This window comes from Gadus chalcogrammus, chromosome 4 (assembly GCF_026213295.1).
Source record: "Gadus chalcogrammus isolate NIFS_2021 chromosome 4, NIFS_Gcha_1.0, whole genome shotgun sequence".
Classification (NCBI taxonomy): domain Eukaryota; kingdom Metazoa; phylum Chordata; class Actinopteri; order Gadiformes; family Gadidae; genus Gadus; species Gadus chalcogrammus.
Genome location: NC_079415.1, coordinates 24,701,197 through 24,760,456, shown reverse-complemented (window position 1 = coordinate 24,760,456; position 59,260 = coordinate 24,701,197). Strand labels below are relative to the sequence as shown.

Sequence of the window (59,260 nt, the reverse complement as noted above, 5' to 3'; positions counted from 1 at the left end):
TAGAAGTAGGTAGGGCTGTGTTCTACAGTTAGATGCGGGGCTGCTCCGGTCTGGTGGGAAATTTGCTACACCTGTGTTCAATTGGTTGGCTGTTCGGTGCGCTGTAGCTTTGTTCTTTCATCCGGTTTAGAGCAACATAAGCATTTGTTTGGTAAGCATTTGACAAGCATTGCTTAAAAGGGACATGGAAGCTTTTGTTGAGGCCCCATCGGAGGCTAAAGTTTATAAGTGTACCAAGCGACAATTGTGGGAGGTGGCTGAGCATTATGGATTGGAGGGTCTGCGGAAAGATTTAGGAAAAGAGGAACTACAGGAATTGATAAGATCGGGTTTGGTAGAGAAGTCTATTATAAGAACTCAGACTGAGCCATCTACACCAAACGACTCCGATGAAGATTCGCGTTCTGGGGACAAGGATTTGAGTTTCGAACAAAAAATGGCGCTCAGGCGTTTCGAGGCGGAGCAGAGGCATCTAGACCGTGACCGTGAAGCGGATTTAGAGCGAAGGGCGTCTTGACCGTGAGGTTGCTTTGGAAATCGAGAAGCTGAAACGAGACACGGACATCGAGAGACTGAGAACCGAGTCTGAACTTCAGAGAGAGAAGTTTAGATTAATTGCAGAGGGGAAAATGCGGGGTACTGAAGCTGGGGAGTCAAGATCGGGCGCAGAGGGAAACCTCTCTAATATGATTAGGTTTTTACCAAGATTTAACGACCGAGACCAAGACATTTTCTTCTCCCTCTTTGAGGGGATTGCCGATCAGCGGGAGTGGGATGATGCGGAGCGCACTTTGCTTCTACAAGCAGTTCTCGAGGGGCGCGCCCAAGACGCATATGTGGCGTTGTCGGTGGTTGAGCGTAGGTGTTACAAGTCGGTGAAGGCAGCAGTATTGCGGGCTTACGAACAAGTGCCAGAGTTTTAGAGACAGCATTTTAGAAATTGGAGAAAAGGTGACCGGCAAACATACTCTGAGGTGGCCAGAGACCTTGTTGGTTATTTTAACCGATGGTGTTCCGCAGTCAATGTAGTAACCTTGGAACAACTGAGTGATTTGGTGGTATTGGAGCAGTTTAAAAACATTGTACCAGAGCATCTGGCTGCCTTTATAAATGAGCACAAGGTTAAGACGGCCGCGGAGGCTGCCGTACTCTCGGACGAGTATGCTTTAACTCATAGACCTGTCATTCACGATCGGGATGAGCGTCGGACCACTCGGTACCATGGGAAAGATAGTGGTCAGGTTGTGTTTAGACAGGATTCCTCATATAGGAATAAGGCTGACAATGAAAGGTGCCATTATTGTGGTGAAAGTGGTCATTGGAAGAGGTACTGTCCGTCACTACGGAATAGACTTCCAACCAAGTCAAATTTCAGCGGGCCATCCTCCGCTGATGGGGTTGGATGCGTGGCGAATGTTCGGCAGTCAAACCCCACACCCAACGTTGAGCAGGTGAACAAAGACCCTACGGAGGGTACTGCCTCGAAAAGGGGTTCAGGCTGTGGGGTGTCAGATCTTCCTGGGGAAGGTCAGTGTTTTTCTGAATCCGCCATCGGGCACGTAGGTGAAGGCTACGGACCGTTTATTACGGACGGATTTGTTTCACTTGTAGGTAGTTCAGAGAAGAGGCCGGTAAAGATTTTGCGGGATACTGGTGCTACTGAAACTTTTGTTGTTGAGTCCGTTTTGCCATTCTCAGGGCAGTCGAGCACGGGCAATGTTGTGCTAATTCGAGGCATGGGAATGCAGACTATGTCTGTTCCCCTCCACCATATCGAACTAAGTTCTGATCTGGTGAAGGGGAATGTTGTTGTCGGCGTGTGCCCTGCGTTGCATGTACTGGGAGTGCATATCATTTTGGGCAACAAATTGGTAGGAGATCTGGCCAAGTGTCTGGCCAAGTGGGCCAGCACTACCAATAGTGACCATCGAGCCGTCTCAAAGTTCACAAGGCCGCGGTATATCGTGCAGTTCAAAGCGAGAAACGACGCCACCAAAGTCGGATCAGAGCGAAGGAGAAGATGCTCTTGACAGCAGACATTCTACTGAGCAGAAACAGAAAGCAAGCGCTGTGCTTAGTTTTTCCGAGGACAAAGACGCTGAAGGAGCGGAGTTTAAGCTAAGGAAGTCATCCGACAAAGCAATCGTTTTTCAAGCCAAAAGAAAAGAAGGATCATCAGCGAAGAATACCCACAGAAGCCGTCCAGTGCAACAGGCTCCCCTGCCGTCTGGTTCACCCAGGCAGGATTCTTCGAGTCCAGCCTCCCTTCCCACACCTGATGAAGAAGATAATAGTGATGGTTCTACATCATCGCTCTCAAGTTTGTCCTCCTCGCCAGCCTCTAATACTCTGCTTACAAACCAGTTATAATCCCCAGTGCGAAAACTATCAAAGCGGCCAGGAGGCAACGTCAAGAAGCAAGATCCCAGAAAGACTTAATTTCCCTGGGTAGGGATGGCCGGAGCTCTGCTGGCAGCACCCCTGACCACCGCAGCAGGGACAGCGACCGCGACGACGACGAACCGGATGATTGCGAGCGAAGGATTGAGTTTGCTCCGCGTGCGAAGAGCATTCGAGAGAGGATTGCGGAGAAACTAGGAAGCAGCAATGAAAGTAAATCTGAGGAAGAGGAAGAGGAGCAGAAACTTTGGGAGGAGACTCAGATTTTCAAGGGACTCAAAAGACGTCCAGGTGAACAGAGTCCTTCAGGCAGTGAAGCCAGCAACTACAGCAGCAGCAGAAGCCGGAGGAGAAACCAACACAGGCAGAAGAAGGCCGGCTTCAACTACCCAGAGAGCCTGTTGCCTGTCGGAGGCCTGAAACGGAGGCTTGAGGGAAAGTTGTAGTCGCTGAAGGAGGTGCACCGAGCGCGGCAGGCGAAGCTGAGGAGGATGGAGGGGGACGTGGAGAACGCCAGGAGCTCCATGGAGAACCTGGAGGGCAGCGCCTCGGACAAGCAGCTCCGCTTCTACAGGGCCATGACCCAGTACGCCAACAACCTGGTGGAGTGTCTCCAGGAGAAGGTGGTGGAGATCAACTTGTTGGAGCTGGAGCTGCACACTCTCCTGGCAGACCAGATGGAGTCACTGTTGGCAGACCGGAGGAAGAGTGTCAGGAGAGCGGGCCGCTCACCTGCAGCAGCCCTGCAATATTCAGATTCGCCACATACGGGGCGTGGACAACGTTATGGCAGATGCTTTGTCCCGCGCTCCGGAGTTGATGGAGTAGGTGGTTGGTTATTTCTCTCCTCCCCTGTCCCTCTTAAAGTGCTTTTCCGGGCCCGGTTTTGCTGTGGGACAGGAGTCTTGGGGGGAGATAACTGGTGGTAGTTGGGTTTTGATGTTTTGGATTGATTGGTTATTGTTTTTATTTTGATCGATTATTTTATGTGGTTGTTTCTTTGGAACAGAAACCCATTTAGGTGGGCTTCTGTTTTAAGGGGGGGGATGTGACGACCCAGTTGGGTCTTTGACCCCGCCCCTGCTGTGTATGCCTGTGTTTCTCTCCCTCCTGATTAGGAGATTGTCGGCAGGTGTGGGATGGACCGGTGGCAGTATAAAGAGCCTGCCCAGACAGCAGACGTGGCTTCTCCCTCCTCCCAGCATTGGCTTTCCTTTGTCTTCCTTTGTCTTCACATGGACTGATATTTACATTACCTTTTTGGTTACTTACATTTATACTGACTTGCACCACACTTCTTATTGTTATGTTTATTATATAATAAATTACTTATTATTGTGAAAATAGCGTGGTCTCCCCGGTTCATGTTGCATGCATGGAGCCAGCATGTCAGAGGGGATTGTCGGGAAAGAGATGGCTTTCTCGCTCTCGTAATGTCTGTCTTGCTCTCAAATCAATCAAGCAAATCAATAGCTGCTCATTATTGATTAAGGCCTCCAATTTCGACAGCTAATTACTACCATTAAACATGAATGACTACCATTAAACATGAATGAACATCGAATATGCTCATGTGTGGCACCGTTGCAATCGCCTGGAAGCGTAGATGTTGAAGGACACCTTGCTTTCCCTCTTACGCCACCGGGAAGATATTTACATACTTCTGATTGACTAATGAATTGACTCAGCTATTCCCCCAGAAGTCTGGGGACAAAAGGTCAAAAGGAGCCGGCACCACTCCGCTTATGAGATAACAAAAAGTTAATGTGTGTTTCTCTCATAACTTTTTGTCATTATTAAAGAGAGGCCTGATTCTCAGATATGCATGTTGGATGGCTATGGTGTAGGTCTGGGAAGAACTTCAGGCCAAAATCTTGCAAGCGAGCCGCTGGGTGAGGTGCAACGAGATGGAGCACTTGCTGAGTCATTTCCTGTAGGGCTGGAGCCACAGGTTGAAGCGTATGCGTCCTTTGAGACCCCCTTTGATATATAAGAGACCCCAAGGTACAGCTTACTTAAAGGTTCTCGACTCAGTCACCTATTGCATCACTTCCTTTAGGGCTTCGGCCTCCTAATTAATCATTGTAGTATAATTGAATGCCCTCTTTCATATATATGATACCTCCACCACTGGGAAGTGGCAACAATTCTCCAAATCCATATGGGGAGGGGGGGGGGGGGTGATGCTTGTGGACAGTAGGGATGTACACTAGACATAAATAGGAATCAAACTCAGGAGAAGGAATGACCTCTCACAAATATTTATTGAATAAATTGTTTCAAATAACCCTGCCTCGTTAAATCAATGATCTTGATGTTTTGCTTTCAAAAATAGGTTATAGAAGAAGTCTAAACTGCAGAAAATAAAAACATCCAAGCTGCCATTTAAGGATACCTTGGAATATCTGTCTATTTTTTAACCATCGGACCCTAGTTTACGACAAAAACAACACAATTGACGGCAGCTCCTTTGCCGCGTGGTTTTTAGAGCCATGTAAGGATTAAAGGGGGCGGTCGATAGCAACCACCATAGCAACCATGACGGTCAAGTGACTGGATGCAGCCCCGTTGAAAAAAATAGAATACCACTGTAGCAGGTTCACAGAGCGCTTGGACACCAGGGGCCGTATTCACAAAGCATTTTATCTTACCGCTAGGAGTGCTCCTAACTCGCGCTAAAACATTTTACGTAGGAGTTTTTTTCTTAAAAGTTATTGACAAAGCCGCTGAGACCTACATTTACTAAGGATAAATCACATAGAGTGAACTAAGAGTGACGCGCCGTTGCTATGGATTACGTCAATTCTCGTGCACGAGTTTAGAAGCAGTCAGTTCGGTGATTGGTTGTTCAGACGAGCCCACTGAATCACCGAAAAACAAGGAAATAGCCTAGGCTAGAAATGAATTCCTATTAAGTAGTTCAAGTTCAAGTGTACTTTATTGTCAAAAATCTATGTAACAGGGTTAGCACAGAAGTTTGAAATTGCGTTTGGCCAGACTCCAATGTGTAGTTAAAAAACATTTAACAAAAAAACATATAACATTTAAATAAGACATTGACAATAATCTCTCTCACACACACACACACACACACACACACACACACACACACACACACACACACACACACACACACACACACACACACACACACACACACACATAGCAGCAGAAGTAAAATCAGTGGTCACAAGGTGCAACAGTAAAGTAAAGTGCAACAGTAAAGTGCCAGTGACATGGTGAAGTTCATGTGGTTTTCTTCAGTGTGTTGATGAGTCTGATGGCTTGTGGAAAGAAGCTGTTACTCAGTCTGCTTGTGCGGGACCGCAGGCTGCGGTACCGCTTCCCTGATGGTAGAAGGGAGAACAGACTGTGTGCTGGATGAGTTGTGTCTTTGATGATGTTCATTGCCCGCTTGGAACAGTGTGAAGTGTACAGTTTCTGAATGGCTGGTAGGGGTGACCTGATGATCTTTTCTGCTGTCCTCACCACCCTCTGCAGTGCCTTCTTGTCTGCAGCTAGACAGCTGCCATGCCAGACAGAGACGTTGCTGGTCAGGATGCTCTCAATAGCACCTCTGAAGAAGGTGGTGAGGGCAGAAGTGGGGAGGTCAGCTCTTCTCATCCTTCTCAGGAAGTAGAGTCGTGTCTGCGCCTTCTTGACCAGCGCGGTGGTGTTGGTAGTCCATGAGAGGTCATTCGTGATGTGCACTCCCAGGAACTTTGTGCTTTTCACAGACTCTACTGCACTGCCGTTGATGATGAGTGGGATGTGTGTTGGTTGTTCCTTCCTGAAGTCTACAGTAATTTCTTTTGTTTTGTTGACGTTGAGAAGCAGATTGTTCCTCTCACACCAGTTGATGAGTAGCTGTACATCCTCTCTGTATGCTGAGTCATCATTGTCTTTGATGAGGCCCACCACTGTTGTGTCATCTGCAAATTTGATGATGTGATTCGTTTCAAATTTGGCACAGCAGTCGTGGGTCATCAGCGTGAACAGCAGGGGGGATAGCACGCATCCTTGCGGCACCCCCGTGTTTATGATGGTGGTCGCTGAGGAGTTGTTTCCGACTCTGACTGTCTGCGGTCTGTTAGTAAGAAAGTCCAGCAGCCAGTTGCACAGTGAAGTGCTGATGCCTATTTTACTCAGCTTGTCCACAAGATGTTGGGGGATGACGGTGTTGAACGCAGAGCTGAAGTCTATGAACAACATCCGTGCGTGACTGTTTTTATTCTCCAGATGAGCCAGGCAGAGGTGGAGTGCTGTTGCTATGGTGTCATCAGTGGAGCGCTTGGGGCGGTAGGCAAATTGGTATGGATCCAGAGTAGTGGGGAGGGTGGATGTTAGATGGGCCTTTACCAGTCTCTCAAAGCACTTCATCATGATGGTTGTGAGTGCTATGGGTCTGTAGTCGTTCAGTGATGATACCGGTGACTTCTTGGGTAGTGGTACGATGGTGGTAGCTTTGAAACTTGCTGGTATGATGGCTTGGTTCAGAGAGGTGTTGTAGATGTCTGTGAGGACGTCGGTGAGTGAGTCTGCACAGTCTCTGAGCACACGCCCGGGTATGTTGTCAGGACCTGCAGCTTTCCTGGGGTTCACCTTGAGTAGGGTCGTCCTCACGTCCGCTGGGTCCAGTTGAAGTGTTGTGCTGTCAGGGTTTACGTTTTTTTTTTTGGGTGTTGTGGTGTTATTTTCTTCAAACCGGCTGAAGAAGGTGTTGAGTGAGTTGAGGAAGTCTGTGTTGTCCTCACACGGTGGGGGGGATGGTTTGTAGTCTATGACTGACTGGATGCCTTGCCACAGGCGTCTTGGGTCCTTTGTGTCAGTGAAGTATGAGTTTATTTTTTGTCCATATGCACGCTTGGCTGCTCTCACGCCCCGGTGCAAGTTGGCCCTGGCAGACTTGAGGGCCTCCTTGTCCCCAGACTTGAAAGCAATGTTGCGTGCCCTCAGGAGCTCACGTACCTCCCTGGTGAACCAGGGTTTTTCGTTTGCTCTCACTGTAATGTCCTTGGTGACGGTTACATCTTCCATGCATTTTGTTATGTATCCAGTTACAGAGTCTGTGTATTCGGTGAGGTTGACGTCGTGGTTGGTGGTGGCCGCCTCCCTGAAAACCGACCAGTCTGTGCATTCAAAACAGTCCTGTAGAGCTGCTGTGGAGCCCTCTGGCCAGGCCCTGATCTGTTTCACAGTTGGCTTGCTTCTCGTCAACAGAGGTCTGTAGGCTGGGATTAGCATAACAGAGAGATGGTCTGATGAACCCAGGTGGGGGTGGGGAACAGCTCTGAAGGCCTGTCAGATGTGATGTTGATGTAGACCTGGTCAAGTGTGTTCTCTCCCCTTGTTGCAAAGTTCACACACTTGTGATAGTGTGGCATTACTGTTTTCAATTTGGCCTGATTAAAATCGCCAGCGATTACGCAGACCGAGTCCGGGTGTGTGTTTTGTAGTGTACTCACAGACTTGTACAGAATGGAGAGTGCCTCCTTTGTGTTGGCGCTGGGGGGAAGGTAAACAGCTGTGATGTTGACGGTATTGAATTCACGCGGCAGGTAGAATGGACGGCAGTTGAGGGTTAAAAACTCAATGTTCTCTGAGCAGTGACTTGTAATGACTGCTGCGTTTGTACACCAGTTGTTATTGATATAAATGCACACACCACCTCCTCGAGATTTACCCGTGCTGGCGTGGTTTCTGTCAGCGCGGACTGTTGTAAACCCATCCAGTTTAATTACGCTGTCCGGAACGTTGTTGTGAAGCCACGTCTCGGTTAGGATGATCGCGTTGCATTCTCTTACGTTTCTATGTGTGGTTAAATCCAGCTTGAGATAATCCATTTTGTTTTCTAACGAGCGGACGTTCGATAGGAGAATAGATGGTAGTGCTGTTTTGTGAGGGTTTCTTTTCAAGCGGTGTGTGATGCCGGCTCGGCAACCTCGCCTTATCCTCCGTCCTGTGCTCGGCCTCCACTGCCGCATCAGCTGCTTCCAGTTTCGGCTGGTGGGGGCGGGGGAGCCCGCTGTCACGGAGGGTCCGTTGTCACGGGACATTATTCCTAGACCGAGAAGAGTTTCGCGATCCGAGGCGAAGTTAACTCCGGACATATCCTTTGTGCTGTTGTTGTTTCTAAGTCCCAGTAGTGTACTCCTGTTGTACGCGATTTTTGAAGACGATTTTGACGGTACATTTAACATAAAACACACATTTTTATCGGGAGCCGGCTTGGCCGCAGCCACACCGGGCGCCGCCATGGTAACCCCTAGTTATAGTGCAGTTAGCAGAATACACGCATGATGACAATTTTGTGCAGACCACGATAATGACGTTGTAGCCTGCACGTTCAAGAGAGAGAAAGCAAAGAATAAAAATACGTCAAATCTAAAAGAAAATAAATGTTACGAACTACCCAAGTGTTGACTGATTTGTGCCAAGGTGTTTACCTAAAATGTGTTTTCAAAGTGATCCCTAAATGCCTGTCCACTCGGTTCCACACGGCCAAATTCCTTGTAATGTTGATCGCCATCATCATCATCATCATCGTCTGGCTGTGGAATGTTCCTCCGCTTGCAAAGGTTGTGTAGAATGGCACATACAGTGATTACTGTGCTTGCCCTCTCTGGGGTGAGGCGTATTTCGCCGTGGAGGACATGAAACCGACGTTTCATCTGCCCAATTCCTCTCTCCACAACATTTCGTGTATGTTTGTGTGCTCGCAAAGAGCCAATACGATGTGTTTTACGCATAGGACTAAGCGTAATCTGCGTAATCACTTACATGTTACACTTTAACTGTGCTCCCGGTTCTGGATTAAGGTAGGGTGTCTAGAGCCACGTCTTGCATGGATAGTCACTGTCACCCAGCAAGTGACACCAAACTGGTACATCTCAAAAAGCTGCCTCAGACCACTCACCATTAAAATGCGCGAATCATGGGTAGCTGAAGATCCAGGCCACTTTGCAACAACATCCAGTAGGCTATGTTAAAATTTGCATCAAAAACAACCTGCGTGTTGATGGAATGCACTTTCTTCCTATTGACGAACCCGTCCTCGTCTTTTGATGGCGCAATTATTTTTATTTTTTATAAGTTATATTTATTTTTTTATAACATTTTATTTCGGGACTAATCGGATTATTCCTGTTAGTCGGGGATGTTATTGCATCGCGCATTAACTCCACAATAAGTTGAATACCCTAACATTTCGTCTCGCAGGCATTTTAAGATTCTTTGTGAATAGGTCTTACTGAGTTAGGAGTCCTCTTGAGGACTTTTAAGCTCTCCTAGACTTAGGTGCTACTTTTAGTCCTAAAATACTTTGTGAATTGCTCTTAGTGAAAAAAGTTAGGAGTCCTAAATTTAAGAGTGACACGCCCATTATTTTTAGGAGTTACTCCTAAATTCGCCAGTTAGGACCTACTTTTAGCCCTAAGATCCTTTGTGAATACGGCCCCAGGTTTGCTTTTTCCAACAGAAAGTCCATTTATTTCGATCGCTCAGTCCAACAAAACACAATTCCTTGGACGTAAATCATAACTCCGCTCCAAGCGGTCACAGGATGCGTTTCCAGGCGATCTCTGGTGGCGATCGCCCCTGCATCTCTCTCTCTGCTCCCCGGTTTCCCCCCTAACCACAAAGCAGGCACATATATACAAACATTCCCTGATTGGCCTGAGTGCTGACACCTGCTCGCACTCAGGTCCAACCCCCCCCCAGCCAATCCGGTGCGCTCCCAACCTGCCCATACTCCCCCTGCAGGCCATACGTCACACGTCCCCCCACAACCACCCTACACACTCAGGAGATTAATGATATTTAAATTATTATGACCATGAAGTCTTTATTTGCATGGGTTTACATTTCGTTCTGTGTAGCATGGAAAAATCTGAGAAACACTCCCATTCAGAATGCATTGGTTTACATTTCGTTCTTTGGAGCACGGTTATTTTTATTTATTTATTTATTTTCTGCAATAATCCAATGGAAAAACCTGTTGGCTTCTTGTCAAGGGAACCCAGGGCGACACTCACTTCCGGGTTGGCCAAAATACATCATCCCTCCACCACTCTATACTGTAAAAACACATGTTCAAGTTGAATGATAATGCATGAATTTATTCTTTATTCTGCCATAGTATTTATTTAAGGGGGGGGTCTTTTGGCCATGGTGGATCCAGATCTGGAGCATTTCACCACCTGTTGTTGTTTTATCAGCGAAATGCATTGTGTGTGTGTCTGTCTGTCTGTCTGTCTGTCTGTCTGTCTGCGTGCGTGCGTGCGTGCGTGCGTGCGTGCGTGCGTGCGTGCGTGCGTGCGTGCGTGCGTGCGTGCGTGCGTGCGTGCGTGCGTGCGTGCGTGCGTGCGTGCGTGCGTGTACCACGCTACTTTATGTTGAAATGCGACGTAATCCAGTGTTTACGAAAACGTACACTGTCAACGTATGCTTTTGGTGACTGGGTTGGCTCTCAGATAAACGTGTTTCTAACAAGATGATATCATTAAAAGTTACATAAAGTAACGGTTTAATAACACAAACGCAGGAAACACGTGAGCTGCTAGTTTAGCGAAAGCAGCGTCCCTAGCAATCTGACGTCGTTGAAACATGCGAGCGAGCCGATAAAATCTTCCTAATAACTATAAAACTAAAGATCCGACACAATCACCGACTGAAGATTATGCAAGTAAAAAGTATATTTCTCGCTAGAAATGTTATTAGAAACACGTTTATCAGTGAATCGGTCCTAAAATATTGCATTTCCCATTCAGATAATAAAGATTAATAAAGATCATACACATTCACTGACTGAAGATTATTCAAGGAAAAAGTACATTTCTCGCTAGAAATGTCATTAGAAACGCGTTTAATGGTGATTCTGTCCTAAAATATTGCATTTCCCATTCAGATAATAAAGATTAATAAAGATCATACACATTCACTTACTGGAGATTATGCAAGGAAAAGGTATATTTCTCGCTAGAAATGTTATTAAAAACACGTTTAATGGTGTATCTGTCCTAAAATATTGCATTTCCCATTCAGATAATAAAGATTAATATAGGCTACGTAACAATTTCACCAAATGCTAGGAGAACGTCTAGCCCCCTGTTGTTGCTATTCCTCCATTCATTTCGAATGGAGAAGAAAGCATGTTCAGGGTCACGCTTTGGTCAGGCAAAGCGTGACCCTGAACACGCCTTGCGATGTGGACCAACGTATCCATTTCAAGCCTTGGCGTGATACCGGGTTGGTGTGTGCCAAGGAATATCAGTGTCATTAACTTGCCTTGGAGCAAATTCCGTGGCCACATCACGGACAATTTAAGTGATGCATCCTATTTATCAAACATAACCCTAACCCTAACAAGTATTTTTTATCATTATTATGATTATTATTTAGACATAACAACATTAATATCATGATACTATTATAAACAATAATAGTATAATAATAATAATTTATTTCTGTGCAGTTCAGCAGCTCATCATGTCTTGTTCTCCCGCCAGATGCCTGTGAACTCACACTGGACCCAAACACAGCCCACAAACTCCTCTCTCCATCTGAGGACAACAGGAAGGTGACGTGGGTTGGAGAGGACCAGTCGTATCCTGATCACCCAGAGAGATTTGACTCCCAGTTCCAGGTGTTGTGTAGAGAGGGTCTGACTGGCCGCTGTTACTGGGAGGTAGAATGGAAAGAAGGTGATGTTTCCATAGGAGTGACATACAGAGGGATTAGAAGGGGAGGAAAAGGTCCTGATGGCAGGCTTGGAGCGAACAACCACTCATGGAGTCTTTATTGTTTTCCCACTGGTTACTTTGCCTGTTACGCCAATGTTAGAACATCCATAGATCTCCGCCCTAATGAATCCAACAGAGTAGGAGTGTATCTGGACCGGCCTGCTGGCACTCTGTCCTTCTACAGAGTGTCCCCAGATGGAGGAGGGTCCTCAGACACACTAACACACATCCACACCTTCCTGTCCACCTTCACCCAGGACCTCTACCCTGGGTTCAGGCTCATGTGGTCTGGTTGCTCAGTGTCCTTATGTGAGCTGTAGACGCACGCACGCACGCACGCACGGACGGACGGACGGACGGACGGACTGACAGACATGTAGGTAGTAATGCAGCAGGTTGTATCAATCTCTCTTGTTCATCTCTCATCTCTGCATTTATATATATGCATCTGGACCCATGGATGTACATGTATTGCGTTGTGTTGTTTGATCGCAACAGTACTCTACAGTTAAAATAAAAGTTTCTGTGATTTAAATTCATAGCATACAATAAGGTATATCTATTTGTATTAATTTGTTATCATATTTTTCTTCCTTATACATTGAGCCTCCTCAACAGTTATAAAGATAATTATGGATTTAGCTTCCTCTATTTTATTAACAATCCTTATATAATTAGATAACACGGCAGAGCATTATATATTTTGCTTAATCTACAGTAATAGACATCATGTTATTAATGTATATCCTGATTGATCAGTCTCTTGGTCATTTCTCTTATATTTCTATTTCTAATGTTAGTTTGTTTCTATTTCTAACCCAGTGTGACCCCTAGAGGGCGGTCTTCATCCTCTTTCCATCTGAACGAAATTAGGGATTTAGAACAGGTGACACTGTTGCCATGGGAACTAAACATTGTGAACGTAAGGCACACTTGAAATGGATAAAATAAATGGAAAAAATATGAAAATTGAATATTGTAATCTCCATTGGTCTTGTATGTTATGTTCCATTACAGAAACTGCGCCAATATTAGTTTGTTTCGAGAGAAAATAGATGTTTCTCACCACTAAGATTCCTATACATTTGTGCTATCGATATCCGATACTAAAGTGTGTGTGTGTGTGTGTGTTATCTCTCTGGGTTTGCGGTACCGGATTAAATATCTCTCACACGCACATCACAAAGTCCCAAATAATCATCTTTTCACGATTATGCGTGTTCGTGTGTGGGGGTGTTTGCGTGCGTGTGCGCGTGTGCATTGGCCTAGATGGGTCAGTGACACAAGCAGGCGCGTGCATTTGACCTGGTGGTGCAGCTGTCCTTTCAGAGCTCGGAGAGTGTGCGTGTGATATTCTACCGCTCTGGTAGTAGTTTGGCGTGTGGCTGAGGAACAGATAAGATAGAGCGAAGACACACCAAAAAAGAACAACCGAGGCAAAGTTTTCAGAGCTCCTAGTTAAGGGAGAATGTGACGTCACGAAACACCAGCACGGTCTCTCTCTCTCTCTCTCTCTCTCTCTCTCTCTCTCTCTCTCTTCCCCCCCCATCACACACCTCTTCACCAAGGGGTTAACGCCAACCCTCCAGAACTTTTCGAATCGCTAATGCTTCTTCAATCAGAAGGGACTTATCACCCCCGGAGGCTGACGCCCGAGGACACACCGCGACCTGGCCTTTGAGACATGGTACCGGGGGGGTATTTGCAGATCATGTAACCCGCTGCAGACCTTTGGGGATGTCAAAAGTGGGATTACTTCAAGCTTTTAGGAAAGGTAAGTAGGTCTACAGATACACTTTGTACGGTTAACACACACCTGGTTATTATAAGGACCACCCTGTAGCTAATCAATGGGATATAAGATGAGTTATTTTGTTCGTTGTCTCAATACTTAGAAGAAAGAATAAATAAATACAAATGTTTTGGGAGTTTGATCATTTTTCGATATTTGCAACGTCCGTATTTGCAACGTAATCATTTTGAATGAAAGAATGGAATGAAGGAAAAGCATTCACTTCTGTTTAATTTTTAAATAACTTAAAGTCGCAGTCGGTCTGTATAGGTGTTTTGAATTGAGAAGTGTCATTTAGGTTTGAGTATTTATAGGCAAAATGCAGTTGGACAGAATGGTTCTTGTAGTAGCATTGCTGACTAGTTTTCAATCAACTGACAAAATAAAATAAAACATTGTAAACGTGCATGTATAACAGTGTTTTACCACTAAAATGCCTCCTATCTTTGACTGCGAGAGCATGGCCTGAAACACTAACCAGGGTTAGGCGTTCGATTCCCACTGAGCCCCCCGCGCTAAAAATGTAAGCCTATAGATGCGTCGTACGCATGATATTGTACCACGCTTCATTTAGCAAAAGCTCTGATCCAAAAAGATTTACAGCGAATTCAGATCCACGACATTACGGAGCCGGTAGGGGTTACGCAACAGGATGCCTGCTGGGTAGGCTGTTGACATTGTGGATCGAACCGGGTTCCTTTGCACTGGGAGTGCAATAGAACACCCCAACCCAGCAACCCGCTGCTCTGTAGCCGATTAAAGCCCTTCCAACCCTCTGCACTGGCTCAATGGAGCTTTGATTAAAAAAAAAACAAAAAAAAAAAAACTATTTATTTTTTATTTCACAGGAACTCCTCTTATTTCAGAGATCAATGTGATACTGTGACACTAAAATAGAAAAATAAAGTGTTTTAATATTTTGTCAACTAAAATAAACGTCACAACCTACACCCATACATTTCATAAATGCAACAAACTTTAGGCTATTGGTTATTTTATATGTAGTATAACTATAAATAAAGCGTTAGATGCTGTATTATCTTCCTTTTAGGGGGCGAAGAGGTTTTGTGGGAGGGACCAGTAATGTCTCTTTTGATAGTGAAGGTTTCCGACCCCTGCCCTAACCACTTACTTAACCATGTACTTAACCCCACTGTACTGATGCCTTACGCCTCGTGCCCACTGCATCCGTCCATTGACTGCTCCCCATTGACTTTGAATGGGGACGGACACGCAATGCATTGTGGACCCGTGCGCCCGGTTGGAGCCTCGGCCTAACCCCCCCCTCCCTTTCAAACCGCAGCCACAATGAGCCAGGCGTCCGACCCCAGCACCCCTTCCAGAAGGGCAAAGGTCACCAAGCCGGCGGCGGCCAAGGCCGTGTCTCCGGACGAACCCGCGCCGCCCTGTTTCGTCCGTAAGCTCCGCAAGGCGGCGGTGGGGACGGGGTGCGACATCCGCCTCAGGGTGTCCGTCCTGGGGAACCCGGAGCCCAAGCTGAGATGGTACCGCAACAAGAGGCCGCTGCCGCCCAGCGAGGCCCAGGACCCAGGCGGCCTGTGGATCAGGGACTGCCGGACCTGCGACGCCGGGCTGTACACCTGTGTGGCGAGCAACACCCTGGGCGAGGCGACCAGCAGCGCCGTGCTTGCCGTCATGGACCTCGGAGAAGGTAATACGATCTGTGAATTAACGTTGGACCGCTGAAGTCATCGGTTGGTTGATGCATCCCCAGAACTGACCACATTGACCGCAAAGGATTGATTTATCAGGGATTTCTTTCGTGCGCAGAAACTGAATTACGTCTCGTGCCCACTGCATCGTCCGTCAAAGGACGTCGGAAGGCGTGGCTGACGGAGGGGGGAGCTTTCCAGGGTCGTCAGAGCCCGAGTAGTGTCACAGTGCTTACATTTCCATACACGATCTGATTGGATGCCGGATCCGTCGCTGCCGAAAAAGTTGCACATTTTTCAACTTTTTGACGGAGCGCACAGATCCACAATGCATTGCGCGTCCGTCCCAATTCAAAGTCAATGGGGATCAGTCAACGGACGGATGCAGTGGGCATGTGGCGTTACTGTTGCAGAACGCGATTAGGCCTACTCTTACATTAGAAAATAGCCAAGTGTGCCAATTCCTCTTTAAAAGGTTTGGAGAACAGATACTTTGCGCTACCCAAAGGTATCCCGGGAAATTCAGTTGACAGCCATCAGTTGACTGTTAATTAACACCACCGAGATGCAGGGCCGGCGCGAGGCATAGACGAACTTGGCGATGACATAGGGCGGCAAAAGCGTTTGGGGCGCCCTCTGGCGGCGCCCTCTGTTGGCGGCCCTAATTTATTAATGCATTTAATTGAAGCAAGCGAAATACAACATGTTTTCTAAACACGTTTCTAAATGGAACGGAGAATGGGGGGAACGGAGGATCAACAGTTATTGAATTGTTATAGAAACCATCACTGAAGCTCGCAGGGCAACAACCCCCCCACCCCCCGAGATGTTTAAGGCGAGGGGAGGCGATTTGCAGAAAGCAGCGAGAGTTAGCAAAAATAACAACACCTTGCCTTCATGCCTCCCTCAAAAGCCTCGCACACAAAACACAAACCTTAGTGTTAGCTCGACCTAGCCTTTAGTGTTGAAGGTTCCGGTCATGCGCAAAGATTACACAGTAGATGTAGTAGGCCAGGTAGGCTTACCACAGGCCTGCCACCACCACAGATACCTGATTTGTTTAGTCAGAGCATTTGGTACAGGTGTGGATGTTGTAGATGTGTGGAGCTCTGTCTGGCCAGCGTTGGATTTTGGACAGTGTTTGCACGTATACAATTAATTAAAAACATTTCAGTTACATTTTGGTCAAAATTGTATTTGACCTGTGCTGGGGATGGTGGTGGTGGTGGTAGAGTGGTGGTGATGTTGGTGGTGGTGGTGGTGGTGATGTTGGTGGTGGTGGTGGTAGAGTGGTGGTGGGGGGTTCATCTTTAAAAACACACACAGCATAGCAAGCTGAGTATGCAACAAGATTCCTCCGGTGAGAAAGAGTTCAGCCTGTAAGTCATACAGTCCCGCTGTCTGTATCAGCGAGTCTCATCGAATATCACACAGCGCATACATTTGACTAACAGTATTAAGGCTATTATAAGCTCTTTCAGAGCATTGGTTCACATTTTCTTCACAAAAATGCTTTGCCAATCACTCATTGATTCCCTTTTAGCTAGTTATCTAGAGCTGTACTTCCGTGTGTTGGCATATGTCAATCATGAATACAGCTTATAAAATCTATCAAACTATCAAATATTCAATTAATTCTGCAGTGTGTTTAATAATGAAATGATATATAGTTATCTAATCATATGTTTGATACATTCCTTCATTCCTTCTTCGTGTTTTGTTCTGGAAACCCCCCCCCCCGTGTGTGTGTGTGTGTGTGTGTGTGTGTGTGTGTGTGTGTGTGTGTGTGTGTGTGTGTGTGTGTGTGTGTGTGTGTGTGTGTGTGTGTGTGTGTGTGTGTGTGTGTGTGTGTGTGTGTGTGTGTGTGTGCGTGCGTGCGTGTATGCAAGTGTGTGGTGATATGTTGTGTGTTTGGATGCTTATAATAGCCTTTGTACAAAGCATAATTAAATAGGGCAGTAGAGTATTTATAGGTAGGTAAACAGTCTGGATGATGAAACATCCAGAGTATTTATATTTGGCAGAATAACTGTCCATCGGTTTTACACACTCTTGCATGCTGGGTGCAAAGTATGGTTGCAGGTCATAATAATTCTGAATATTCTATCCTTCCATCTTTTCCTAATCCATCCCTGGTATCTGTTGCCTTGGCCTAGGAGTTCATTTTCCACCTATTTTTCTAGCCAGTAGTATGCATTCCCTTTTGGCTAGACCTGAACTGATGAACTGAATGCTTTGAGTTCAAACTAGAAGTGTTTCTATTGTTTGTGTTTGTGTTGTACTGTTTAATGTTGGACCCTAGATATACTGCTTATCTTAATTACATTGCCATCATAACACAGCACACCGACACATAACCAAGTGCTTTCCGTGTCTGTTTGTGACGACCAACGCCAACGTATACCAGTGGATTGAGCAGAGAAATTGTTACCAATCGGTGTGAGGTAGCATGCTTGTTACGCGAGAAAGAGATAATTTCCCATCGCTGGGATGGGAACTTGAATTTAGCTCATGGGCTTTCTCTCCTGCTCACAACTCAAGTGAAAGAATCGATATACATTTACATCTAGGGCGTTTAGCAGACATTTTTATCCAAAGTGACTTACAATAAGTACATTTGTCAGAAGACGGAGAAACAACAATACATCACTCCGTCCGTACAGTAAGAATGTTCATAGAAACAAGTGCCAAGCACTAACAATCACTAGGTTAACCCATTCCCTGTGTAATACAAAGATAGCTAGGATTAGATGTTATACAACTAAGTACTATAACTATGTACGACTAACAATAAGTGCATACATTAAGTGCCAGGACAACATACAATAAGTGCATAAGAGGGGTGGGAAGGGGTGGTTAAACAGAGTCTAGGTGAACTCTGAACAAGTGCCTCTTGAGTCTTTTGGTTGGGTATCCACCCCCTTTTTTAGATCCTGACCCCGTTCCCCGCTCTGAAGGTCTTTGCGACTCTTCAGCTCGCAGCGCTACGGCATATGGCAGAGGGCATATGGCAGATGCTTTAATCCAAAGGGACTTAAGTACATTTGGCTGAAGAAGGTGAAACAATATATCACTGTCGGTACAGTAAAGATGTTCATAGAACCAAGTGCCAAGCACTAGCAATCGCTAGGTTAACCCATTTCCCGTATACAACAAAGATAGCTATGATAAGATGCTACACAACTAAGTACTATAACTAAGTACAACACACAATAAGTGTGTACATTAAGTGCCAGGACGTACAACATACAATAAGTGCGTACATAAAGTACCAGGACGTACAACATACAATAAGTACGTACATTTCGTGCCAGCACGTAGAAGTTAATATACAATAAGTGCGTACATTAAGTGCCAGGACATACAACATACAATAAGTGCGTACATTAAGTGCCAGGACGTACAACATAGAATAAGTAGGAGGGGGTGGCTATGCAGAGTCTAGGTGAACTCTAAACAATTGAGTCTTGAGTGATGTTTGAAATTCTTTCCAGGCCTAAACAGGGAAGCATTTCTATGCCTCATCACTGCATTACATTAAATTCATTTAGCGGATACTTTTGTCCAAGTTGAGTAACATTAAGTGCATTCAACAGTGAGGATACGACCCAAAAAGTGCAGGCATTATGCAATTGCATAAAACAACAAAATATGCAAACCGCTTTCAGTACTACAGCACAGAAACAAGAGATATAGAGTGTTTTTATTTTATTTTTAAATTGCATGATTCCTCGGTGGTGGTGCCGAGGTGCAGCCTGAAATGAGTTTGGGGTCTGTGGTGGAAGAACCGATATTGTTCGTCCTGGCACTTATACGCACTTATAGTATATCGTACTTAGTTATAGTACTTAGTTGTGTAGCATCTTATCCTAGCTATCTTTGTTGTATACGGGGAATAGGTTAGCCTAGCGATTGTTAGTGCTTGGCCATTGGTTCTATGAACATCGTATCTGCACAGACAGCGATATATTGTTTCAACTGCTTCTGACAAGTGTACTTATCGTCGCTTTGGTTAAAAGCGTCTCACTGGTCTGTTTGGTCTTTTAACTCCTTTCTGAGGAGTCGGCTGGGGAGGAAGTCTTGGCCACTCTGACCTTGCTGTCACTGGTCCATATTTAATAGCGGTGCAATGCCTTGATCATTGTACAATCGAATGGCTCGTGTATTATTCATCGCAAGCTGCTCTCTAGCTGTATCTGCCGGTAGACATTTTTTATTTGCTGTAGAGAAAGTTTGCAGAAGAGAGTGAGATGATGTACTGCAAGCGTGTCTTCTCTCTCTCCCTCTCTGTCGGTCTGTCTTTCTGTCGGACTGTGTGTCGGTCTGTGTCTGTCTGTGTGTGTGTGTCTTTGTGTCTGCCTCTGTGTGTCTGTCTGTTTGTCTTTCTGTGTGTGTCTGTGTCGGTCTGTGTGTCGGCCTGTGTGTCTGTATGTCTTGCTCTCTTACTCTCTAAATGTCAAAATCTCCTCCTCTTTCTCTCTCAACTTACCTCTCTCTCTCTCTCTCTCTCTCTCTCTCTCTCTCTCTCTCTCTCTCTCTCTCTCTCTCTCTCTCTCTCTCTCTCTCTCTCTCTCTCTCTCTCTCTCTTTCCTCCTAGGCTGTTCACAGGGGCGCCAAGGCAATTATTTATGCTTGAGGTCCTGAGAGAGAGAGAGAGAGAGAGAGAGAGAGAGAGAGAGAGAGAGAGAGACACTCTCTCTCTCTTTGAAGGCAATTCAATTGAAGAGCAAACAAAGTAATATTTGGGATAGGAGTGAGATAATTCAACTATCCTCAGAACCGGGCCACAGGATGACTCACTGTCGACTGGTCTTACTCTCTACCCAACTCTGTAGACATTATTGACAATTAACAACATACACACTCACTGACTTACTGACTGACTTACTATCCCTCAATCGTGTCAAAAGGTGATTTAGAGACTTAGGGATGACATTTTTCTTACAAATCTCTTGTGATCTGTCTCTCTCAACCTTTATTCTTCTAACTGCTCTTACTCAAAGGATCTCAGCTCCACAATATCCCCCCACACTCACTCTTTCTCATTCAAAATAGCTCTCATCTAATCTCTCTTCCACACTCTCAATGTCTCTCTCCCCCTCTCACACTTCTCTCCCTCTCTCTGTCACACACACACACACACACACACACACACACACACACACACACACACACACACACACACACACACACACACACACACACACACACACACACACACCTCTCTCACACAGTCTCATTCTCTACCCTCACCTCACACCCTTCTACTCCATCCACACCTCTCTCTCTCTCTCTCTCTCTCTCTCTCTCTCTCTCTCTCTCTCTCTCTCTCTCTCTCTCTCTCTCTCTCCCTCCTCTCTCTCTCTCTCTCCCTCCTCTCTCTCTCTCTCCTCTCTCTCTCTCTCTCTGTGTGTGTCCGTGGTTATTTATGGTCTGGTATGTAGCAGAATGCAGGGTGACGGCTGCTTCTCTGGTTGCACTGGCAGACATCACAGATAATTATAGCAAACCCCCCCCCAGACCCACCCATCCCTATCTCACAGACACGCACACAAGCACACACACATGCAAACACAGCCTCGCTGCCACCCTCAGTCACCATCACCGTTATGAAAGAGGGTCACTTCCGGGACATTTTGTGTGTATGTGTTTGTCTGTAAATGTGGGACTATGCACGTAACTTTGAATTTACGTGTGTGTGTGTGTGTGTGTGTGTGTGTGTGTATGTGTGTGTGTGGGTCTGTATGTTTTTATATTTGTTTGCGTCTGTGCGTGACTTTTTGTGTGTGCGTGTGTGATTTTTTTTTTGTGTGTGTCTCATTGTGTGTGTGTGTGTGTGTACATGTGTGTTTGTTTGCGTCTGTGTGTGTAAGATCTTTTTTTTTTGCGTCTCATTGTGTGTGTGTGTGTGTGTGTGTGTGTGTGTATACACACACGTGTGTTTGTTTGCGTCTGTGTGTGTATGTGCTTGTGTACTCGTGTGTTGGTTCCAGCTGTGTGTGTTGGCGTGATTTGCCTCACGTTCACCTGTGTGTGTTTCTGTAATTAAAGCTCAGCTTGGACTCGACTCCCTCCAGTATCACAGCCCACGCCTCTCCACTCCTGGCCCCTGTTGAGTCACACAGGCCTGTCCCTTTAAGAAATCACCCAGGAAAGCACTGGCCAATCAGAAGCCAGCTTAGGGCCGTGTCATACGTCATTGTCTAGGCAGCTGAATCGACGTCAGCATGGCTTTCTGATGGTCATCTGGAGGAAAAGATTGGGTCTAAACCCAGGTCACACACCCCAAAAGAACCACTTGCACCTGTTTTTTTTGTATAATCTCTCATCTCATCTCATCTCATCTCATCTCATCTCATCTCATCTCATCTCATCTCTCTCTCTGTCTCTCTCTCTGTTTATTTTTATTCCACTTTGTGACCAAATCCCTCCTCATTAATTTACTAGTTGAACAACAGGTGATCTCAATTATGTGAAATTAAATCTAGTTTTACGTTTAGAACGTTTAGAAATCAGTTTACGATTCCTTTAGAGTGACATTCATTTAAAAGCCGCACGTACCTCTGATGAGGTAATGTGACACATACAATAATACATGCACATGTTGTATAGCAGACGTGTTCAAATATACATGAGACCACTTCCATGAGTGGTCTCGTGTTCTAGTCTATATCAGCCCGCAGACCCCTCATGCCGGATGGCTGGTTCTAAATACTGATGTTATGGGGCTCTGTATTTTAATCTTCCAGACAAGGTTAATGTGTTCTCAACTCCTCCTGCTCCTCCTCCTCCTTCTCCTCCTCTCAATTTAAGAAGCATATAGTATCCTCCTCCTCCTCATGCACCTCAGATCTGGCTGGATGTGGCATCTCACTTTTTTTTGCTCCCATTTGTTTGAACCAATCACGTTGCTGTAATTGACTTAAAGCAAACACAAACTTGGCACTCAACACTGTGAAATCTATGGAAGTAAATCTGTGCCATCGGGTTTTGAAAATAAAAACACATTGAATTATAAGCACTGAATATTTATGTATTGAAATAACCTATCTGAATTTTTTGCCTCTAAATTTAACTCTTTAAATTTTCAATACATCATATTCACCTTTATTTTTCAATGTTAAAAAATTAAACGTTAAAAAATTCAACGTTGAAATATTCAACTCAAATATTTTCAACGTCCCAAAATTCAGTCCGCCAAAGTCACCATCAAAATTCAATGTACCAAATTGGGACTCTCTAAATCGACGCCACTTCGACCTGGGCGGGACTTTACGTCCTACGTCACTCGCTATGGGTGTGCATGTGTGCGCGTAGCCGTCACTCCCGATGGGTGTGCATGTGAGAAAGGTTTTGGCTTTTAGTGTCTATGGGTTGGTAATAACGGTTCTGATGATTGTTCTGATGGAAAAGTGGTATTTTATTTCCATAATCTTTGTTCAGTGAACGCATAAACCCGTTTGTTAGTTAGCAGTTAAACAAAATGCGATCTCTTTGTTTACAGTTACCAACGACCAACTGATGATTGGGGGTTCGATTCCCTAGTGATGCAAGGTTTTTTCTTTCATTTTGGACTGCACACACATCGCGAGTGACGGATAGTCGCACAATGTACACACATCACTGTCTTTACAATTTCTAGGCAACTGAAGTTTAAAGATTGTCAAGTGGTTAACTCTTGAATCGCATGTACTAAGACCTGATGGGTTAGTGGTCAGAGAACAACTCATTAACGCGGGGATAAGGGGTTCGATTCCTTAATGAAGCCAGCTTTTTTCTTTCATATTGGACTGGATGTTTGTATGCCATTTTGCGTAACTTGTAGTTTATGATGAAGAAATGTTACTGGGGTTAAGGTTAGGGTAACGGTAAGACACAAAGTGTTTTTGCAACACAATATTTCTTACAATAACAAAGTCCAAAGTTTTGATGACTCCAGTAGGAAACTTAAGATACCTAGAGAACTGCGTGAGTGCTCACAAAAAATCTACAAGTCAGCAGTGTGGTACAGGGTGATCATTTCTGATATACAGTACAAAAGCTGAAACTATTAGCCAGGAGTGGGAAAGATGCAGACGCAGACCTGGGAAGCAATAAGACACACCAACACACAGTTGTCTGTTGCAAAATGGTTCAGAGTTTAATATAAATAGTTAGGGTTAGCTGGTATGGCGTTATCTGGTATGGCTATAGTCTAATGTTAGCTTAGTTCGTGTTGTTTCGTCATGTTAATCGCTAGAAATAGTAAGTAATTTGTAGAAATATAGCCTATCATCACAGACTGTAGGAATGTCACCCACCCTCCATCGCGTACGACACTGACGCTCGTAATCCTGTAGTGCAAGGGAGTTTGTGCACAGATCCCTGAGACAAACGGCTACGCCCACACATGCTGCACACCCATAGCGAGTGACGTAGGACGTAAAGTCCCGCCCAGGTCGAAGTGGCGTAGATTTAGAGAGTCCCGGTACGAAATTCGGGACTCTCTAAATCGACGCCACTTCGACCTGGGCGGGACTTTACGTCCTACGTCACTCGCTATGGGTGTGCATGTGTGCGCATAGCCGTCACTCGCGATGGGTGTGCATGTGAGAAAGGTTTTGGCTTTAGTGTCTATGGGTTGGTAATAACGGTTCTGATGATTTTTCTGATGGAAAAGTGGTCTTTTATTTCCATAATCTTTGTTCAGTGAACGCATAAACCCGTTTGTTAGTTAGCAGTTAAACAAAATGCGATCCCTTTGTTTACAGTTACCAACGACCAACTGATGATTGGGGGTTCGATTCCGTAGTGATGCAAGGTTTTTTCTTTCATTTTGGACTGCACACACATCGCGAGTGACGGATACTCGCACAATGTACACACATCACTGTCTTTACAATTTCTAGGCAACCGAAGTTTAAAGATTGTCAAGTGGTTAACTCTTGAATCGCATGTACTAAGACCTGATGGGTTAGTGGTCAGAGAACAACTCATTAACGCGGGGATAAGGGGTTCGATTCCTTAATTAAGCTAGCTTTTTTCTTTCATATTGGACTGGATGTTTGTATGCCATTTTGCGTAACTTGTAGTTTATGATGAAGAAATGTTACTGGGGTTAAGGTTAGGGTAACGCTAAGGGTAAGACACAAAGTGTTTTTGCAACACAATATTTCTTACAATAACAAAGTCCAAAGTTTTGATGACTCCAGTAGGAAACTTAAGATACCTAGAGAAATGCGTGAGTGCTCACAAAACATCAACAAGTCAGCAGTGTGGTACAGGGTGATCATTTCTGATATACAGTACAAAAGCTGAAACTATTAGCCAGGAGTGGGAAAGATGCAGACGCAGACGTGGGAAGCAATAAGACGCACCAACACACAGTTGCCTGTTGCAAAATGGTTCAGTTAAATAGAAATAGTTAGGTGAGTGAATAGCTGGTATGGCCTTATCTGGTATGGCTATAGTCTAATGTTAGCTTAGTTCGTGTTGTTTCGTCATGTTAATCGCTAGTAATAGTAAGTCATTTGTAGAAATATAGCCTATCATCACAGACTGTAGGAATGTACGACACTGACGCTCGTAATCTGTAGTGCAAGGGAGTTCGTGCACAGATCCCTGAGACAAACGGCTACGAGCACACATGCAAACCCATAGCGAGTGACGTAGGACGTAAAGTCCCGCCCAGGTCGAAGTGGCGTCGATTTAGAGAGTCCCTACGAAATTCAGTGTTAACATCCGGGGACCCAAGAAAGAGCAATCGATCCTAGATCGCGGTCAAACGAGTGGGCGCGTCGTTGGATGCCTGACTCTCTCACGCGGGAAGGCAAAACAGATTTAGCCATGTCCAACGGCAACAGCAGCAGTAACATTGCTTCGGTGAGTACATTCTCTCTCTCTCTCTCTCTCTCTCTCTCTCTCTCTCTCTCTCTCTCTCTCTCTCTCTCTCTCTCTCTCTCTCTCTCTCTCTCTCTCTCTCTCTCTCTCTCTCTCTCTCTCTCTCTCTCTCTCTCTCTCTCTCTCTCTCTCTCTCTCTCTCTCTCTCTCTCTCTCTCTATATATATATATATATATATATATATATATATATGCCATTAGTATGGGTTGTTTCTGTAAGATTCAGCAATGGACAATACTAACGGACACTTGTACATAAGAAGGACGTCGAATTGAAAAATAAGGGTAGTTCGGAATTTTGGACATAGGGCCTGATTCCCAAGTTAGCCTTGGTGTTCTTATCATTGGAGACTAGGCTAGCGCAAGTCAACGGGCATATTTTGATGCTGGTTTATAACGTCTTTATTGAAGATTTCAGGGGTACAGTTGTAACAGTCAGGTTTATAATATGTAGCGCCACTAGGTGGCGCCCCCCTCTTTTCTTTGGTTATACGAGATAACGTGGAGTGAAGAAGTGCGTGCTCTTCCGCTCGGCTAGAATAAACAGCAGTATACGATCGAAGTCTCCCTTTTTAATATGAGTTATTTAGTAACTGATTTGTTGTAGGCAGGAATCCCGGACTTTCCACCTGTGTGTTAAATATAATATTTATTTTCCTTTTCATGGGTTCCATGAAGCACGGAATAGAGCCGGAGTCTTTACAGACTCACTTTTTTCTCCCTTGATCATTGCCTTGCTTGATCTAGGAGGAATTAGTTTTTATAAAGCTGTTGTGTTTTACACTTCCTTGGCTTTTTGAGTCTTAATGTGCTCTGGTGACTTAGGTCGTTTTGACTGGGGTCCAGCAGGAGTACATTGATCGGGCTCCGCTCGCAGCTTCACCTTAGCCCATAAGGCGAAGCCTAGACGACGTAGCCTACATGAAATAGAACGATAGTTATGTTATTATAAATCTAGTTCTATGATTGTATGCGTAGCCGTCTAGTTTCCCACCTGCTGTACCCTCCAAATGATGAAAGAAAAGCGTGGAGGATGAGCGACGGTATACACCGCCTTATATAGACACGATACCGTGGGAAATGTGGGCGGTGCCCACGCTGATAGGTGCATAGTTTGAATTTTCAGCGCGCGCAGGCGCGCGCACGGGAAGCCTAGACGGCTACGCCTACAATCATAGAACTAGAGTTGTAATAACATAACTATCGTTATGTTACACCACTACTCACCCCATGAACATTGTTTATGCTGTTTTATAACGTATATATTGAAGAATTCAGGGGTGCAGTATGTGCAATGTATGTAATGTAAAATAGCACTTCAAGAAAAAACATAAATAATCAATTAAACTAAATAAATAACTTAAACTCAAAGTGTAGCAAGTAGTTAAAACTTGTATATATGTGTGAATGGGATTATGCATGTGTGGGTTTATATATGCAATAGCTCATAATTATTAAAAATATCCAATAATACAAACATTTTATTTTGAGTTACGTTATTTCAATGCATAAATATTCATTGCTTAGAATTCAATGGGTTTTTATTTTCAAAATCCGATGGCACAGATTTACTTCCATAAGTGATGCACAACACTGCTTAGAGGGCTCAAAATTAACACTCACCAAACTGGGTAAAGTAGTCTGAAGTTATTGAGTCCACCCGCCACTTTGGCTGGACACATCTTGTCCTTCAGCTGCAGAGAGCTGAGAGCAGTCAACAGTAGCCTATAGACACATTTTGAAATAAGCCATGGAAGTACTACTCCAAAAACATTCACAACAACCTATTTTCGTTTTATGCGGAATATTCAAGGCGCTGGTTCTCCGCAGAAAAAAGTGGGGCGCATCAACCCTGCGCGCATACAGCATGCGCGCTGTTTGCAAATATTCAGTCACGAGGAGATTCAACCTTTTAAATTGAGCAGCATGAATGTGTTCAGCATGAATGTGTGCATTTGAATTGTTAAAATATGCTACAGTGGTCATTTGTTTAGCCAATTCATGTAAAACAATGAGGGTTTTGATTGTAGCGTAGCCTGTGATAAAATAAACAAGTTGTTACATTTCGTGCACTCGCTCAAATTGATCGCTATAGACTACCGTAGGTTTATGAACTAAACGGCGGCAAGCTAGCGAAAGCCGGCGGCAAGCTTTGCGGAGTACCGGTATTTAACAACCATGGCGAATCAAAATATGATCACACACTTCTTCTTCTTTATATAGCCTGCCTATCAATTTTTTTAAGTGCAATAAACACGGACAATATCCGACAGATTTTTTTCCAATTTGACCGGTAAAATGAAACCTTGACCGGCACCAATTTCTTCTAGCGGAAACACTTATACAGATATTGATATTAATATCATTGTTCTATGGGGGGGAAACAATTCTGAATCAGCAAATGTTGCTATTGCCAGGTTAGGCTCTTGTCTAAATAAGTGCAGCCCTATTCATTTTTTCTACAATTATTACTGCACACAAGGATATAATATTGATTGTGAATCTCAAATGAGACCAAGATGACATGCTCAAAGGTAATTAGAGTGAAATGCAAGGGTTAAGGTTATGCAAGTTTTCGATCACACTGTGTGCTACAAAATGTATTTTTATGCTACTGAATTTTTGTGCTTGCTGGCACCAGTGCTACCACTTAAAAAAAATAAGCGAACAGCCCTGGATATGCATTTATAGTTCTTCCTTAATGTATTTACTGTTTTTATATTCTTGCTTTTAACAGGATGAGTTGGATGACACTGCACAGGTCTGGAACACACACACCATCAGGCCATCGAAAAACCTTAACGTCCCAGTAGGGTTAAAAAACGACAACACACGCTATTCATGTTTTTGTTGAGAATGGAACATTTTTTATTACTGTAACTATATTGCTATCCCGTATGTGGAACTCTGAATAAACAAAAAATCGCCCAACAAGTTTGGTGCTGTTTCCTGATATTTTCAGGCCATATTTTTCACTGGCCACATTAGCTAGATGAAAAACGTAACAATGAATTAATAATTGTACTTCTTCAAGAACAATTTACTTAATTGTTCTTGTAATCAAACTAGTATTACTTTTCATACCATACCATAGTTAGATTCGTCGTCTGAGACGTCTCGCTAGCCTTCGTGACACTCCTCTGGGATCGAGCTCTTTCAACAACAACCGCACATCCTCTTTCCTCACACGCAGTCCATGCTCCCTGCATTTAGCATACATCCATCGGTATTCGGTACCCGTGAGCTGTCCAGAGTACTGCAGTTGGTCGTTAATAAAATCCACCAGAACCGACAGGTCAGAGTACGCCTTGCGGCGAGAGTGTCCCCTATCTCGCAGTATCCTCTTCAGATGTCTCTCACTTATGTGGAAGACGTGCCTACTGGCAAGTATTGATTTGTTGTCCGAATATTTGAGGCCAAGCTCAAAATAAACGATGATAAAACTCCCAAGCTCCATCGTTGTGGTTGTTAGTTTTTCCTCTGACCCGGAAGTTAAATTCTGACCCGGGAGTTGGTTTGCGATATCTCGCAAACCAAATTATTAGTTTTCTCTGCTTTTTTTTTCAACCAAAATATTTTTTTTCCTCCATGTCCCTTGGGGGGCTCCGTACCATTACTGCTGCTGTTGCCGTTGGACATGGCTAAATCTGTTCTGTTTTGCCTTCCCCCGTGAGAGTCAGGTATCCAACGAGAATGATGCGCCAACTCGTTTGACCGCGATCTAGCATCTAGGATCGATTGCTCTTTCTTGGGTCCCCGGATGTTAATACTGAATTTCTTACATTGAATTTTGATGGTGACTTTGGCGGACTGAATTTTGGGACGTTGGAAATATTTGAGTTGAATATTTTAACGTTGAATTTTTTAACGTCGAATTTTTTAACATTGAAAAATAAAGGTGATTATGATATATTGAAAATGTAAAGAGTTAAATTCAGAGGCAAAAAATTCAGATAGGTTATTTCAATGCATAAATATTCAGTGCGTATAATTCAATGTGTTTTTATTTTCAAAACCCGATGGCACAGATTTACTTCCATAGAAATCCCACTCACACTTTCAAAAAGCAGCCTATGGGGATACCAGCGTTCAGAGACAAGTGTCTGTCTCGCAAACAATCTTTTCAAACGAGATCCGATATCTCCGTCCCGCCTCCTCTCTCAGAGTCTTCTGAACCAGGCGTTGTGCTGTCCCTCCCCAGAGGTACAGCCGTATCGTAGCAGGGCTGCCTGGATCTGACATTCACGAGCATGGGACGGCATGTGCCTCAGGAGGTAGAGTGAGTTTGCTGGTAACCGCAAGGTTTCTGGTTCGATTCATACTGTCGAGGTGTCTCTGAGTAAGACACCTCACCCTGAGTGCTCTTGACGAGCTGGCTGTTGCCCTGCCGTCTGTGTGTGAATGTCTGCATGAATGGGTGAAGGTTAGGTAGTATTGTAAAGCTCTTTGAGAAAAGTGCTGTATAAATGCAGTCCATTTATCATTTATGGCTGGCTGAATATGGGAGGGGTCAAGGGTCAAACATGTATGTGCGATCCCAGCCCTGGCTGCCTGGTGGTCTCGCTGTATGTAGGAGGGCTCGCCTGCTTCATGTAGATGGTCAGAAGCAGCAGGAGATCTCTCACTGGGCCGTACCGTACCCATCGGGCAGCAAAGGTGTGTGTGCGTGTGTGTGTGTGTGTGTGTGTGTGTGTGTGTGTGTGTGTGTGTGTGTGTGTGTGTGTGTGTGTGTGTGTGTGTGTGAGTGTGTGAGTGTGTGAGTGAGTGAGTGAGTGAAATCCCCCGGCCATCAGTAGGGGGGTGTGTCCTTTGCTGGGGATCTGCAGGGGAAGTGTATGTGTGTGTAGTGGGGGGGGGGGGGGTAGAGGTCAGGGTTGGGGGGTACACCACATCTCCCTCACTCAGAGCACCCCTCCTCTAGCAATCACACTGGCCGTAGAGAACTGTAACAGGACATGAGTAAGACCAGAACTTATCTTGGGAGAATGTAGCAGTCTGGCGGCTATCTTGAAGGACACTAAGTCCTTTCCTTCCTCCAGAGAAAGTGCACATTTGCGCGAGAGACATCGGAATAAGAAATATACAATCATATTAAATTACTGCAAATAACAACAAACGGCGTGAGAAAGGATGGATGAGTTTGTAACGGAAGGAGTTTTCAGTGAGTCTCGTCTGAGTCTCTCGTCGAGTGGTGGGAATTAAGAAGGGAACATTTAGCCTGAGGAGATGATTCGTAGGGAGCTGCTGGATGCCAGGAGGGCATTGAGAAGCTCAAGGGACGGAGATGGAGGGCTGAGACGGAAGAAGAACAGCGGTGAGTTGGAGATCTCTGGGTCTCAGCAGCTATCCAAACAAACCCAGCCCATGCAGTTTGTGTTGATATTTGATTATGCTAGGGACGCCACAGATCTCCGCTGACATTTAGTTTGCTTCATGGAGAGGACAGTGAAGAGGAATACAGGAAGGAGAAGGATCTGCGTCCATAGCATAGGACCACACATTGGAATCAAACCTGTGTTTGTTTCAAGGCAAGTTGTTCTTTAAATTATTCACTTAACAGCCGTGTCTCCCTTTGGAGGGTTTTATTTTAGCATCGCTGGTTCTTTAAATCATACATTTAAAAAATGCTAACATGTAAGCTATTTATTATTAGCATTAGCCCAAGAGCACCTGCCCATGAGCACACACTGTTACACCCTTTAGCCCTTCTGTGGAACAGTAGGTAAATACTTGACTTGACTGTGTGCAAACTACGACAGGCTTTTTTAGTATGACCAAAAGCCTTTACATTTGGGGCCTACTTATTGGAAAGGGGTTGGTTCAGAATTCTGCATGTGGAACGAATACCATGAACCATCTACAAACATATTCTGACAATTAACATTGCAGGACATAGAACTCAGGATTCAGGTTATTTAGAAGATGCTTTTATCGAAAGCTGTTTGAAAAGTGAATTCTGATACAGGTCAGTGAGCAGCAGACATCTTGTACAGGGATGGCTACAGGCAGACTGTGGACATCAGAGCTCAGACCCTCATACATCAAGCTCTCATAATCCAGGTGTCTTCACAGGACCAAGGGAAGATGTCGTCTCGAGGAACACTTGTGCCACCCATCAACCACTCACTCACAGCGGCAGCGCTGAAACCACTCTAGTCCACATTAACTGTACAAACCAAGGCTAGGCTCCTACGCTGCTGTTCCAGCTCGCTTTGAGCAAACAGCACGGCCGGGGTTTCCCCCCCAACCCGAGGAGTCACACTCGGCTCAGTCAAAGTGAGACACCGGTCCGAAGTGTGAGCGACCAAAATAGGCCACACACACACACACACACACACACACACACACACACACACACACACACACACACACACACACACACACACACACACACACACACACACACACACACACACACACACACACACACACACACACACACACACACACACACACGGAATAGACGAGAGACACAGAGTGTTTTGTGATTTTTCGAGCGTTTCAAAAGTTGCGCAATTGCGACTTTCCATGTCTTCCCCCATCCCAAAAATGTGGGACCCCAGAGCCAAGGGGCCTTTGGTTGGCACGGATGACCGGGGGGCCTACACTCTTTGTTGTAAACTAGATGGCATGTGTTCCTGTGCGCAGGCACCCAATGATCCATAGAGAGAACCCCCCACCCCCCGGGGATTTAGTGGAGGATTTGGTGGTAGGATCGGGTTGCGCTTTTTACATCTCTGCCGACCCCCCCCCTCTCATCTCTCTCTCCTGCATGTGGGATTACCAATCTTGGTAACCATGGAGAGTGAATCACCCCTCTGATGTACAGACATCAGGCCCAGAAGGGTCTCCGCGGGGAGGGGGGGCTGCTGCATGAGAACATGGAGGGGGGCCTTTTGTAGAATGCGTCATGGAGACATTCGAAGTGCCGATTATTGTTGTGTTTTTTGCCAACGCTTTTTTTGAGAATGTGTCATGTAACCGTTTGTGAGGCAGGTTTTAGTCTCCCTGTCATTATGGTGGAGCGGTCCCTAGAAAACGCATTGTGTTGAAGCCCTGTTTTTGTTCGCTCGGCTTCCGTTACGGTTTATGGCGTCCAAGGACACAAATTATTAGCATGGATAGGTTATCACGAGCCCTGCTTGGATCACGTATAAGCATCCAACTTCAACAGCAATAATCAATACTGTTAATTCCTCCCTAAGGCGGTTAAAGTTCCTATTACCAGCCAGGTCAGACCCATCAATCATTGCTCTTTTAAGCTAGTATTAGCGAATAGCTAGCGACCCCCAAGCCTGTATGTTGAAGGTCAGGATGTGTAGGATATGGTATTCGCCTAGTGGTTAGGGGGTTTGACTCCAAGCTAAAAGGTTCTGGGTTCGATACCCAATATCAGAGCCTGCATCCCTCAACCCCTACCCGTTCCTGAATGACGTGTTTTTGAATTCAATATGAGTGAGCTGGGATGTATGCATCATCATAATGAACAAATAGTAACCAACCACATATTTTTGCAACCATTTATTTCACAGCAAATTCTTCTTAGCACAAACAAGTTGGAAGAAGAGCTTTTGGGGTTTTCCATCGTTAAAGCAGTGTGTGTGTGTGTGTCTGTATGTGTATGTGTGTGTGTGTGTTTTAATGTCCTGGTGAGGAGAACTGAACTCATCCTCCGCTGTCACTTAATCAATGAGCTTCGCAACGCTTTGCTAATGCTAATTATCCCCCGCCTGCCTGTGAGTTGGGCCGGTCCGAGCCAGGCACTTCGGTGAATCAGAGAACAGGAGGATCCGTAATGGGTGTACTTAGAAGTATTGCAAAGCCCAAACTGTGGTGTCGGCAGTTTGTGTGTTTGGTTGTGATCTCATTTTCTCTGTTGGTGAGGACATGGGGTGAATGTAGTTGACTGAGATAGCGTGGGACCAAACTGTATCTGTGGTCTCACCTTTTGACCAACCCGATCGGAGAGAGAGAACTGCAGATCTTGGTGTTTGGTGATAATGGACTAATAATAATGATAATTCATTATATCTATATAGCGCTTTTCATTACCCAGAGACACTTACAGTGAAGGGGAGGACCTTACTCACCACCACCAGTGTGTAGCACCCACTTGGGTGATGCACGCCAGCCAATCTGCGCCAGAACGCTCACCACGCACCAGCTTGAGGTAGAGAGTGAGGGAATTAATGAGTCAGCCAATTGTACAGGAGGATTATTAGGGGGACCAGATTGAATTAGCCTGTTTTGGCCAGGACACCGGGGTACCCCCTACTCTTTGCGAAAAGTGTCCTGGGATCTTTTATGACCACAGTGAGTCTGGACCTCGGTTTTACGTCTCCTCCGTAGGACGGCGCCTTCCACAGCACATTGTCCCCGTCAAGGCACCGGAATTGATGAGTGAAGGGGCCAGAGGGAAGAGTGCCACCTATTGGGCACCACCCGACACCACTTGGTATTCCCCGGCGGTCTCCCATCCAAGTACTAACCTGGCCTGACCCTGCTTGGCTTCCGAGATCAGATGAGATCGGGTGTGTTTTCTTTTCTTTTTTTTTTTTTAATCAAAAATACCAATTTATATATACAAAAGACATTCATCTGTAAATATTTACACAAAACAATGACATACACACAGGAATCACATTCATCTTGAGGGGTAACCAAACACAAAAAAGGAAAAATAAATCACTTAATAATAACACATGCGCCTGATAAACATAGAGGCACACTCAGAAATGAAATGCTAGTTTCCCTTCCGATGTTACAGATATAAAACCACACCCGTCAATAAAACATTTAGCAAAGTCCTCAGCACCATATCAAACCCACATTTCTCCTGACAACAGATTCAAACAAATCCCACACATGAACCTTTTTCCCCTCAAAATGAGCAAGATTCCTTCTTGACATAATAGCATACCTTACGTGGCTTGACACACAATTAAACAAACGAACATTCACATCTTTCCTTTTCCCATTTACTCCAAACAACAACATTTTGTTCCATTCATATGCCTTTACAAAACCCTTTTCCCAGTTTTTAAACAGCATATCTTTTAACTTCAAAACAAAACTACGTAGACATTGACATCGGATATATATATGTAACAAGTCTTCTGGCTCAGTTTCACACATATCACATTCTCTTTTGTTCTCTTTGTTAATCTGATGCAGCACTGTGTTTACATAGATCCTGTTGTGTCTCGTCATGAAGTCATTGTTTTCACATTCTATTGCATTATATTTGATTTGGAGGTTTTCCCATATCAACTGTACATTCATACCTGGCAGAACCCTCTCCCACATTTGTTCTGATGCCGGTCTTTTCAACAGTTTCGCTATCAGTTCTAAACATATGTTTTTTACTTTTAATTCTTTAAACTCTTTACTTGCATCATTTTTAACAAACACTAGTTTAGGTAAAGGTCCATCCCCTGTCCTCACACACTCTCTCTCAATCAAATTCCTCCAGTCTCCAGGCATACTCCCCTTAATTATATCATACATTTTTACAATCATATCTCTCCTAGCATCCTCATCCCATTCTCTTACGCAGTCTACCATTGCCTGCCCTGGCAGAAACCCAGGCACAAACTCATAGACCATGTCCTTTACTTGCCTAATTCCTGCATCCATGCAGGGGCGGATCTACTGGGGTGGCATGGGGTGGCAACTGCCACCCTAAAAAAAGCCTTGCCACTCCATCTGCCACCCCAGTTGGCAGCGCAAAACTCTTTTTTTTTTTCTTTTTTTTTTGCTTTTACAAGACATTTACAAAAGCGAGTTTCAAAAGTCAGACTGCAAGTGAATGCAACCAGGAAATATTGCCCCATCCCGCCTGCCCCCCCCCCCCTCCCCGAGACTCCCGCCGGCACTGATTTTGAATACAAGGAAGGCGCGAGAGTCCTCCAAACGAACGAAGCAAGCGGCGCGGCAGAGAGACTACATTCTTGAGGTAATACTGATCAACCGTCTATCTATGAAGAAATTATAATAATTAGAAAAGAGCAGTGCTGTGTATTACAGAAACATCATAGTTAAAGACTTAAGTTAAGATTGGAATGCCTTATAGCTGCATAGCCGGCGCGTGCCGTATGGGCAGGTGGGGCGGCGAACTCCCTGCAAAAGCATTCTCCCAAAAAAAATAGTTCCTCAGTAAATCATTGCTCCAAGTTTATTTTTAATAATGTGATTGTCACATTAACTATCTATAGTTTCTGTAGGCTTTCCGACTATTTTTGTTCTGTAGATATCAAATTGATGGTGGCGATTCTAGTTGAGTTTAACGTGTCATGCAATGTGGGGCGGCGGAGCTCAACGACCGCGTCCCTCCGTATGTTTCTCGCATAACCCTGCAGGCTGCAATAAGAATTGCAATCCGCGCTAAAGACGCGCTAACAAACACAAACCCTTCTACACTCAGCTGGTTTTCCTGACCGTTAACTTCATGTGCCTCCTTTTGTATCAACAGTCATTCGATTTGATTATATTAAACTTTATTGTCATTGAACCAAGTAACAGGTACAAAATGCAAGTCATCTTCTGTAAATTATTTACAAATGGCCATCTCTAATCTACTTGGTTGCACACCTGTCTGAACTTTTATAAACCAATATGTCATCAATAATTAATAATAAAACAAGCTTCACATCAAGAGCAAAAAAAATAATAAGGTAAACTCAAAAGGTCTTAAATACTTAGAAATGAAAGATATAAAAAAAGAAAGAGAGGGAAATCTTTGATAGCACTTCCCCTGAATCCCCATTTGGCTCTTCCAAGCATGCAGGTAATACACTCTACTTTGGGAGTTATTCTATGTCACCGCACTTTGAGGGTGGCATTGTATGTAAATTATTGGAATCGGTGAATAAAGTGATATTTGCACTCAAGTTGGACTGATGATTGACATCTGATAGGAATATCTCATGGACCAATACCAATTTATTGTTAACTAAAGTACATATTGCAGCTCTCTTTGCATATATTTTTAGCCCCATGCCCCTGCGGTTGTAATAGTGCAGGTGTTTGTTGTAAGGCAGGTTGATTTTGTAATTATTCAGTAATAATTTATTAAATTTTGTCTGAAACCTTTTATGTTTAAATGTAAGGCTTTACTCATCCCACAATAAATTAAATATAATGTTATTGAGTCAAAATATCTAAATGTGGGGGCTTTCCAAGTAAATATTGATTGATATGGCTTTAATTAAATCGGCATACTGTATATACTTCTGCCAGAGCGTGCCACCCCTCAAAATCTCCTGTCCCCCTCTTGCCACCCCATGAATATTTTTCTAGATCCGCCCAAAACCTTATTGTATAGCATTTTGTTGTTATGCTGTATTATAGGATTGGGAAAAACGTGTTTATTCATTACTTCGGTTACATTACTACAATTGTATGATATGTTGGGTAGGAATTCTCCCCACGCTCTGAACACCTCTTGGTAGAAAAAAGGCACTTTTTCATACATTGGTTCTTTCAAAACCATAAGCAGACTATTCTCTCCACATCTACCAGCCATCTGAACGTACATTTTAAAGAATTGTTTCCACCCATAGTCATTCACATCATGGAGATACTTCTTCACTGTTTTAACCCTCAGTGCTTTACGTTTTGTGTCAATGTCCACCAGTTTTAACCCTCCCTCACTTTACCCTGCTGTCAATGTTTTGTGGGATATCCTCACACCCTTCCCATCCCACAAGAAGTTTGAAGTCAGCTGATTTAATTCGGATAGAACCCATACCAGAAGATCTAGTGCACCCAAAAGATACACACATTTGGATAATAATAAGGAATTAACAACTATTACCTTACCTTTTAAATACAATTTCCTCTGCTTCCATGCATTTAAAGTGTTTTATCTTATTTATCACTCCTGTCCAAGTGACATCTCTTGCTTCCTTTTCGTTTGGACCTGTTTACTCCTAAAACTTTGATGCAGTCTACAACTCTAAATGCAATCATACTGTCTCTACCCTATCCCTCTCCTGACCTGATACACATTAGTTCATATTTTTCTATATTCACTTTAGCCCCTGCTGCCCTCCCATATGTTTCCATGTGTTTCATAATTATATTGATGCTGTCCATATTTTCTACTGTTATTGTCATGTCATCCGCATATTGTTGAATTATATTAATTTTCTCACCTGGTATTTGTATTCCTTTTATATTACTATCCTTTTTTATAAGGACAGCAAAGGGTTCAATATACATGCTATATAACAGTGCTGATAAATGACAGCCCTGTCTCACTGACCTCTCCAAAGCAAAAGTGTCTGCATCAGCCCATTGCATTTGACCCTACTCTTAGCTTCCACCGGAATCGGCACGGAAGCGCCACGGCAGCGAAGCGGCTGTGTTCCGTACTGCAATCCCCACTGGAAGCGGCACGGACACGTTCCGACAGATGGCTCAAGACGTGCATAATTATAATAAGTATTCATACAATATTATTCACAAGTTATATTCAAACCATATATATTATAATATACATTATAATATATATATATATATACATAGGCCTACCTTATAATCAACCATACACATTACCCATTGAATACGGTAGACCTATGATTTCTAGATGTCATGGCAACGTCCACTCGCGACACTGGACTTGCGAGGCATCGACGCGGACTTTCAATTCTTCTTTGCCACTGATTAGCTATTGATACCATTATATACCATAGATAGACTGTATAATATTACAATACCCTGTGAATTACATAAGGATCGATGTGAGCGAAAAGGCAAACTGATTGGCTGTAGTCGTGTTCTGAGACACGGCAGCGAACCGGCAACTTTCAGAAATAGAAGAGGCAAGTATCGTAAACGAAGTGCCGGTTTGGGGACGGTTCCGTGCCGTGCCGGTGCCGTATCCAGTGGAATAGCCTACGTTCACTTTAATGGTTTCTATTATTTTTTGGCGAGCGATTCGCTGCCGTGCCGCTTCCGTGCCGATTCCAGTGGAAATTGGCCTTTATACAGCAGCCTGATCCAACTCACTATTCTATCCCCAAACCCAAACTCTTTCATACTCCGAAACAAGAACTCATGCTCCACTCTATCAAAAGCCTTATTCAAATCTACACTCAACACTATCCCAGACTGTTCTTTCATGTGCCTAACAACGTCCCTAACTGTCCCTATTATATCTGCTATGTCTCTCCCTTCGACACTAAATGCCTGTGTCGGTGATATTATTCCTCCCATTGCCTTCTTAATCCTATACGCTAAAACCCTTGTTAATATCTTATAGTCAATATTCAATAAACTAATTGGCCTATAATTCCCTAACTCCAACCTACTCCCCTTATTTTTAAATAATATTGTGATTACCCCAGTAGCCATGGATTCTGAAACCAGTTGTCCCTCCTCCATGCTTTGGTATACCATTAGCAGTATGGGTGCCAACACATCAGCAAACTCTTTGTAGAATTCACTGCTAAGGCCATCTGAACCTAGCCTGGCTCCGCCCGCCTAAGTACTTCCGCTCAATTCGAATTTCCCTTCAGTACTAGGTCTGGACCTGCTGTATGTAATTTGGTTTTCTGGCGCCGCCACAGCGGCGCCCAATCAGCGAACAGAGGGCGTGTCTGAGAACAATGACGATAAAGTCGTGCGCCAGTTTGAGTTGTTGTTGTAGGTCGGTAGTTGATTTACAATGTGCAATTTTTCCCTGATAAATTAAATTCGACGAACAAAACCTGCAGCTGTCGTTGACGGACATTTTCGTGCAGACGCGCAAGGTGTTTGGTTTGTGTACAACCTGCGCGTGATTCCCGGCGCATGACATACGTCACAACCAAACGTTAGCGATTGGTTATGGCAGATCCAGAGTGGCACTGGGCAGATCCAATAATTTTAAACTTCAACAGACACCCGCCTTCAAGTGAGTTAACGTTTGTCAATTGATTAGGTCCAGACTCTGTACAAATGAAATGAAATGAAGTGAAGTACGAGAGTCTGGTAGAACCAGGCTAATCTGAACCAGGGCTTTTATTGTTTTTTGCATTTTTAATTGCTATTTGTATTTCTTCTACTGTAATCTCTCTGTCACACATGTCTTGCTCGTCTGCTGATATCCTTGCATCCACACCACTCAAGACCTCATCAATACATACTTTATCTGTATTACCATTTTTATACAAGTTTTTATAGAAGCCTTCCACTGTATTCAAGATGCTAACCAAATCATTTACCTTCTCCCCATTTTCATTTTGTTTCTTTTTTTCCAGGTTTAGAAAGTACGCTGTGCACCTTTCCCCCTTTACAGCATACTGTACTCTACTCCTTACTATCGCCCCATCACATTTATTTTTCTCACAATCTTTTAGTTGCCTTCTCAACTTCATATAATTTTGTATATTATAATTTGCATCTTTGTCTGCTTTCCCTGCTTCTTCGTTTCATTTATTTTGTATCTCTTTCTCTACCTGATCCATTCTAAAGTTCATTTGTTTGGCATAGTATATGCTTTTCTTTTTAACCTTTTCTTTCATGATCACTAGGGGTGCACTCACACTAGGCCATCTGGCCGTGGCCGTTGGCCGTTTTCACACCTAACTGTGCTCAAATGGCCCCATTGTTCTCTGGCCTGCACTCGCACTAGGCCATCTGGTCGTGGCCGTTGGCCGTCGCAACTGTGGCCCGGCCACGGTAGGCTCTTGTACATACGTCATCACGTCGTAAGTAACACGTCATCACCAAGCGTCCGCTGCATGAACCATAATAAAGTCTGCCGCCAGTCAGAGTTCTAACAACAATGGACAACAACACAGAGAACACATTTCACACTTTGCTGAGTCTGTTGCTTATTTGGATATATGTTTACCGTTTAATGGGAAAGAAGGCTCGTCGCCTTTATTATGTCCGTGGTCGTCGCATGGACTATACGTCATCCAGCTCAGGTTGCGTAGCCGTGCGTGTGCACGTGTCGGCTCATTAGCATCTGTACCGTAGCGGCCCGTACCGTAGCAGCACACCTCTCCCAAGTGGCCAAATTGGCCTGGCCTGGCCAGACTGGCCACACTCACACTGGCAGATTTGAGCACGGTTAGGTGTGAAAACGGCCACGGCCACGGCCAGATGGCCTAGTGTGAGTGCACCCTAAGAGTGGTAAAAGTATATTTCACCTCTTGTATTTGGCTGACAATGATTTCCTAACTAGAACCAGGTCTATTCTACTCTGTTTAAGGGTCCCCATAACCACCTGCCTCCGCAAAAACAGTTTTCGTTCTGCATTTTCCTCCCTCCATATGTCCACCATTTTGTGTTCTGCCATCATGCTTTTCAAAAAGTTCCTTGACCCATCATACCTGTATATTACATTATTTGAATAATCTAGTCTTGATAATTTTACATTATAGTCACCAACCATTATACAACCTCCCGTGCACAGAACCTCCTAGTCCTCAAAAAAACCTTTTCTCAGTTCCTCCACGTTTGGTGCATATATATTGATTAATTTGTATGTGTTTTTATTGTGGACAAATTCTATCGCTATCACGCGTCTATTCCCTCCACAAAAGCTTTGCTTGACACTAGTGCTGCACGATATGGGCAAAATATGATATCCCGATATTTTTTGGCTGAATGGCGATATACGATATATATCTCGATATTTTCTATAGAGTGGGTTAGATGTTTTTTTTGTAAGTCAAAAGCCAAATGTGAGATGTTGCAAGCACTTTTATTAAAACATAGGTCAGTATTACTGCAACATGTGACATGTTTAAAAAAAAGGGACGTTTTTCACCTTCTTCACAAAATAATCACCTATGCAAAACAATATAAAGCTGTAGGTTACACACATTAGCTACCATTAAGAGCATTGGCTTCGTCGCATTGTCCTGCGTACTACGGTGAGGGTTTCAGTGCGCCGTAACTTTAATCCCCCGCCCCCTCCCTTCTCCGTTCCATTTGGGAAAAATGTTTGGTTTCATTTCGCTTGTTTCGTATATTTTAATTAATTAATTAAGAGCGTCACCAGAGGGCGCCCCCAACACATCTGCCGAGCGCCGGCCCTGGTTTCGGGGCAGAAGAAACTGTCAGAGTTTTAGGCACGCCGCTGCTGTAAATGGTGGAACAGATTTGTCGTGCTTCCACTTTTAGTCGCAACGGTTTTGCTACACTCTCTACAGATGACCTGCAGCTGCTGCTCATCTGTTTTTTTTAAACCCGAACTATTTCCACATTATGGAGCCATTGTTTCTCCTTTTTGAAACAATTTCGTCTCCCGCCGCCGTCTCGTTTTCTTTACGGGTATCATCCATGCTTGTTGTGTTGTGAGGGGGCAGTGGGGGCGGGAATGAGGCGTCTTTGCACACGGCACGTTCGGGAAGACAGAGTGGGAGAGGGAGGGGTCGCACTCACAGTCTCCAAGGCAAGCGCTGCAGACGCTTGAGGGGGAAACTGACAATTTTAACGCTTATCGATATAAACGATATTGTCAAATCTTGTATCCCCTTGGAAATTATATCGATATATCGTGCATAGCCGATATATCCTGCAGCCCTACTTGACACCACTAACAGACCTCTCTCTGACAAGGATAGCCACTCCACATGCCTTCGCACTCCCATTGTCTATAAATATGGGCCCTTTCCAAAGTTTTCCAAGGGTTTTCACAAGTTCATTATCCCAATGCGTTTCTTGAAGGCACAATATGTCAGATTTACAGAGTTCAATCGTTCTTTCTTTTTTGATCATTTTCCTTAGGCCGTTTGCATTTAAGGATGTTATTATGACCATACCTTCCTCTCTTTTGGCTCCCTTTTGTCCCTCTTTTTGATCATTCTCATCCTGCTGGCTTTCAACGTATCGTAATCCATCGACTCTCCTTCCTCCGATGTTCTCGTCTCCATCACCTCCATGCTCGAATCGTCTGGCTCCTTAGGTGAAGCAGTCGCAGCAGCAGCCCTGCCGTCCCGTGGAGCCTCACTGCAATCCGGGGCCTCCACCTCCCCTGGTCGGCCGCCTCTTCGTTCATTCACCCGGGATGAGGGAGTTTTGGGCGCTGTGCTAGCGCCTTCCTCCATACTTTGCCCTGATGCTCCTCCCGTCATGCGACCCGTCTCACCGGACACTCTATCCGCACTGCTGCCGATGGTGGATGGGATAATTTCACCCCCGTTGGCAGCTCTGGTGTCCTCGTCTTGCTGTCGCTGATCCTTCCCGGACCGGGAAACGCGCTCGCCGCCGCCGGCTGGCTCCGCGTCCACCGTCCTCTCCTCTCCGCATCTCCCCCCCTGCAAGTCACACTCCCTAGCATAGTGTACCTGGCGCTTGCATTTATAACAGGTGAAGTCTGGGCATTCTCTTAAAATATGTCCTGGCTGGATGCACAGCCTGCAGACCTTCACCTGCCTGTCATGAATTACGCGGAAGTACTCCCCTCCGTCTAGTGTCTCGAACTTTGTTGAGTAGGGCAGTTACTGTACAAGTTCAGTGAATTGTACTTTACAGAACCTTGTCCCGTCCACCACGTCTGTCCCAGGCCATTTCTTTCTTTTGATGGGCGAAATCGCCCTCACGCCCCACGTTGAGAGTTTCTGCCTAATTTCAGCGTCAGTTATATAAGATGGCAAGTTTAGAATTGAAACAACAATTGAAACAACATTGCTGCGTACTTCTTTGGCAGTCACCCGATTTTTTTTTGATTTTGAAACCATCTAATAACCTTGTCTTGCCCTTTCCCTCCTGCATGGTTATCTCGTAAATGTTCTTACTTTTGAACCTGCATGCCAGAACAATCCCGCACTTTTCCTTGATTCCCCGCAACAGTTCCATCATGGTTATGTAATCTTCACGACCAGCTCTACAATCAATGTCAGCTCCTTTTTATAGCCACAATCACTCTCACTTTCTCCCGCATTCATTAGTCTCTCTTTATCTCTCCTACTATTCGCCATGCTTTCTTTCTCAATAGGCCTACTAACGGAATTGATCGTCTGTGTTATTCCTTTCTCGCTCGCTTCAATATGTCCAGAATCATTCTCCCGTTCTACATGTGTCAAACTGTTCTTAACTTCCATGTTTTCATTTACAAGTTTTTCCATCCAATCACTAAAAGCATAATCAATCTCAGGTTCTGCATGAATCAAAGTGGCCTTACCTTCTATTTTGTCATTTATCAAATTATCCATCCAATCAAAAAAAGTATGAAACAATCCCCCAAACAGCCAGGCTGCAGGGGAAATTAATCACACATAAAAGGATCACAAATACACCTTATGACTCACAAGCACACGTGGTCCCAACAAACACTCGACTGCTCTCTGCTCACTTCCTGTTTGCACACCTGAACGGGATCGGACGAGATTGGGCGTGCTCAGGGTGGTATGGCCGCCTAGAATAGGATTTGAATAAATAAGCTTTTGCATTGGATTCCAGTATCCAATCCCTCATGAATAAAGTGAGATGGGGGATACAAGCGTCCACCCAGGACTGTAGCAGTGCATCATAAAAAAAAACAAGAATAAAATCCGAAAGCTTACAGCTTACGTCAGTGACAGAAGATGAGCATCAGGGATTCACTCACCATGGCGGAGTCCTCGCCTGTCAGATCCTGGCAGCGTTCTGTCGCCGGCATCGTAGATACACCAGAGAAGTTACACACGTTTTTTATCAACATCACATCACACAGGCCTACCACTTGTCAGTCGACTGCTGTGCAGTCAGTCGAGCAGCAGTGGTGGGGTCGGACTGTATATGGACTTAGCGTCTGTCAGGTAAATGGAATCGGGTCACTTCAACTTTATTAGCCCTTTAACACAATGACAGTCTCAAAGGACTGCATTACACAACACCCTCTAATCGTAACGGCATGCTAAAGGGAAAGGAACAACTCTCCAATCCCAGAGAGAAGAAACCTGGAGAAGGAGCAGGGAAGAGGAATCCCTGCTTCCAGGGGTGCCAGGAAAGACGTACATCATGGTACCATGACGAGCAAAACAGCTAATCATATGAACAAGATATCCCTGTATTTCTGGTGGCAGGATCAGTATACACAACACCTTCTCTCCAGCATGTGTTGATTTGTTGACTTTTGAAAAATAAAAAGCGGACCTCTGATTGGACGATGGTCACGGCGGTTGTCATGGCAATGGGTGTATTGATCCCCCGGCCGGAGTTTTGTCTTGGACCTAGAGCAGCAGTATATCGACCGCCACTATGGCCGCCAGAGGCAAGCTCACTGGCTGATGACGGGGGAGGGGGCAGAAGGGGCCATTAAACGCTCGGTGTTGGCACTCGGAGAAACGACTAAACTGCAGTGTCTGTATTACTAATTACCATGGTGGTCTCAAGATGAACGTACAATAGAGCCAGTGGAAGAGATACACTGGAACACATAATAGGCTCAATAGGCCCATGCATTGGGCTATATAGTAAACTTTCGGGTTGTTCTGAAGTCAGGGCTTTCTCGAAGAAACGTTATCCCATATTAAATCGCATGTTTAAATTTACATTTAGGGCATTTAGCAAACACTTTTATCCAAAGCGATTTGCAATAAGTACATTTGTCAGAAAATGGTGAAACAACAATATATCGCCGTCTGTACAGTAAGGATGGTCATAGAACCAAGTGCAAAGCACTAACAATCGCTAGGTTAACCCATTCCCCGTACACAACAAAGATAGCTCGGATAAGACGCTACACAACTAAGTACTATAACGGTTATCCATGTGGCTGCTCTCACGTGATTATCAGATTAAGATATTCCCATGAAATTAGCATAATTTTTTTATAACATGGAAACATCTCATAGTGTACAGCCATATACAAACAAGGACCCCCCCGTCCCTCTGAAGCCCCTCTGTGCTTGGCGATGATGGATTATAAACGAGGGTCAGAAGGAAGAGTGGGTGACTTCCGGCTTTGTGAACTATGTAGTGACACAAACTTTTGGGCACTCCAGCAGAAAGCGGATTTTTCAGACAACTTTTCAGACAATAATTTTTTGCGTATATTTATTTTGATTCTTCCTAAGCAGAATTACTTGTGTTTCGACCGTCGAAATGCCTCCAAAACACTTTCACAACCGAAGCTAGCTCTGAACTCTGAATCCCCCCCCCGCGCGTGCTCGCCACATTGCAGATATCTCGGCCCTCAACTGCGAGATTCTCTCCTCATTGCGCAAAGATATTACGGAGGTTTTTTGAATATGGAGTTACAAGCTACTGTGGAGGAAGATCTGGAGAGCATTAACTCCAAACTACAGGGTCTAAATCAGAAGGAAGCATGGTTTGGGAGGTGGGGGGCCGGTGGGATGATACTGTCAGCACAGGGCCTCCTCTATACCCCCCTGCCCCCCCCTGCAACCTGCAGGGTGTCACCAGGGGGAAGGATACCATTCATGACAAAAGGCGGGTGCCAATGAACAGCCATTCAGTTTTTATTCCACTCAAGATTGAAAATCAATTCTGTCGATGTGTCTCTGTGGTAGCGTAACGGGAGAGGGGAACAGATCGGTCACGCCGACCGTATGTCAGCGCGGTTGCCGGGGCCGTGGCAGCGATGCATCTCTCCGCTATTGATTCTGTGTTTGCACGGCAACAGAAACAGCACGTCTCATTTAGATGCCGGAGTAAAACAAAGACGATGGCTGCTTTCAGTCAGAGCGGTGGTGAAGCCAGGGAGGAAATGAGTAAGGATGAGCAAAGGGTTCGATCTCTCAGACCTTGTATTTAACACTAATAAATGATAATCGATTATGTGTGCATTTGTGGTTACATGGGTTAAGTGATCATGTGTGTGTGCGTGCGTGCTGGTAGCACGCAGTATTGAGTACTTTCTTCCTACTGCTCTGGATGCCTACATTTACATTCAGGGCATTTAGCAGACGCTTTTATCCAAAGCGACTGACAATAAGTACATTTGTTATAAGAAAGTGAAACAACAATATATCACTGTTGGTACAGTAAGGATGTGTGCAAAACACTAACAACCGCTAGGTTAACCCATTCCCCGTAACAAAGTTAGCTAGAATAAGATGCCTCACAACTAAGTACTATAACTTAGTACAACATACAATAAGTGAGTACATTAAGTGCCAGGACGTACGACATACAATAAGGATGAGGGGGGGAAGGGGGGGCTATGCAGAGTCTAGTTGAACTCTGAAAAGGTGGAGTCTGGGGCTGGGCTAGACGTAGAGCTACATCATTGCTAGATGTAGAGCTAGACAATAGCTAGATGTAGAACTAGACCAGGGCTAGATGTAGAGCTAGGTCAGGGCTAGATGTAGAGCTAAATCAGGGCTAGATGTCGAGCTAAAAATCATCAGTGTCTTTATTTGTTTTGGACATCTTTGATCCTGACATTAAAATTGCGATATTATAGAGAGGTTATTATGAAAAAGCAGGATCACATGTACAATATATCTAAATATATCTTAGGCAAAGAAATATACAGTATATATATTATAGGTTTTCACTGCAGAAATAAAGGAAAGGTGCTACAAGTAGGTTTATAGCACTGCAATCAAAACAACAAAATCCTTTGGGGATTTTTCAGTATTTGTTCAAAACCTCCACCTGAATTTTAGATTCATCCTTGCTTGACCCTGGCGCGTCTCTATCACTGTTTACACTCAAACACCTTGTTCCCGCTCCACTCTGTTTGGGTTCATAACTCACGTTGCTATTGGGTGGGTTCCTAGCAGGCCCAGGCAAAGGGGAGGGACTACAGTGTCTCACCCTAACCCCAAGGAGGTCAAAGCGACACGCTGCAGTTGTCCTGACAGACCTGGACTACGCGGATGACATCAGCGTGCTCTCCAACAACGTGGAGCAAGCACAGGAACTCCTGAACAGAGTGGAGCTGGAGTGCGCCATGGTTGGCCTTAGGCTAAATGTCAAGAAAACAAAGGTCATCACCTACAACATCTCACCGGGGCATCAACCGCTGACAACAACTGGTGGCACTGCGCTGAAGGAAGTCGAGGACTTCAAGTATCTGGGCTCATGGGTCAACTCAACCGAGCAGGACCTAAAGGTGAGGAAGGCACTCGCATGGAGGGCCCTGAACGGTATGACCTGTTTATGGAACTCCAACCTCCCCCGTCAAATCAAACTCAGCCTCTTCTATGCAACGGTAGAGTCTCTTCTCCTCTACGGCAGCAAATGCTGGCCCCTGAAGCCAACCTTGCAGAAGTCTTTAGACGGGTGCTACACCAGAATGCTGCGTGCAGTACTTAACATCAGCAAGAGTACACATGTTACCAATAGGATCCTGTATGAAGGAATACCAAGGGTGAGTGAGAAAGTAGCTGCCAGGAGAATGAGATTGGCGGGACACTGCCAAAGACACCAAGAGCTGCCAGCCAGCAAATTGGTACTGTGGGAACCAACCCATGGGCATAGGTCTCGAGGATGTCCTAGACTCACATACGTGGATGTACTCAAGAAGGATGCAGGAGCGCAAAGTACCAATGAACTGGCCAGATGTATGGAGAATCGGGATGACTGGAAGCAACGATGGAGGGCTCGTCTGAGTTCGACCTAGAGAGAGGCCACTCCCCCTTTGCCCTCATTGGCTAAAGAGCTCCTCTGAACTAAAGAAAATTATATAGTCCCTTAAAACACATGTTTAATTAATTATTGTTGTCGTTTTTCTACTGCCAATGCATTCTTTCATCTAAATGTCATTAAAACATTTAAGTAAAACTACCATTCATTTGATTTGTAATCTTGCTCGCTAATTTGCGGTCGTCCTCTCTCCTCTTGAACATCTCTCACAGCGTGGCCCTGCTCCATAGCGGGGAGAGGGATCATGAGGTAGGGAGTCATAGCCCTGGGCTAGCCTGCCGCTGTAGTGGTGTCTGTGTTCTGGTCACCTCCGGGACGCTGGGAACCATGCATAATAGATGGCTGGTTGGGAATCTGCTGAGGTCTGTACTCACCGGACCATTTTGTGTATCTGGATTAAAGGGGTACCGACACGCTCAGCTTTTTTCTAATATGAAAGATTACTTCATAATTTATTCGCGGGAAACAGAGTTGTTTGCAGACTACAATAATTTTTACGATCCTTTGTATGAAGCAGTACTCTCGTGTATTGGAAAACGCCTGAGTGGGTCCAACCCCTTTAATATCCACTTAAAGGGCAAATAAAGACATGCTGGGTCTCTATGTTGAGCATGAAGCCATCCATTGTTGAACTGCAATTTGACTCCATAGGGCTGGTACATCAGTATGCACCATGGGATGTTTTGTTGGTGATACTCATTTCGTGATGACTCAAGTTTTTTTTAATTGTGAATATATTTATTGTTTTACTTTTTAATTTTTTTTTCAAATCCAAGTGACTATTTAAATCCTAAATAGGCTTAACTCTACCTTTACCTTGGCTCATCAAAGCTTTTTTTCCGCCATGTCTTGCTTGAGAAACGCTGTGTCAGATGTGGTGGGAGAGATGTTGGTGGTAGAAGAGGAGATGGTGGAGCTGGAGATGGTGGTGATGGGGGAGATGGTGGTGGTGGAGGAGGAGTAGATGTTGGAGGAGGAGTAGGTGGTGGTGGTAGAGGAGGGGGTGGGATATAGTCGGGCTATCAGTTAGGGCTGGGCGATTTGGCCTAAAAATAAAATCCATTTCATTTTTATTTATTTATTTTCTATATATAATATAGATATATTTTTTAAGTTTTGGATTTTATTTGAAGAATGGCAATGATTAACAAAAGCTAAATAAACGACACAGATCTCTGACTCTGCTGCGTGGCTCAGTTTAAGATGTTGGAGTAAATGTGTTGTGCTTCTGCTTTTGGTTTCCAAAGACTTTAGACAAAATATACACACTCACTTTGATATTTAACTTATCCCAAAAAATATAGATTTTTCTTTTTTAAAAATCGTCCCAAAAAATATATTTGAATTTCGATAAAAAAAAAAATATTAATCGCCCAGCTCTACTATTAGTGGGTTTCTGTATTGGATGGGTTATAGGTGTGCTGCATGTTGAGTTGTTGTGGGTTGTGTGCATTTGGATCAGAGATATCTTAGAGATGTGTTAGGGTAGGATCTCTAGGTCATATGTGTTGGGGTTTGTGTTTTTGTGTTGTGTGTTTGGTAATAGATATGCACAGCAAGAGAGTCTTTATTGTGGAGTCAGGTTGGTTGCGATTACTTTGGGTTAACTACTGTTATCGATGTTTGTAGCTTCAGGATGTGAAATGAGAAACCTTTCAAAATGAGCCATCAGCTCTCTCACTCTCTCACTCTCTCACTCGCTACTCTCTACCCTCCTTTGTCTAGACATATTTCAACCTTCCCCCAGTGTGAACATATTTTCCCTCTTTATCCTCTTAATCATTTCATCTCTTTCTTTCTGACACTCACTATCTTCTTCTCCACCTCCCTCTCTCACTCCCTCTCTCCCCCCTCTCCATTTGTCTAACAGGATCTATTTTATCCTGATCCCTGTCTGATCTCTCCTCTTCCTCCTCCCCCTCTCTCATCCTCTCCCCTTCTTCTCCTCCTCCTCCTCCTCCTCCTCCTCCTCCTCCTCCTCCTCCTCCTCCTCCTCCTCCTCATTGCCCTCTCTGTCTTCAACCGTCTGCTCTTGGCTGAGGCGCAAGTGGGAGGTGAGGTGGAGAAAGTGGGTGGGTAAGGTGGTGGTGGGGTGTGTGTGTGTGTGTGTGTGTGTGTGTGTGTGTGTGTGTGTGTGTGTGTGTGTGTGTGTGTGTGTGTGTGTGTGTGTGTGTGTGTGTGTGTGGGGGGGATAACAGGGTTAAGGTGGAGGAGGAGGAGGAGGAGGAGGTAGGAATAATGGATAGGGTTAAGGTGAAGGAGGAGGAGGTGGAGGCGGTGGTGTGTGCGAGCGGGGGTGGAGTAACTGAAAATTGCCTCAGAGAGCCGCTGCGATCATCTGTGTATGCAAAAACAATACACACACACACACAGGCAGGCAGACAGACAGACAGACGGGCAGGCAGGCAGGCATTCAGACACACACGCACACACACACACACACACACACACACACACACACACACACACACACACACACACACACACACACACACACACACACACACACACACACACACACACACACACACAAGCACACAGCCGTATGTGCCTCCTCTATTCTCTCTCCTCATCGCTCTCTCCAGCTCTCTTCTTCTCTCCTCCCGTCCTCTCCCCTCTCTTCCTTTCTCCCCTCAAACGTCCCCCTCTCCTCTCTAGGTTGCTCCTGTGCATCTCTCTTTACTTACTGCTCGCTCGCTTTGTTGCTTGCTCTCCTCCTCGCTCCGGCTCCCTTTGGTCGCTCTCCATCTCTCTCTCTCTCCCTCCTTCTCTCTCCCTCTCTCTCTCTCTCTCTTTCTCTTTCTCTTTCTCTCTCTCTCTCTCTCTCTCTCTCTCTCTCTCTCTCTCTCTCTCGGTCTCGGTCTCTCTCTCTCTCTCTCTCTCTCTCTCTCTCTCTCTCTCTCTCTCTCTCTCTCTCTTCATCCCTGCTGCTGACAGAGAAGAGAAGGGGGGGAGAGAGAGAGAGAGAGAGAGAGAGACTGAGAGAGAGAGAGCTTGAAAGAGAGCGAGAGAGAGCGAGAGAGAGCGAAGACGCCCACACAAAAGCCGAATCTCATTTGGACTCAGATTTTTTCCGGACGCCACACCTCGTGACGGTTCCCGGGGATGTTTTAGTGTAAAGCGTGCACATATTTATATATATATATGAATATAAATAAATACATATATTCTATATATATAAATCCCTATATGTCTAGATCTAAACGTGTGTATGTACTGACGTGAATCCCTGCTGACTGTGTGAGAGAGAAAGTGGTGTTGCGAGAGATGAAGAAGATCTGGTCTAAGAAGCGGTTTCAGGTAAGTTCGCCCTCTCTTCTCTCTGGGAGATACAGAATACCGGGAAGCAGGAACCAAAGCGTCTGCTGTTCTCTCTCAGCGTGGTGGCTTTGCCTCTTCGCTTTGAGGTTTTCTAATGCAGAACTAAAGCGTAATTCCACTCTGGCATTGAGCAGACAGGATGACAGTTGAGGCACGCCGATAGAGAGCCCAGCTCCGGTGGTCATCAGGACCGCCGACCGGGAGGGGAACAGGGGATTGCCTTGCTTTAATATGTTGGTTTTGTTTTGTTCTTCGAAATAACGAGACAAAGTGTGTGGTAGTATTGTGGAGTATACTTCAGGGGGTCCTCTGGAGAGGAGAGGCGAGGAGAAGAAGAGAGGGTAGATACATTGTGAGCCACTACTGTTTTAGGTCGCAATATCAATCTAGAGAAAGGAATGTTTTCAGGAGGGGAACTAAATATTTAAGGGTTGGCTGGTGTAGAAAGCTGTATTTAAAGCAGCCAGGTTGGAAAATCTCTGAAAAACTCGAAAAAGGCATTGTCAATGACCAACTCTTATCCTATAAAGGGGTTTAATTGTAACTGTAACAATGGATAGGTCAGCAGAAGCCCTGGAAAATTGTGGAACACCTGTTTTAGAAATCACATACTCCTGAAGGTGTGTGTGTGTGTGTGTGTGTGTGTGTGTGTGTGTGTGTGTGTGTGTGTGTGTGTGTGTATGTGTGTGTGTCTGTGTCTGTGTCTGTGTCTGTGTGTGTGTATGCGTGCCGTCAGCCCACTGGAGACAGTCGTTATGTGAAGAGGTAGGGTTTTCAGGAGAACTGTGTCAGTAGGCTATAGTGGCTATGGGAGACAGGATGTGGAGAAGGGCACAACTTACACAAACCTCCTCCAATATCTCTTTATTTACTCCGTATCAAACTGCCACCTCTTAATATGCCTTTTTTCTGCCCTTGTGATTGGATGGAAGCAATTATTGTTTCATTTTTTTGGTATTTTGTGGTGTGTTTGGTATTATCCCTCTGCCTCTCCGAGGAAGGGATTAATTTTATTGAGAAGGCTTCTGAAATGGTTGGTGTTTGGCTCCCAGTTTGTGTCTGGGAATAGCTGATATGATTGCCCCGGGCGGTGGAGAGGGGACTACAATGGGAAAAGCAAGAATGGAAGCTTCTGGAGAATTGAGTTACACAGCGCGGATAACCCTCCACCTCCTATAGCGGTCGATACTTTATCAAACTGTTAGGCTCAACAGAGGAGGGGAATTATGGGATGGCAATATTGGATGCCGAGTAATTCCACTGAAATCACTGTTTCCTCTTTGACTTTTCCCCCCTACTTTAACGTCTTTCCAAATTTACTTTGAAGTCATAGTACCCATAATGCACTTCTCTCGGATCAATGTATTCCAGGTTGTGACATGTCATACTGGTGTTGTGGCCCAGTTGGGCCACAGCTCCCACTTGTGTGGACTGAGGTTGGCTGCTTCATAGCGCTGTGTTTCTTATTGAAATACACAACTGTTTGTCCTATGTAGCCTGTATGGACAACAACATTACCTTGAGCTCAAATGTCTGGACAAACCCATGCAAGTGTGTTGTTTTGCACAGAAGGCATTGAGATGTGGCTTTTAGGACGAGACCAGCACCCAACAGAACAATAAATCCCCTCATTGGTCGTCCCCGTGGTAGAAACTGACGACTCGCGGCTTGATATGGGCGTAGTCCTGTTTCGACTCCGCTGTCCTCTTCTAATAACCTGTGGTGTTGTGCGTTTGTTTCAGAGGACGGGACACTCCACGCGGACTTTTGGAAGATTTACTCATGGTGTGTTGTCAGGACGACCCTCTCTGCCTTGGCTCTACTCAACTCTATTCTACGCTGTTCAGTCCTCTTCTACTCTTTTCTACCCTGCTCTGTGCTATCCTGGTCTTTACTGTTGTATTCCCTTCTATTGTATGCTATTCTATTCTATTCTATCATTGTAAGAACTATTATTTTGGACTACATGCTTTATATTACATTATTTACTGTTCTATTTGATGCTGTTCTCTTCTATTCTACTGTACTCTGTTCTGTTCTATTTAATGCTGCTCTACTATGTTCTTCTCTACTCTGTTCTATTTAATGCTGCTCTATTGTATTCTACTCCACTCGTCTATGTCTTGTTCTATTCTAATCAATCATACGTTACTCAAGTCTATTCCGGTTCATTTCCAGTCCGAAGGCCATTCCAGTACAACGTGCCAGTGTAACGGCACCAGTAATAAGTCATGTTAATGGTTTTTAAAGGCCCACATTGAGGGCACTCCACAGCTCGTGGAAAACACTTTCCACGTTTTGACATCTCACTACACTAAAGGTGTTCTTATCGTCCACGCAACCTTAAGCAAACCGGTTTAAGGGTGCGTGGCGATAATCACAGCCCCCACAAACTGAAAGGTGATTTGGCGCACCGCAACTACCGTCACGGCACCACACACTATGTTGTACCACACGGTTTGTTGCATGTTTTGGGTTCACGCCGACCCAACCGCTGTGACTCCAGACCGGGTTCTACCAAGTACTCGGTAGAACGGGAGTCGTAGCGCCATGTTTCCCGTCCGGTACACTAATTCATCTCTGGCCTCTGGGGCGTTTTACCTTATATCTGACATTGCAAATCTGGAGACATAACTGTAAATCATATTTCCCCTCAGCTACTGCGCCCTAATTTCCTATATGCAGTACATCACAGCGGGACACTCTGAGCTATAACTTGGGGTAATTACATTGCAGTAGATTTCTGCTGGCCTGGTGTGCAAGCTGTTTAGCTCCAGTGGATGTGGTTACGTCTGCGTGCACACACAGACACAAACAGATCCACACCGATAAACAAAACACAAAAGAAGACACCGATAAACACGCAGGTAAACACACAAACCCTGATATATGTTCACAAATACAGACAGGAACACTATTAAACACAGAGGAAAACGAGCACAGATACGCATACACAGATGAGCACACACACACACACACACACACACACACACACACACACACACACACACACACACACACACACTCACACCCGGCAACATCACACATCACACTCAAGACGAATGCTTTTGCTTGTGTTGCCCCCACCCCTGCCTTAACGTAACCCCACCCCAGCCCCACCCCCCTGACACACACAAAACAAATCCTGCTCCGTCTATATCTCTTCCTATCCTGTCGTTGAGCGTAAACTCCCCCAACCACCCCCATCACCCCCATCAGCCCCTGTGACAGCGCCATCTAACCGCTAAACGTTATCCGCCAGGCCTGCCCCCCCTCCCCCCGCTGAGGAGGGACTCTTCTTAGACTCTAATGGGTACCGAGAGGCGGCCCGCTGGTCGTGTGGGTGAGAGGGATGCTGGTTGCCATAGTAACGCTGCTCTCCCGTCTGCCCTCTCTTGCTGTCACTATGGAAGCGAAGTCTTCCGCTCCTGCCGAAAGCAAAGCTATGGTAAAAAAAGAAAAAAACGCTGGATGATAACCGCCTGTCGCCTGTCCGTCTGTCCCCCTCCACCCCTCCATCCCTCCCCCTCCATCACCACCAACACTGGCACTGCCGTCACCCCCGCCAACCCCTCCACCTCCTTCCACCCTGTTGCCATGTGTGTCATGTGACGTTGTGGTGGTCCTCATTGTCCTTATACAAGCCCAACCAGAGCACCCCCCTGCTAGCGTTTGCCCCCACCCTCTTCCGTTTGAATTCTACATTCGTCATCTCCTTTGCATTTATTCATCAATGTTACGTACATTTTTTTATTGCACAAGTTTGAACGTTGTTCTTTTTGCTGCATGTTCTTGTTTTGTTTGAAGAACATGCCAAAACGTGAGTCCCAGAGGACATACAATATGTCTTTCTTTAAAGCTCAGTGAGGGAGGGTGCCAGATCTACGCTCGCATGTTTGTAACTTTGGGATGAGAAAATCGTTGTTTTCTACTCGTATCCAAAGTTATCCCAACCTCTCAAGAACAGGATAGGAAAGGGAACGGTACAAATAGTGCTGACCTCTGATCGTCACATTGTGTTATGCTAGCAGAACACATTTCACGTTTGTGCTGCTTTTGAAACTGTTTAATTTAAAGTTTGAAGGGGAAAATCTGCTATGAAAAGCTCCTAATAAGTGCATGAAAGCAGGTTGAATTTCAATAAAATCTTATGGATGTGTTGTGGCTCATTTGCTTCAAATTAGTTACCATGGGCTAGCTTAATAATTGTGTTTAAAAGCCAACAGAATGAACTTATACATTTTTGAAAAGCGGGCATATTGTCAAATATCATAAATAGAATACTTGAAAGGGACATTAAACCTAGCTCTTTTTAACAGTGTCACAGAGACAGAAAACTCTTGAGGACATACATGAAGTGGGTCCCACCGTCGCCTCAACCCGCGGGGAGTTGACAGAACGGTCTCTATTTATAATCTCCACACCCGGACCCGGTGTCACGGTTAGAGTATCAATTCATTCCGCTCCTGTACATTGGAACCGAGGGGCTCCTTGACCTTTCTCAAGGAGCTTCTTGACAAAAAACAAACAAAGGAACCACGGCGACAAACAAGACGAGACCAAATTTACACTGTCGTTTTGTATTTTTCATTTTTTGGGTTGTTTTTTTTCCTCCCACCTCCACCTCTTCCTCACGTCGTCGACTGTGTGACTGTTTCTTCCCGGCCACTGACTGTGTTTGTTTGTTTGTCCTCTCCTCAGACTCTGAGACCACAGAAGACGAGGCCACTGAGCCTCTGGGCCCCATGGAAACCAAGGCGGGGCTGGGGAGGCCTCAAGGCACCCATCGAGGACCCCCAGGTAAGACCCTCGAACACACACACTGGGTCTGTTGGGTTTTGTTTGCCTATCTTCCACATCTTAACACACACGGTTAGCTTGCTAACCGTGATGTTCATCCACAGTAGCATGCGCAGAGACAATGGCCCTCATTTATCAAACGAACGTAGAAATTAGCGCAAATCTGAACGCATGATTCATTTTACGATAGGACCAACGTGAGATTCACGAAACTTTCGTATCACACCAATCCCAGCATACGAAGGATCTTGGTGTTGATAAATACGGCGGCTGAGATCTATCGTAATTAATTTAACACGCCCATATAAAAGCACGTCTTCAGAAGTCTCGCCCCTAACTTTTACAACATGGAGAAACGTCCAACGGTAAAAAAAAAAGAGGAATTTTTCCGAGACCGAAATGGAGACGCTCGTGTCACTGGTGGATGCGAACCGTCTGGTTTTGTTTGGTAGCCTAAAAGCTGGCATTAAAGGCAAGCAAAATAATGCTATATGGAAGGAAATAAATGTTGCAGTGAATAGTGTTTCCAATGTTCATCGGGCTACGGAAGAGGTTTGTTAATTAAATTAATTAGGCTAAATAATAAATTAAATGTCAAATTTCTGTTATCCAGCTTAAAACATTTCACATATATGCTATTGTTTGCATTGCGTTAAAGTTATTTTATTCCGAATAAGATGAAGAAAAAATGGTCCGACATGAAGCTCAGCACCAAAAAACGTGTTGCGGCTGTGAAGCGGGCCAAGCAAGAAACGGGAGGAGGCCGGGTGGACCCTAGCCTTGAACTGACAGCATTTGAGGAGCGAGTGGCTGGTCTCATCGGGTCTCCCTCCATTTCAGGCATAAGTGGCAGAGGAGACACCGATGCACTCCAGACCAGTCATGGAAGTGGTAAAAAGGCCTTTGCAATTATTTAAAAAATATATATCTACAGCTTCCGTGTTACAAAGTAATGGCACAAATAATCTCATGATTGGCCTACATCGCTCCACTGTTGCCCTTGTGCGCGTGTGAGCGCTGTTAAAGTTGCGCTCCTGATCCGTGTTCGGATGAGCCAGAGGAGTTATTAGGTAGGTCGTTCAGGGCATAGCCTTTGTCACCTAGATGAATCATATCAAACTTTTAGTGCGATGTCTTTTTTTTTTTTTCAAGAGAAAAAAAAGTGTGACTGCAGCGTAACTCACCGAGGAGATGACTCTGACCATGTAGTGCGCCCTGATGTAGACGATGCACAACGTTGCTATTTTGGAAAATAAAAGAATCGTGCGTGCCCCCAGGCCATCGGTCTACCATGTTCAGGATTGACATTCTGGCATCGCAAATAATCTGAACATTAACTGAATGGTAGCTTTTGCAGTTGATGTACGCGTAATCATTAATAGATGGTGGCTTCATACGCACATGGGTATACCAATCAACCGCACCAATCACATTTGGAAACCTAGCAATAGCATAAAAATCCCGTTTTATTCCAGTTTGCTGATCGTTATTACATGGGAATTTAATATAACGTTCGGAGAGGGACATTATAGCTGCCAAAACTGCTGGCATGGTTCGGCTAATACTTGGCTGGGAAATACCAGACCTGTCCCCGATCTCCCGCTGAAAGGTCCCGGTGGCCAAAAACCCCAAGGTAGATCACACCTGCACTGGCACAGGTATTGCGTTTGATCGCCTAGTTTCTCGCCTTAACTGTGGCTCCAAAAGCATTGCATAGCTCCATCGGGAGATGCCTTGGGAGACAAAAATGACTCAAGAGCCATTCATCGCTCTCCATAAAAAAATCGGCGCGGTCTCGAAAAGCTCTCTCTCGTCTTAGACGTGCGTTGAGGTCCTCTAACAGAGCCAGATCTGCCATCGCTGAGACTCGACCACCTATTTGGCAAAGCTCCTGTTTATATAGACAGCTGACATAAACATTTCACCTGTCACATTCTAATTATTTTCATAGCAATACTGTTTTAATTAGGCCTGACTTGATTGTAATTGTTTGAACGGCTGGGCTAATTCCAATTTATTTAGTAATTAATACAGATGTGCAACATGCAGCTACTTGTGCTGCACTATTCATCAGTGAAATACCCGTATGTTGCGCCAAAAAAACTTGCGTACACGAGTTCAGACCTGACGTGAGATTTCATCGCAGCCTGCGCTCACGTTCAAATTGATAAATGCCAAGCTCAACGTTGAAATGAGCGTACGTCCGTTTTACACACGTTTTCTGTCGTACGCTCGTTTGATAAATGAGGGTCAATGTCCCTATTTCTAGTAAGCAGCTTGGAAGTACAATTTCTAATTTAAGGGTAAATAAAAAAAACACGGTATAATAATTTCAGCCGTCAATCAGTATTGAGACAGTACATTAACAGTCTGTTAAAAAGTAGTAGTTAGAAAAGTGAAATGACACATTAGCGTGTATTTCAAACGGAGTGTGATTATTTCCAGTTGAGTATTTAAATGACATAATAAATGAGTCGGAGCTGTTGAGGGTTGTTAGGGAGTCCTGGTTGTAGAGGCCCACTTAGCGGTTCAGGTAGCGTTAGGGGCCCATCGGCCCAGGTGCTACTCACGTTTCCCACAGAACAACAACACAGCGCAGGCCTCAAGAACTGCAGAACAACAACACAGCGCAGGCCTCAAGATCCGCAGAACCACAACACAGTGCAGGCCTCAAGAACCGCAAACCACAACACAGTGCAGGCCTCAAGAACTGCAGAACCACAACACACAGCACAGGCCTCAAGAACCGCAGACCAACAACACAGTGCAGGCCTCAAGAACCTCATAACCACAACACAGTGCAGGCCTCAAGAACCGCAGAACCACAACACAGTGCAGGCCTCAAGAACTGCAGAACCACATGTGTTCACACCAATGATGTCGATTTGTACCAATGAGTCCGGGAAAATCTGCTTCTGTTGCATATTAATTATAATACCTTAAAGCTAATGAGCTAAACCGTAGAGCCCATGTAGAGAAAAGAAGAGGATGCCGTTATTGGATGCTAAAAACATTACTGTTGTGCAAAGGTTTCTGTGAAGATTCACTCTTGCATTGCTGGGTGAATATCGCAGGATATGTCACTGGCCAGTTGGTTTTGCGTTTTGTCATGTCTAAAT

The 59,260-nt window shown here is 44.8% G+C and overlaps 2 protein-coding genes and 1 pseudogene across 5 annotated transcripts; all 3 read left to right on the top strand.

Moving 5' to 3' along the window:
* The first annotated feature begins 1,221 nt into the window (after nucleotides 1-1,221).
* Nucleotides 1,222-3,952, top strand: LOC130380942 (intron Large complex component GCFC2-like; annotated as a pseudogene).
* Nucleotides 3,953-7,878: 3,926 nt separating this feature from the next.
* On the top strand, nucleotides 7,879-12,460 carry LOC130380941 (stonustoxin subunit beta-like). The gene is made up of 3 exons (XM_056588369.1): nucleotides 7,879-7,916; nucleotides 8,388-8,437; nucleotides 11,913-12,460. The coding sequence occupies exons 1-3, from the start codon at nucleotides 7,879-7,881 to the stop codon at nucleotides 12,458-12,460; spliced, it is 636 nt and encodes a 211-aa protein (XP_056444344.1).
* Nucleotides 12,461-13,683: 1,223 nt separating this feature from the next.
* On the top strand, nucleotides 13,684-57,876 carry LOC130380848 (striated muscle preferentially expressed protein kinase-like). Of its 4 annotated transcripts, XM_056588214.1 has the most exons (4): nucleotides 13,684-13,914; nucleotides 15,236-15,604; nucleotides 33,834-34,015; nucleotides 56,043-57,876. In XM_056588214.1, exons 1-3 carry the CDS (start codon nucleotides 13,878-13,880, stop codon nucleotides 33,980-33,982), a joined length of 555 nt encoding a protein of 184 aa, XP_056444189.1. In that variant the 5' UTR covers nucleotides 13,684-13,877; the 3' UTR covers nucleotides 33,983-34,015; nucleotides 56,043-57,876. The 4 variants fall into 4 exon arrangements, with proteins under 4 accessions (XP_056444189.1, XP_056444188.1, XP_056444190.1 ...); XM_056588213.1 differs by lacking the exon at nucleotides 33,834-34,015 and having other exon boundaries at nucleotides 13,691-13,914; XM_056588215.1 differs by lacking the exons at nucleotides 33,834-34,015; nucleotides 56,043-57,876 and adding an exon at nucleotides 53,999-54,040 and having other exon boundaries at nucleotides 13,696-13,914.
* Nucleotides 57,877-59,260: the final 1,384 nt, after the last annotated feature.

Coding starts and splice junctions, on each gene's coding strand:
- LOC130380848 (XM_056588213.1), top strand. CDS start 13,878: ATGTCAAAAGTGGGATTACTTCAAGCTTTTAGGAAAG. Junction 13,915..15,235: donor ACTTCAAGCTTTTAGGAAAG/GTAAGTAGGTCT, acceptor TTCAAACCGCAG/CCACAATGAGCCAGGCGTCC. Junction 15,605..56,042: donor CGTCATGGACCTCGGAGAAG/GTAATACGATCT, acceptor TCCTCTCCTCAG/ACTCTGAGACCACAGAAGAC.
- LOC130380941 (XM_056588369.1), top strand. CDS start 7,879: ATGGAGAGTGCCTCCTTTGTGTTGGCGCTGGGGGGAAG. Junction 7,917..8,387: donor GTGTTGGCGCTGGGGGGAAG/GTAAACAGCTGT, acceptor CTGCCGCATCAG/CTGCTTCCAGTTTCGGCTGG. Junction 8,438..11,912: donor GGAGCCCGCTGTCACGGAGG/GTCCGTTGTCAC, acceptor CGCCAGATGCCT/GTGAACTCACACTGGACCCA.